This window comes from Lipotes vexillifer, unplaced genomic scaffold (genome assembly GCF_000442215.2).
Source record: "Lipotes vexillifer unplaced genomic scaffold, Lipotes_vexillifer_v1.1 scaffold830, whole genome shotgun sequence".
Classification (NCBI taxonomy): Eukaryota; Metazoa; Chordata; class Mammalia; order Artiodactyla; family Lipotidae; genus Lipotes; species Lipotes vexillifer.
The window spans coordinates 953641-1025729 of NW_006786980.1; the positions used below are offsets into that span (position 1 = coordinate 953641).

Sequence of the window (72089 nt, forward strand, 5' to 3'; positions counted from 1 at the left end):
TCCATTCTCTACGTCTGCGTCTTTACTCCTGTCCTGCCCCTATGTTTCTCAGAACCATTTTTTTTCTTTTTTTTTAAAAAAACCACTGTAAGCATCTCATTTCAGTCACTGACTTCCGGCATCTTTAGTTTGGCGGACAAAGGCCTTCCTCTACTCTCTCCTTCCCTCCTTTCCACTCAATCCAGTACGCACTTTTATTAACTTCTTGGAAACACCATGCTCTTTGCTGTTTTCCACGTGTTCTTTCCTCTACCTGAAATGCTTTCTTTTCTCCCTTCAAATCTCAGCCTCCGTATTACCTCCTCAGAGGAGCCTTTCTTGGGCATCCAGGGCTAGGTTGTCCCTCCTGGTCCTTGCTGCCTAAGATAGGATCTTTCCTGACACACCGCATCTTGTAATGATTTGTTTAATATCCTTTTTATCTACCTGGAGCACAAGCTCCTAACAGCAGAAACAACATGTCCTATTCAGTGCTTTACCTCCAGTGTGGAGCCTCAGGCCTGGCACATAGTGTGTGCTCAGTATTTGATTCTGTGTGTGCCATTCCTTCTACTTGGAATGTCTTCCCTAGTCTTGTAAACTTAACTTTTTCCAGGAATCTTCCTACAGCCCAGTTAATACCCAAAAAGTTAATTACTGCTTCCTCAATCCCACTCCTTTTACATGCTCCATCGCTGTACTTTTCACACTTTTATTGCTTTAGCATTTGGAGTTTACAGATGGCTGCTAATGAGCCACGATGTGAGTCACAGATTTTTTTAGGCACCCCCCCCATATAAAAATCAGTAGATTTCACAATGAACAAATCATGGCAATACTGGATACAATATTCCCACATGACAATTATCCTCCTTGAGCGAAACTTCTGTTTCCTGGGATAAAGCAGGTACTCAATATCATTTATAAATGGATTTATTGATGAATTAGTGGAAAAAGATTAATACCTTTTTACAACTCACAAAATTTTATGTACCATTGCTAAATTACTTTTAAAATGCAGAAACCCACATTTAAAAACTAAAATCAGGAAGCTAGCAAGCTACCCATGTTAAAGAGAGCATATGCCGTGAGCAGTTCCCCAGAAATACCACTAGGCCTGCTTTACCCATCCACGTGTTGTGCCTGCCCCCAGGCATCAGAGTTTATGACCAATAATACAAGTTTAACTCTTTTCCTAAACTAAGTAGTTCCTTATTGTGAGTTCCTTGAAATAATGAGCTGAATTTTATTCATCTCTGAATCCTGCGTTACCTAACATGTTTCCTGGGACACCACACCTGATCAGTATCATTTCTTAATGGATTGGTTGAATTAATTGGAAAGGATTAATACTTTCTTATTGATATTTCAGTCAAATTTCAATTTTATGAGATCCACTGTGAAAAACTACTCTTGGAGATTAATTGAAATAATGCATATGAACTCAAGGAAGGACAGTTCTAAAACATACATGCTTGAACATTAAACGAATTCATGTTTAATCCACAGAGCTAAGTCCAGGTGTGGCTTCATTTCCAGAGAAGCTCTCATAGCCCAGGAGCAGGAATTGTACGTTGGGGTTTGAAGAATGCCATCATACTGGGAAAATAAGGTCTTGAGTTAGAAGAACTGAAGACCTTCTAGGGAGGAAAAATGTGCTGTTCTGGGAACAACAACCAGTCCTAACAAGGGTACTAGAACCAGGTAGTGCTTACGAATGAGCCGTAATAACAACTGGGTGAGTAACTCTCTTTCACACTGAAAAGTGACAACACAGTATTTCAGGCCTCTGACAGGTCCTAGTATTACTGACACACCATTTTTCAGTGCCTGCAGGTCTCTCTGACTTCAGGTTTTACTTTTCAGAATCTGCATGATTCCATTAATTACCCAATCTAAGAAAAAAATTGACGGTGTATAATATAAAAATAGTAAGGGTTGTTCTTTTTCGTAGCTGCGTTCTTTGGGCAACATTTAAACGTGGAAGGTTCACTAATTCACAAACCATTTGATTATTAACAAATGGTAGCTAATAGTACAGTTAATTTTAAAAGTTCTTTACACTTAGAAAGTCTGAAGGGCAGTCTCAGCTCATTTAATAAAGTAAATCCTCTAACATGATGTATAGTTTCTCAGGTGTAGTGTGGCTGGTTCTTTTGTGTTGACATAAATATTGAACTCAAAGTAACAGAAAACCCTGATATTAACAAAGACGATAAAGACAAATGTGAATTTTTGCACATATATTGAAGACAATATAGTCCAGTGAACTGGCATTAGGAACCAGAAATATTTTGATGTGCAGATTGATGTTTTAATAGATGAAAGACATGCAGCAAAGATGAGGTCACATGTCAAGTCATCCAAACCAGAAGTGAAACAATAGCATGTGTAGCTTTTATTTATAAATAAAGAAAATGTCCAGCATAAACAGTTTAGATTCAAATCTTCATGCAAGTAAAAACTCAGAGGTTTTTAATTCAACATTTTTCTTCTAACAGTTATGTTTTTAAAGGATTTTATGATGTGTCAAAATGTTATTCTTCTTTTTGCCATTCATTTTCATGTCCTTAAGGGTTCTTGATAAGACAACATCCTTGATAAGAAAAAAAGAGAGAGAAGGTGGAGGTTGAAATAAGCATAATTTCTGGTCAAGTATTTATTACAGTCTTAGCCCTTCAATATTTCATATGACTGGTCCTTGTTTTAATGAGGTACTGATAAAAGCAAGTAACCATCCCTGGTAAATTATACCACCAATTTCTTTTTAAAAACTCAATGTCATTAACTACACTAACACCATTTTCTACAATTTTTTTTCTAAGTTACTTATTCCTTTTTCTCTTAGAAATAGGAAATGCAAGATATAATAAAAAATTTAAATAGCACATACATTTTTCTGCTGATTTTCACCGCAATTAAAAGTTAAAAAGTTTTCCACTTGTGTGTGTCTTATGAATTTTTTTCCTAGAATGTTCCAAGTATCTAAAAAACTGTCCTTATGTAGTTCATACAGCTCATTCTTTATAACCATTAGAAGAGTACCACATGCACTTTTAAGTCATTTAAAAATGTTCTTAGTTGAACCTAGAGTATAATTCCCATGTTATAATGTATCTTCACAGGGGGCAAAATTCTGACCCAATAAAATGAATTACATTATTTTATTGCATTCTTTTAACGTTTCTCTAAGAAAAGAACAGGATTGTTTTCCATTGATCAAGTAGTAGAAAATATATTTTAAAAATTGCTATATGAGAAAACACTTCAGAAATAACTTCCAAATTCTTATATAGAACCGTGTTCCTGAAAACAAATACCATAATTTTAATCTTTGTTATTGACATGCTCTTCCCTCAGTATCAAGTTTCTACAACTGTGTTTCCCATCATTACTACGAACCTTTAATGAGAAATGGGAGAAAATGTGATTTTCTCTTATCTCAGAACATGTAGGTTAATTTTTCCACATTTAAATATTGCTCAAATTGATTTATTTACCCGATTGCCAAAGAGTCACAAATATCAAATAGCAAACAGTGCTTTGACTTTAGACCACTCAGAAAGCTTGTTAAATTAGTTAATACGTCTAGGAGTTGGCTTGGTTTAAAAAAATAAAGACAATGTGATTTTTTTCCCTTTATAATGACCATAAAGTAGGACTGTTGTAGAACCTAATGTTTCTGAAATTTATAACATAATGAATCTCATGAATAACAACCTGAACAGAAAAAAAAAAAATAGTTGCAGGTACAAGCCTCTCCTTACCTTTCTCTTTGAATACATCTTGGATATTTTAACTGCCCTCTGTCACATTGCACTCTCAATTCCGATCCGATAATAGGAAACTCAATGTAAGTATCTCTCTTACAAAGAAACTCAATATACTCGCCGTGCAAAATATATGGCCTATTGTCAAAACTCCATTTCAGGAGCAAATTATTACTTTCCATTGTATCAAAAGATAATGTGCAAGGCTCTGAAAAAAATAAAAAATAAAGAAAACTATCTTGATACCCCTCAGTATTAACAGGAATCACTGTGTTGCTTTCTCATAATAACCTTAAAATTCCCAGGCATTAGAGCAGCAAGTAAGTTAGAATTCATATTCAAGTCAGAAAATATGTTCAGAGCTCACAGAAAACAGCCTGCCATTTATCTCTGTTGCCCTGAATTTGGAAAAAGGGTATGTCCTGCCAGTTACTGAGCTTTATGCCATTAAGATTTGCAAAGACAGAAGGCAAAAAAAGGTGTTTTTTAAAAAACATTGATAGTTAATAATAGTCATTGAAATAGTGTTCTTTTTCCTTTTTCTTCTTCAGAAAGTGCAAATAAAACACCCATGAGACAAACCATTGATGGTTGGATAGATAATATTTTATGGAAATGTAGAAACAAGCTAGAGTCTCGACACTGACTCAGAATTTATGACCTGATGTATAAAGTATATCCAAAGTAATTAACAGTTTCTTCTCTTTTAAATTTCAGTTATTAAGGATTATTAAGATTGGATTGAGATGCTTTAAATTTTAAGCATTGACAGTATTATTGTGTCCTTCTCCTTATGCATTAAAACAAAACAAAATAAAAACTTAAGAACTAGGATACCCAACAAAATTCTCTGGTTTCTTTTCCTTGATAAAAACGTTGGTATTTTTAAAATACCAAATGTCAAATCATGTCAGAAAATGGGGCTGCCTGTGTTCATATTTGTCTCCCGGATGACTGAGCACCAAGCAGTTGCTTCTGAGATAAATAAAAAGGTCCAGCGTTGCTAACAGAGCAAATGAATCATACAACTGACATGCTAAAATACTTCTTTATTCAGGTGTTCTCAAGTGAAGGCCTGTGTGACAGATGTCATCCTAGAAATGCTATAGATAGAAAAAAAATGACAGGAATGATTAGAGTCTACCAGTATCTTTATAGTCACTGAAAAATAGTTTTGAAAATGAGGTCAAATGGTACTATTGTTTAGAATGTTCTACAAAACATGCAATTTAAATTAAAACGAGTTCAAAATTGTTTCACGGAACTTCTGCTTTCAACCATGACAGAGTAACCTATATCAGACCAACACTTCTACTAAGAACTAGAAACTCTGAAAACAGACCCAAAACAAGTATTTCAAGGGATCAGAGAATTTTCAAGGCAGGCAGTACTCCAGAGGCTAAGGGTCTGGTAAAAGCCCATTCAGATGAGTTCCACACTCTGTGCCATTTTTCTCTTGGGGCTTTGTTGATTTTCAGTGCAAGCTGAGAGACTAGATACAGATGGGCCAGCAACAAACACAGAGCCAGAAGAGCTACTGGAAATCCCACGGGGTTGAGGACAGAAAAGTGGGTCAGCCAAGACAGCCAGGACTTGACGTGTCAGAGCCCAGAGACATGGGAGGTATGATGAAATGAGCTTGATACTCTGCCCTGGCTTTGCCAGGGGGGCATCTGCCTAATCTTGATTGTGCAGAGAGAGAATGAGGAGCTCAGCTTGAAGTGAATGGAAAGCTACAGTGAGCAGTGGCCATCTCCCAGGAATATCAGAGCCAGGCAGGAAGGGGGACCTTGGTATACACACCAAACTCTAGTGAAGAACCCTGCAGGGTACATTCTATGAGCAGGAGCAAACAAAGTTCTGAAAATAAGCTTAGAGAAAGCTTTGTCTCTCACTGAATAGAGAATAAATTTCCCTACCCCATCAGCCGGAAGATGGGATGAGTATTGTCTGGAATAAGATGGCATCACTGTCTCAAGATCCTAAAATTTTATCCACACATAATATTTGATATTTAATCAACCATTAACAGAAATAGCAAGAAATGGGGCTAGAAAATAGATATAGCTTACAGATGATCCAGATATTGGAATTTGCAGACAAGGAGTTAAAAATAAATAATTGCGACTAATATGGTCAAGAAATAGATGTTAAGATGAAGTCTTTCATTAGACAACTCAAATCTACAAAAAAATATGAAATGGATATTCTAGAAATGCAAAGATAATAGTTGAAATTGAGAACTCAGTATACAAGTTTAAAGCAGATTGTACACATCTAAAAAGAGGATTCATGAACTGGAAAATATATCAGCAGAGGATTACCAAACTGAAACAATGAGAAGATAAAAGGAAAGAAAATATTGATGTTAAGAGACAGGGGACACTGGAAAAAGATGTAACATATGTTTTATGGAATCACAGAAAGAGTGAAAAGAGAAAATGTTAAAAATATTTGAAAAGACATTAGCCAAACATTTCCAAAACCTATGAAAGATATCAAGTCAGATTCAAGAAGTCCTACCAACTAGGAGAATAAAATGCACAAAAAAACTAACATCTAGGTCCAACCAAAATAACCTACTGAGAAGGCAAAGAGAATCTCAAAGGCAGCAGAGTAAAAGACACTTACTTTCAAAAAAGTACTATTAAAATGGTCTTTGACTATTTAACAAAAAGTACAAAAACAGAAAAGGATGAAATGACATCCTTAAAGCACTGAAAGAAAATAATGGACAAGCTAGAATTATATATCAGGCAAAAATATTCCTTAAAGGAGAAAAAAAAGAGATTTGCAGACAACACAAACTGAGAAAATAATAAAGAACTAATTTTTTCAGGCATACAAAAAATGAGAAACAGAGAAAAACAAGAAAAGATGAGGTAGATAGCCTCACCCACCAGAGGGCAGACAGCAGAAGCAAGAAGAACTACAATCCTGCAGCCTGTGGAACAAAAACCACATTCACAGAAAGATAGACAAGATGAAAAGGCAGAGGGCTATGTACCAGATGAAGGAGCAAGATAAAACCCCAGAAAAACAACTAAATGAAGTGGAGATAGACAACCTTCCAGAAAAAGAATTCAGAATAATGATAGTGAAGATGATCCAGGACCTCAGAAAAAGAATGGAGGCAAAAGATCTAGAAGATGAAAGAAATGTTTAACAAAGATCTACAAGAATTAAAGAACAAATAAACAGAGATGAACAATACAATAACTGAAATGAAAACTACACTAGAAGGAATCAATAGCAGAATAACTGAGGCAGAAGAACAGATAAGTGACCTGGAAGACAGAATGGTGGAATTCACTACTGTGGAACAGAATAAAGAAAAAAGAATGAAAAGAAATGAAGACAGCCTATGAGACTTCTGGGACAACATTAAATGCAACAACATTCACATTACAGGGGTCCCAGAAGGAGAAGAGAAAGAAAGGACCCGAGAAAATATTTGAAGAGATTATAGTCGAAAAATTCCCTAACATGGGAAAGGAAATAGTCACCCAAATCCAGGAAGCTCAGAGAGTCCCATACAGGATAAACCCAAGGAGAAACATGCCGAGACACACAGTAATCAAATTGGCAAAAATTTTTAAAAAATAAAAATTATTGAAAGCAAGGGGAAAACAACAAAGAACATACAAGGGAACTCCCATAAGGTTAAGAGCTGATTTCTCAGCAGAAACTCTACAAGCCAGAAGGGAGTGGCATGATATACTTAAAGTGATGAAAGGGAAGAACCTACAACGAAGATTACTCTACCTGGCAAGGATCTCATTCAGCTTTGATGGAGAAATCAAAAGCTTTACAGACAAGCAAGAGCTTAAGAGAATTCAGCACCACCAAACCAGCTCTACAACAAATGCTAAAGGAACTTCTCTAAGTGGGAAACACAAGAGAAGAAAAGAACCTACAAAAACAAACCGAAAACAATTAAGAAAATGGTCATAGATACATACATATCGAGAATTTCCTTAAACGTGAATGGATTAAATGCTCCAACCAAAAGACACAGGCTGCTGAATGGATACAAATACAAGACTCATCTATATGCTGTCTACAAGAGACCCACTTCAGACCTAGGGACACATTCAGACTGAAAGTGAGGGGATGGAAAAATATATTCCATACAAATGGAAATCAAAAGAAAGCTGGAGTAGCAATACTCATATCAGATAAAATAGACTTTAAAATAAAGAATGTTACAAGAGACAAGGAAGGACACTACATAATGATCAAGGGATCAATCCAAGAAGAAGACATAACAATTATAAATATATATGCACCCAACATAGGAGCACCTCAATACATAAGGCAATGGCTAACAGCTATAAAAGAGGAAATCAACAGTAACACAATAATAGTGGGGACTTTAACACCTCACTTACACCAATGGAAAGATCATCCAAACAGAAAATTAACAAGGAAACACAAGCTTTAAATGACACAATAGACCAGGCAGATTTAATTGATATTTATAGGACATCCCACCCAAAAACAGCAGATTACACTTTCTTCTCAAGTGTGCACGGAACATTCTCCAGGATAAATCACATCTTGGGTCACAAATCAAGCCTCAGTAAATTTAAGAAAATTAAAATCATATCAAGCATCTTTTCTGACCACAACACTATGAGATTAGAAATGAATTACAGGGAAAAAAGCGTAAAAAACACAAACACATGGAGGCTAAGCAATATGTTACTAAATAACCAAGAGATCACTGAAGAAATCAAAAAGGAAAGCAAAAAATACCTAGAGACAAATGATAATGAAAACACGATAATCCAAAACCTATAGGACGCAGCAAAAGCAGTTCTAAGAGGGAAGTTTATAGCTATAAAAGCCTACCTCAAGAAACAAGAAAAATTTCAAACAATCTAAGCATTCATCTAAAGGAACTAGAGAAAGAAGAGCAAACAAAACCCAAAGTTAGCAGAAGGAAAGAAAGCATAAAGATCCGAGCAGAAAAAAATGAAATAGAAACAAAGAAAACAATAGCACAGATCAATAAAACTATAAGCTGGTACTTTGAGAAGATAAACAAAATTGATAACCATTAACCAGACTCATCAAGAAAAAGAGGGCGAGGGCTCAAATCAATAAAATTAGAAATGAAAAAGGAGAAGTTACAACAGGCAGCGCAGATATACAAAGCATCCTAAGAGACTACGACAAGCAACTCTGTGCCAATAAAAGGGACAACCTGGAAGAAATGGACAAATTCTTAGAAAGGTATAACCTTCCAAAACGGAACTAGGAAGAAATAGAAAATATGAATAGACCAATCACAAGTAATGAAATTGAAACTGTGATTAAAAATCTTCCAACAAATAAAAGTCCAGGACCAGATGGTTTCACAGGTGAATTCTACCATTTATAGAAGAACTAACACCCATCCTTCTCAAACTCTTCCGAAAATTTGCAGAGGAAGGAACACTCCCAAACTCATTCTATGAGGCCACCATCACCGTGATACCAAAACCAGACAAAGATACTACAAAAAAAAGAAAATTACAGCCCAATATCACTGATGAATATAGATTTAAAAATCCTCAACAAAATACTAGCAAACAGAATCCAACAACACATTAAAAGGATCACACACCATGATCAAGTGGGATTTATCCCAGGGATGCAAGGATTCTTCAATATATGAAAACAAATCAACGTGATACACGATATTAACAAATTGAAGAAGAAAAACCATATGATCATCTCAATAGATGCAGAATAAGGTTTTGACAAAATTCAACACCCATTTATGATAAAAACGCTCCAGAAAGTGGGCATAGAGCGAACCTACCTCAACATAATGAAGGCCATATATGATAAACCCACAGCAAACATCATTCTCAATGGTGAAAAACTGAAAGCATTTCCTCTAAGATCAGGAACAAGACAAGGATGTCCACTCTCGCCACTATTATTCAACATAGTTTTGGAAGTCCTAGCCACGGCAATCAGAGAAGAAAGTGAGAAAAAAGAATACATATTGGAAAAGAAGAAGTAAAACTGTCACTGTTTGCAGATGACATGATACTATACATAGAGAATCCTAAAGATGCCACCAGAAAACTACTAGAGCTAATCAATGAATTTGATAAAGTTTCAGGATACAAAATTTGTGAACAGAAATCTCTTGCATTCCTATACACTAATGATGAAAAATCTGAAAGAGAAATTAAGGAAACACTCCCATTTACCACTGCAACAAAAAGAATAAAATACCTAAGAATAAACCTACCTAGGGAGACAAAAGACCTGTATGCAGAAAACTGTAAGACACTGTTGAAAGAAATTAAGGATGATACCAACAGATGGAGAGATATACCATGTTCTTGAATTGGAAGAATCAATATTGTGAAAATGACTATACTACCCAAAGCAATCTACAGATTCAATGTAATCCCTATCAAATTACTAATGGCATTTTTTACAGAACTAGAACAAAAAGTCTTAAAATTTGTATGGAGACACAAAACACCCCAAATAGCCAAAGCACTCTTGAGGGAAAAAATGGAGCTGGAGGAATCAGATTCCCTGACTTCGGACTATACTACAAAGCTACAGTAATCAAGACAATATGGTACTGGCACAAAAAAAGAAATATAGATCAATGGAACAGGATAGAAAGCCCAGAGATGAACCCACGTACCTATGGTCAACTAATTTATGACAAAGGAGGCAAGCATATACAATGGAGAAAAGACTGTCTCTTCAATAAGTGGTGCTGGGAAAACTGGACAACTACATGTAAAAGAATGAAATTAGAACACTCCCTAACACCATACACGAAAATAAACTCAAAATGGATTAGAGATCTAAATGTAAGACCAGACACCATAAAACTCTTAGAGGGAGACAGGAAAAACAGTTTTTGACATAACTCACAGCAAGATCGTTTTTGATCCACCTCCTAGAGTAATGGAAATAAAAACAAAAATAAACAAATGGGACGTAATGAAATTTAAAAGCTTTTGCAAAGCAAAGGAAACTACAAACAAGACGAAAATACAACCCTCAGAATGGGAAAAAAATATTTGCAAACGAATCAACAAAGGATTAATCTTCAAAATATATAAACAGCGTATGCAGCTCAATATTAAAAAAAACAAACAACCCATTCAAAAAATGGGTAGAATACCTAAACAGACGTTTCTCCAAAGAGGACATACAGATGGCGAGAAGCACATAAAAGGCTGCTCAACATCACTAATTATTAGAGAAATGCAAATCAAAACTATAAAGAGGTATCACCTCACACCATTTAGAATGGGCATCATCAGAAAATCTACAAACAACAAATGCTGGAGAGGGTGTGGAGAAAAGGGAAACGTCTTGCACCATTGGTAGGAATGTAAATTGATACAGCCACTATGGAGAACAGTATGGAGGTTCCTTAAAAAACTAAAAATAGAACTGCCATATGGCCCAGCAATCCCACTACAGGGCAAATACCCTGAGAAAACCATAATTCACAAAGAGTCATGTACCAAAATGTTAATTGCAGCTCTATTTACAATAGCCCGGAGATGGAAACAACCTAAGTGCCCGTCGTCGGATGAATGGATAAAGAAGATGTGGCACATATATACAATGGAATATTACTCAGCCATAAAAAGAAACGAAATTGAGCTATTTGTAATGAGGTGGATAGATCTAGAGTCTGTCATACAGAGTGAAGTAAGTTTCCACAAGACCAGAAAGAGTCAGGGCTGAACACAGCTTAGATGCCGTCTTCACTTTGCTATTGTTAACTGCTAAGAGGAAAACCCCAGTTAATAGCTTTATAGGCCAAAGCAGGAAAAATAATAAAGGCTCTCTCCTATTCAGGTCAGCAGGCATTAAAACAACAATAACCTATTCTGTTCAATATATATATATTTTAGTGATAATATTTTAATTGGACAACTCCTTTTGGTTGTTCAAAGTGCTCTTACTGATGCTCTTAAGTGTCATATAACCGTCTCGGTTCTTTGTGGCTGTCTGGAGGGGTGGGATAGGGAGGGTGGGAGGGAGGGAGACAAAGAGGGAAGAGATATGGGAACATATATATATGTATAACTGACTCACTCTGTTATAAAGCAGAAACTAACACACCATTGTAAAGCAATTATACCCCAATAAAGATGTTAAAAAAAAAAAAAATAGATACAGCCACTATGGAGAATAATATGGAGGTTCCTTGAACAACTAAAAATAGAATTACCATATGAGTCAGCAATCCCCTCCTGGGCATATACCTAGAGAAAACCATAATTGAAAAAGACACATGCTCCCCCAATGTTCATTGAAGCACTATTTACAATAGCAAGGTCATGGAAGCAACCTAAATGCCCATCGACAGACGAATGGGTAAAGAAGATGTGGTACATATATACAATGGAATATTACTCATCCATAAAAAGGAATGAAATTGGGTCACTTGTAGAGACGTGGATGAATCTAGAGACTGTCATACAGAGTGAAGTAAGTCAGAAAGAGAAAAACAAATACCGCATATTAATGCCTATATGTGGAACCTAGAAAAATGGTACAGATGAACCAGTTTGCAGGGCGGAAATAGAGACACAGATGTAGAGAACAAACGTATGGACACCAAGGGGGGACAGCGGGTGGGGGGTGGTGGTGGTAGTGGTGGGTTGAATTGGGAGATTGGGATTGACATGTATACAGTAATGTGTATAAAATGGATGAGTAATAAGAACCTGCTGTATCAAGAAATAAATTAATAAAAAAAGAAAAGATGAGGAACAAATTACTGATAAATATATGGGTAAATCTAAAAGAATATTGTTGGACAACATAATATTAATATATCTTTGGGACTTAAACTATATGTACAATGAAAATACATGACATAATAATACAAAAAGTGGGAAGAGTAAATAAAGTTAAAGTGTTCTGTGTCCTAGAGAAATGGTAAAACTACGAATTTGTACTCAATTGTAATAAGGCAATTTTGCATTATGAAGTCTCTATGATAACAGCTAAAGGAAGTCTGGAGGAATGTATAATCCACAAGCTATGAGAGAGTAAAATGGTAAACAAAAAATTTGATTTGCCCATGAGAAAACAATAAAAGAAAAAGAGAGAGAGAGAAAACAGAACATAGAACAGATAGGATATATATCTAGCATAGTAAGATAGTAGCTATAAACCCAAACATATCAGTAATCACATTAATATGTAAATGGAGTAAATAATCCATTGTAAAGGAAATGATTGTCAGACTGAATAAGTATATTTTTACATACACTAACTATATATTGCTTGTAAGCCATACACATTACAAGTAAGAATCCAGCAAGTTGAAAGTTAAAGGATGAAAAATTGTACACCTTGTAAATACTTGGCAAACACCAGTTGGTACAGCTAAAGTAGATTTTAAGGCAAAACCAAACAAAAACAAAGCATTACTATAGGTAAAGAAAGACTCAAATTATACAGATCCAACATGTTTCAATCTGTGTGCACCTAATAAAATAGCATCAAAATACATAACCAAAATTTGACAGAACTAAAATGATAAATATTTTTAAATGTACCATGTGAGAGAATTTAACATACTTCTTTTGATAATTGGTAGAAAAATAAACAAATAAACAAACAAACACAAATCTGGACAGATAAGAATGAACTTAGTAATATGAGAAACAAAATTCAATTCAATTGACATGTATGTAACAACAGTGAACCCAACAAGGACAAAATTAATTTATTTCCAGTAAAAAGGTTTACCTGAAACAAGTATATGCTTGTAATAGACTAAGTATCAGTGAATTTCAAAGAACAGATATAATTCAAAGTATGTCTCAATGGATTTAGACTAGAAATCAACAACCAAAAGAAAACTAGAAAATCCTCCAATGTTTAGAATTTAAAAAATAAACTTCTACATAACTCAGAGTGCATAGAAGATATCAAAATGGGTATTATAAATTTTTAGCTGAATGATAGTAAAAATCAAAAATATAAAAATGTGTGGGATGAAGCTGAAGTTATGCTCAGTGGGAAATTTATATCCCTAAATTCATTTTTAGGGAAAAACATAAAGGATGAAAATCAGTACTCTAAGTATATATCTAAACAAGCTAGAAAAAGAATAATAAAATAAATCCAAGAAAGTAGAAGAGAGGAAATAATAAAGACAAGAATATAAATTAATGAAATAGCAACATTTGATGAAAGGATCAAAAAATGCAGATACTGATTGCTTATAAGGACCAATAAAATTTATAGACCCTCAGCAAGATATATCAGAAAGACATACTTCTTCACAGCAGTATAACAAAAGACACATCACTAAAGGCATTAAAAAGACCATAAAAGGATGTCATGAACGTTATGTCAACAAACTTGACAATTTAGATATAATGGACACATTCTTACAAACCACTTGCTACTGAAACTGAGAGAAGAGAATAATAACCTAATATCTATTAAACAAATTGAAGTTGTCATTAAAATCTTTCCTCAAAAAAAAACCTCAAGGCCCAGGTGGCATCTCTGATGATTTCTTACAATTATTAAAGAAGAAATAGTACCAGTCTTAGACAAAATCTAGAGAACTGATAAAGAGGGAATACTTCCCAACCCATTGTATGAAGTTAGCAGAAACTTGATACAAAACCCAAAAGGAAAATAACAAACCAATCTCCCTCATGAAAATAGTTGCAAAAATCCTACGTAGAGTATTAGCAAATAAAATTCAACAATATATAAAAAGCATAATTCATCACAACCATGTGGGATTTATTACAGAAATACAATCCTGCTTTAACATTCAAAAAAGAAGCAATGTAATTCCAGGGAAAAAAAATAAATGTAATAATCATATGATTGTTTCAACAGATATTGCTAAAATTAAACTCACTGAAGGTTTTCTTAAACTCTTAGCAAAATAGAAATAGGTGGTTTCTATATCTTTATTTTGATTTTTTTAATGTATTTGTAACACCATATTTAAAGATGAATTACTGAAAGATTTAGTTATGAGATCAGAACACAGATACCCACCACTTATACTCAGCATTATACTGAAGTCCAAGACAGTGAAATAAGATAAGAAAATAAATGAAAGTCAGATATAAACACAAATATTTTCTTTTTATTTAAAAATATGCTATTTTATGACTCCTGAGAATTTGGGGAGATAGTGTTACTTTTATTAGGATGCCTCATCAACAAGGCGTTATCATCTTTCAGATTGAGGGGACCATTCCTATATCTGTTTCCCACTGTCCTCGTGTTTTCTAGCACAGCACCAATAACACTGAATGACCACTGTTAGACTGGTTACCCACAGCACACAGCTTAACCATCCTATAGGTCCTACCAACCCAGTACCTCATGTATGGTTTGTACTTAAAAAGTACTTGTTAGAATGAGCTGGATTCTAGTTATTTATGATCTAGAGGAAAGAGTAGAAACCAGTAATTCAACAAGCACACTAATAAAATAACAAAAATGCAAAAATTAAATTTTATATTAGTGCTATATCAACTTGAAGAGAAGAGGAAGTGAAAAATATGGTTTTATTTTAATAAATAGAGACATATGTGGCAGTACTTACCCAAACACAATGGTGGTGTAGTCCACACTCCCTCTAAACAATAGGAATCCTTAGACCCTTGTAGGAAATGGTGCTCGAAACATCTGTATTCCACTGAGGAACCATTTTCATAGGTCCTGACTGTTGAGCTCTTAATAACTCCATTTTTAATAAATGGGGGAGATGCACATGTTCTTTTAGATTCTGCAAAAATAATAAAGTCTTCAATGAATTGCTACAATAGGCAGCCAGTGCTTTTATAATCGCTACAGAAATAAAACAATATATTTCATGTGAAAGCATTTTTAAGACATCTCTCAAGTAATCTGTAAATATCAAAAGCATTTCTGCAATAACTTCATACATAAAATTTATGACTGCAATTAGAATATCATAATATTAAGTACACGTTTAAAACTAGCAAAGTATTAATTATTGTGATTTTTGCCAAAAGTGAAAGCGTATAAGATCCGTCTTGAGGCCATGCTTTCTGTATGCATTCTCTTCCTGTTTCCTTATTAAAAGTGACAGTCCCATGCCCAAGGAGTACACCAAGTCTCTCACTCTACCTTAAGCCCTCTTCTGAGACAATGCTCCCCTGCAAACCCTGAGGAGAGCAATGCTTCACAGGGTTGTTGATTGCTCACAAGAGGGTGATCCATCCTCTGAAAGTCTGGAGATATGTACAAAATCTCATGATTTCTCTCTTTATAAAACTGACTTACAGAATTAAAAGATGTCAGCATAGATCCTATTTAAGGGTATGTGCTGATTGGAAATTGATCAGGTCATTCCCAATTTTATAGACTAGATGATGAGGGTGGTGGATTGCTTAGGGTCTTATCCTTTGAACTCATACTGATCACCTGTGATATTGGTCACGCAAGAAATTGTCAGGAAGCACTATTGTTTTACCTTTTCTAATACATGAAGGATATTTCACTTCACCTCTGTTGCACTGCACCGATAATTCAGAGGGTGCAGTTGATGGAGACAAGTCATACCCCTGTTTACATACAAAATCTATTAAATCTCCATGTAAGATCTTCCCTTCATAATTCCACTTCATCCCTAGGTTATTTCTGCTCATGTCATCCATGTTAACTGTACACGGCTCTGTAAAACAAAGGGTCTTTTCAATTCTTCACTCATCTCACAAGTATGAAAGTGATATATTTTTACAAAAAAAATTATGACAGGCATCAAAAGCGGTATTTATATTTACCATTTATCATTATTAAAGCTCTTCACACATATACATTTATTGCTGTCAAATGAATTTATATATTTTGTATTATCTTCAATATATCATAAATTAAAACCACTTAATTTGAAACATTAAAAATATTGTTTAAGGACAACAACCACTTAGGTTCATCCTGATTTCCTTCCTATCAAATAAAATCTTCAAATAGAAAATGTATTTACTGTGTAATATTTGTGGGACACTTACCACTTGATATTCATCGGTGAATAAAACAAAGATCCCTGCCCTCATGGAGATTGCCTTCTAACTGGGAGACACACACACATAATCAACAATAAATGTAATAAATATATGGATCTTATAATTTGGGGCCATCTTTAAACTACATATAATAAGTGCGATAGGAAAATTGATAGTGGAGGTGTGGGGGAAGGGGAACTGTGCTTCTAGGTAAGGTGGTTGGGACAGGCTAAAATAAGTAATCTTTGAACAGACTTGCAGAAGGCTAAGGAGTGAACCAAGTCATTTCCTCTCATTGTTGTGGCCTCTCCCGTTGCGGAGCATAGGCTCCGGACGTGCAGGCTCAGTGGTCATGGCTCACGGGCCCAGCCGCTCTGCGGCATGTGGGATCTTCCTGGACCAGGGCACGAACCCGCGTCCCCTGCATCATCAGGCAGACTCTCAACCACTGCGCCACCAGGGAAGCCCCTGAACCAAGTCATTTTTTGAGGGAATGGCATTCCAGGCACGGGGAACTACCTTGAGGTGAGAGCACACCTGGCTTACTTGGGGGGGGAGTAATGAGACTAGACTGGCTGAAGTAGGATAAGGGCAGGGAAGACCAGCAGGGGGGAGGTTGAGAAGTTCATAACATCTGGAGTAATTCACAGATGGGAAATGCTGCTCCTTATAGCACCATCTTTCCCATTCGTAGTGAGAGTATTTTCAGTTCCACAGGACAAGTAAGATGCACAAAGCTCTCTCCTCTTGCCCTGATGACAATAAATGATCTACACTCAGTATTTGCTTTAGGCTGTGGGCACCAAGCCTAAATGTCATGAGCCAATTGCTCCAGACAGAAAATGATAGGTTTCCTTAAACCTTATTGTTCCCTATGGGATTGTTCCATTACTAGCTTTTCCTTTACAATTTCGGTCCAGTCTCTATCCTCAGAGATGACTGTACTTCCATTCAATGCAATATCAATCACATCATCAAAAGCTTAACATCAAAATCATTTATGAAAATATGAGAGCAATAGAAAAACTACAGGTGAAGATATATCTGAATGTGAATGTGAACAGCAAACTAAGAATCACTTGAAGGAGAGAAATCACAAAGGAGATGCTGAAAGAGCTGACTTAAAACTTAAATTTATGTATATTAAAAACACTATAAATAAAAGGAAGAGGAAAACAAAAAATAGCTGTAATATACATGACTGTCAAATGGATAATGTAATTTATATAGATAAAGCTCTTATGCGTATGAAAAAATCGCTAAACTATGAACAATTAGTTCATTGAAAAACCACCTGTGGCCATTAGAAAATTGAAAAATGTCAACTGTTTAATACCCAAATAAATCCAATTAAAGTAATTTTAATTGCTTAATTAACAATATGTAAAGATTAAGATATTCAAGTTCACAAAGATTAAGAAACTACATTAATTCACTGATGCTAGGATCATAAATCAGAATAAACTTTATGAAGGGCAGTTTGGCAATTAACAGAAATTTAATTAAAATTCCAGATCTCTTTGATCCAGAAATTCCTCTTCAGATAATCTGAAAACAAAAACAAAACATGTGAAATAAATAGAATTCATTTTATTTTATTAAAAAATAAAGATTATTTACATGTACAAATATTTAGTACAAGATGTACTATGTGGAATATAAAAATGTTGAAAACACACTAAATGTCCATCAAAAAGAAATTAAATTATGGCATATCTGCATTAAGGAATACTGTACAGCCATTAAAATATAATGTAGAAATATATCAAACCATGTTCATAATATAGTTTAAGTGAAAGAAACAAGATTCATAGCCTCTTCATGATATCATCCATTTTTGTGAATATGTATGTTGGAAGCTGGTGTAGAAAAAGGTGTAAAAGACCATTATCTAAGTCATTGATATTTCCGGCAAGGTTACTGATATTTTCTGTTTTCTTCAGTTTATTCTGTACGTTTATTAATTTTCTTGTAGATAACAATGATTTGCTTTTGTAGTTTAAAGGGCTAATATTTTTAACTAAATGTCTTTTTTAACTTATAGGGAGTTTATCATGCAATTTTCTATTTGTAGAAGTCACAATGTAAGAAGTTCTTTGTGACTGTAGTGACCGGGTACGTTACTTTTAAATGTAACTCTGACTAACAAAGTTAAAAAATGAGGCAAATCTATAGGTTTGAAATGAGAGGTGAATATTGTTTTCCCAAAGTAATTTCAATTTAGGTAATTATTTAGATAGCTGCCTCAGTTTTCTACTTGAAAACATTAACATTAATTAATCCATGCCTTAATCCAAAATATATTTAGAGTAACTACAAAGGTTTTTATCTGCTCAACAAGATAAAACAAAAGTGAGGAAGCAGTGGCAAAGAAAGCTATAAAGGACATGCTCTACCAAGGAAAGAATTGGATTGATTATTCTTCTGTTCAAATGACATTCTGAGGACAATAGGAGAGACAACGAGGAATATAAACAACCAGGCGAAATTCCAGTTAGGAGAAAGACAACACAAATGTAATCAGACACACAAATGTGATTATATTTAATGCCACTGAAGTGGACACTTAAACATGGTTAAAATGGTAAAGTTTTGTTGTTCTTATGTTACCACATTTAAAAAAACAATGCAGTGGGGTAAGAACTAGTCTAGCCTAAACCCTAAGATACTAGGGATGTTTTTCTGCTGACAGAAACGATAAGGTAAAACACTTGAAGAATGAAAGATATATACAAAATTCTCTTTTCCATGCTATAAAACATTATATGAAAATCACATAAGAATACAAACATAAGGGTAAAACAAATTCAATGTGTCCTGCTATAAACAGAATAAGTTCCAGGGACCTAATGTACAAAACAATATATAAAAAAATAAATAAGATAAAATTCAAAAATTAAAAAAAAAACACCCCAATGTTGTGCACTTAAAAGTTGCTAAGAGTGGATTTTGAATGCTCTCATCATAACAAAAAACCCCAAAATTACACGAGGTGAAGGATAAATAAACTAACCTTATTGTGGTAATAATTTCACAATGTATTTGTGTATCAAATCATCACATTATACACCTTAAACATACACAAGGTTATATGTCAATTGTATCTCAATAAGGCTGGGAGACATTTTTTTAATTCAATGTGTTCTCTATTTTACCTAAGCAAACAGGTGGGGATGACCATTTTCCTTGTTCACAATGAGATATTTTTGTTCCTCTCAATAAGTAATATTCATTGCATCTATATTCCACTGAGGATCCTGTTGGGTAGCTTGCTAATAATCCACCAACAACAGCTCCATTTATTACATCAGGTGGAGAATTACAATTCTCAGTATTTCCTAAGAAAAGAAGTTATTTTTAAATTAATACAAACATAACAACATAATGATATAATACAGTTGCGCATACAATAGTGCTTTAATATTTCACTATGTAATTTAGGACAATTGATCTCTCAGTGTACCAGAATCAGAGAAACTTTATTCAGCTAAGTATTGTTAAAATTTACTAAGCCAAACTAATGAGCAAATGATTTGCTGAAGGACAAGTATGCAGCGGATTTTTCACTTTTCTTGCTTCTGAAGGACTCATGCTATAGATATTCTTAAAATGTACAGAAAGGTAAACAGTGTTCTTTAACCTAACGATTATGGTCCATTTAAAAACTGACCTTTGTTATTATCCATTTTTATTTTTTCCTTCTCATCTCTCTTCATCTCAGATCTCAATCAACCCATGGATGAAAATTTCCATTTTTCTCTCTGTCTTCAGAGTCTTTCTCCTACTCGGCTAATTTCTCTAGCATCGTTAATAGCTTTTCTCTTACACAACAGATATCCTCAGTAAACATGTCTGTGGAGGTCTCTCCAGGGCCTGATCAAGAAATGAGGAGAGGGCTTCCCTGGTGGCGCAGTGGTTGAGAGTCCGCCTGCCGATGCAGGGGACGCGGGTTCGTGCCCCGGTCCGGGAAGATCCCACATGCCACGGAGCGGCTGGGCCCGTGAGCCATGGCCGCTGAGCCTGCGCATCCGGAGCCTGTGCTCCGCAACGGGAGGGGCCACAACAGTGAGAGGCCCGCGTACCGCAAAAAAAAAAAATAGAAATGAGAAGGATGGCAGGATGCTGTAGCACCGAGGAGTGGTACCCTGGTTGTGCCCTTCAGTGAGATGAAAGAGCAGGTATATGGCTCAGAGGGTGGAGGGCCCAGAATGGCCAGATGCAAAAGTACTATCATTAGGATGTTAAAAACTTGTTTGTTTCCCAATTCTTTATATCCAGTTAAATTCTACAGAGAGCTCCATATGCTCAGGAAAAATAGCAGAGTAAGTGTTTCAAATTCTTCTAAGCAATGGACCGTTGCTGTGTGTGAATTAAACAAAGGAAAATGTTACACACTAGGCTTAGCTCTGGATGTGAAACGCAGCACACATACCAACACACTCAGGGGGAAGGGTCCATTTTCCACGTTTACAAGTTATTTCTTCTGGTCCCCGGAGGTGATACCCTCTTTCACACACGTATGTCACTTTATCCCCATTATAATAGACCTTGGAGGATAGGTTTGCTGCAGCATTCTCAACCAAGGGCGGGTCCTCACAGCCCATCCTCTGCTTTTCTTCTGAAAAGGGAAAATTGAAACAGAAGAGACCATTTAGCTCCACATGCACGCAGGTTTCATTTTAGGGAAAGCTCATTTGAGGTGCTGCTAACCAATGCATTTGGGAGGTTCTGTCCATTTTCCATTTTCACAGCGTATCTCTTCTGATCCCTGCCTCTCAAAGTTAAGTCCACACTCTATACGAACTGTTTCTCCGTGACGATAAGTGGTTGAGTACCTTTGAATTCTGGAGGTCAGAGGCACAGGGGGAGGAGGGCATCGATTTCTTCTTCCTTTTATGGAGAAACATCAGTATATTTAGTCATATAATTACCAAAAAATAATAGTTAAGATTTCATAAGCACATTCATTGTGCCAAGGACCCTAAGAAGTATGGCAGACAGACTGGGGCCACCCCCTGGATCCCCACATCCTGAGGCTCACTTCCTTGAGTCACGCCCCTCCCCAAGAACAGGAACTGGGACTTGCTTCTAAGCAATGAACACAGCCAAGATGATGGGATGCATGTGACCTGTTTAAACACAGCCACAAGGATGGATGCGTGTGATCATGCACACATACTGTTGCAACACAGTATGGTAAAGCCATTCTTGCTGAGCTCTTTCCAGCTGATTTGGAAGAGAAGCAAGCTGCTTTATCGCGAGTTTCCGAATGGGGTGGGCCACAGGGCAGGGGGCACAGGGCTGCCTGCAGGGGCATCCAGGAGGAGACTGAAGCCTTCTGGTCAGCAGCCTGCCAAGCTCCAAATGCTGCCACAAACCACAGTGAACTTGAAAGCAGGTTCTTCCCAAGCCCAGTCCCAGATGACACTGCAGTCCCACCTGACACCTCGACTGCGGCTTTGTCAGACACGGACACAGAGCCAGGTCAGCTACACCCAGAATCCTGACCCACAGAAACTGTGAGACACAGGTGTGTGGTTTCAAGCTGTTAAGTTCGTGCCAATAGAAAACTAAAAGAGGCAGCACGTTACATTCATTATCTCCTTTAATCTTAAAAGAACTTTGTTAAGTGGGGACTATTACATCTCCCATATTACAGACAAAGAAACTAAAACTTATGAAGTAATAAATTATTAGTAAGTGGTGGATCTGTTCCTAAACCCGTGTCTATCTGAATTAAAATCTCCTGCTCTTAACTATTCTAAAATACTGACTATATCAATTTCCCATGGCTGCCGTGACCAATTACACAATGGAGTGGCTTAAAAAATAGCACACCTTTATTCTCTTACATTTCTGGAAGCCAAAGTCCAGAATCGGTTTCACTGGGCTGAAATCAAGGTATCAGGAGAGCTGTGTTCCTTCTGGAGACTTTAGGAGACAAGCAGCTTCTTTGCCTCTGCAAGCTTCTGGGGGCTGCGTGCACTCCTTGGCTTATGACCCCTTCCTTTTTCACTCCAACCTTTGCTTCCATCGTCACATCTCATACTTGATCTTCTGTAGTCAAATCTCCCTCTGCCTCCCTCTTATATCATTATGATGCTTATGATTACATTTGGGGCCCACATGGATAATCCCAGATATTATTCCTCTCTCCAGATCCTTAATTTCATCACATCTGCAAAGTTCCTTTTGCCCTATAAGGTAACATTCACTGGTTCCAGGGACTTGAATATGAATATTTTCTTTTGGGAGGGAAGGAGGCATTACTCAGACAACTACACTGCCCATCCTACATCTAAGGACTGTTTGCTAGAAAACGATAGCAGGAATTGTGGCACCTGACTTAATTTGGTGGGAGTGGGGCGAACAGGTGATAAGTAGGTAGGGGTCTGCCATTTCATTTTGAAATAATATGCTACAGGTAATTTGCTAACAATCTTCCTCTCTGCTGTTAGAGCAAGGCTGTTGGGCACCACTGGAAAGTTTTAAAGAGAATATTTCTAACAAAAAAAACTAAAGTCATTGTTTAGTGCATTTAGAGAATGATGGCAGTTCTGGGAAACCCCACTGCATAACCCTGGTGACCCCTCTTTCGTTCCTCCGGCAACTGTTTCAAATCTTCACTACTCTCTTCCAAGGTTTCCTTTCCTGCCTTTCTCCTGCCTGTTAATAATGACACTATTTCCTACATTACAGAGACAATAGAGGCTATCAAGCCCTTTACCTCTCCCCATCCTTCCCAATCCTCAAAGCCCTATTTATCTTTTAAGGCCCAGTTCAGACATTATCCATCACCTCTGTAAACACTGTCCCACACCATATCAATCAGAACCTTCAGTGTTTGTTCAAACACCTTATACCTGACTTTATTATACCAGTTGTCACATTGTATCAATGACTTGTATCTGTTTCCTCTGCTAGACCAGGACCTCCTTTCTGTAACATTGCAGGTGTGATTATATGACTATTGAATTGATGTCTCTTAACAGGTAATCATACCACCTGCTTGAACACAGCCAGTGATATAAATGGAACCATAGACGTCCCATTTGACAGTGGCTCTTACTAGATGACCTCAGTTTTGATTTTCACTCTGGGTAACATTCTGCTGCTTTTCCTGCTCTTTACCCCACTATTTTGAAGACTGTATTTTCACATCAGAGAATATGTGGCTAAGTAATAAGAAAGTACCTCCACAAAGCTGCCACCTTGGGACAACTGGATCTAGTTAATTCCCAACAAGAAAAATTATTCATTATAATAAGAGATTTACAATTTATAATAGATTTTAAAAAATATATTTAAAAGATATATCCACTCTACAAACTAATGTAAAAATTAAGATTTCTTCAGATTAAATATATTAAAGACTGTTGAAAATAGCACTGATTTAAAAGACAATATTTATTTTAAAAAATAGCACTCTGGAGAAGAATTAGATATCATCAGAGACTTTTTTCCATAGAAATTAAAGCTGATTCAGACATGATACTTTATTTGAGTATGAAATTTTAAAAATTACCTTCACAGACAGGAGATTCTGGGTACCAACCAAAGTCATAGCACTGAATTAAATCAGATCCACTTAGATAATAATTTTTATGACAGAAAAACTGAACTACATCTCCTTCTTCATAGGTTTGCTTCACAGGATGAAAATAACCATTGTCTATTGATCTTAAAGAAGAACATATTAATTCTAAAAATGAAAGAATAAAAAACAAAGAAGTGTTATTTTTCCTGCTAGAACAAAATTCACCCACTACTCACCTGCCATATCTGAATTAGAAATCGGCAACTTTGCCAAATTTTGTTATTCCTAGTAAAAGCTTGTCAATTTATATACTTTTTGAATATCGTTAAACTTATTTTAATTTAAGTATCTGAGCTAAAAGGATTTTTCCCTCTTTGAGAGCTTGAAATGATGAAAGCCTACTGTCAACATCATTAAAACCAGAAGCAAAAAATATGAAAAAAGGAATATAATTCACATAACAACTTGTACCCATTTCTGAGAGGGAGTTTTCAAAGTGAAAGCAGTCGTCTTCAAAGTGAGAACCTACTGGCACATCGTGGGGTGAGGGCCCATCCGTACGGGTGACACTCCACCTCCTCTGTCCTCTTCCCGGAAGCTGTGTGGTACCCAGAGGCACACTCATATCGTACTTTGTCCTTCACTTTGAACAACTTCTGTGTTGTGGAATAATTTCCATGATGTAATTCAGGGGCCAAACATGTTTCTAAAAAAAAAAAGAAATTAAAGTCATTTGTTTTATGAACTCCATCCCTAAACCTAGAATACTAAAAGGAAATCTCAAAACGTATTTTCTATGAATTTTAACAATATATGACAGAATCAACTCTTGGCAAAATTGAAAAATAATCAAAGTTTGCCTTTGTCTCTGGATTCCCTTTCTTCATGCACACTGCATCCTAACTCTACCTGTCTTCAGAATTTAAAATTCTACTCTAGTGTATTTGGCCAAAGGTCACAATTCAATAGAAAACTTGTGCAGTAGCGATTTTTTGATGATGTCCCATCTGTGGATTTGTATAATTTAAATAGATAACACCACACTAATTACATATATATATTCAAATAAGTGGGTTATTTTTAAAATAAATTTATTTATTTTTTATTTATTTATTTATTTTTGGCTGCATTGGGTCTTTGCTGCTGCACGTGGGCTTTCTCTAGTTGTGGTGAGCTGGGGCTACTCTTTGTTGCTGTGCACAGGCTTCTGATTGCGGTGACTTCTCTTGCTGCAGAGCACAGGCTCTAGGAGCGTGGGCTTCAGTAGCTGTGGCATGTGGGCTCAGTAGTTGTGGCTCGCAGGCTCTAGAGTACAGGCTCAGTAGCTGTGGTGCACGGGCTTAGTTGCTCCGCAGCATGTGGGATCTTCCTGGACCAGGGCTCGAACCCGCGTCCCCTGCATTGGCAGGTGGAGTCGCAACCACTGCACCACCAGGGAAGTCCCTGATTGGGTTATTTTTAAGTTTATCTGATATTGGTTTGAGGTATAAAATAATGTGCACTATTTCAAACTCTTCTCTAATGAAGGAAATAATTTATGTATGTTGTGACAGAAAGTTTCATTAAGGGTCTTTCCTTTTATTCTATTCCAATTCTTTGTTTACTAGTAAAAAATAGGAACTGCTGGCGTAGGTGCGTGGTAGAGGTTGGAAATCCTTGGATTAAGGAAACACCCAGCATTAGAGGGAAACAATATAATAACTTCATGCATCGAGAGACATAATAAAATAACAATTATATTTAAACAAGAATGCCTACCAATATAAGAAAGCATTGAACTCACAAGCTCTTATCTTCAGATTTAGGAGATAATTCTTAAACACATACCATGTTCCTTCCTACAGGTTGGCTGAGAAGACCATCCATCAGGGAGGCATTGAACCACTGCTTCGTCCTGCCCTGTTGTGGTTTTGTACCCTGATGCACAACGATAACGTACATTCTCTTGAATTTTGTAAAATAATTTTGTGTCAAAGATGTAACCATTCCTCAGGTCAGGCTTAGGGCATTTTTCTGTGGGGAAAAAATATTTCTGTTCTAAATGGATGAAATTAAGTTTGTTCTTTACTAAGTTGTAAAACTAACAATGCAAAAGTTTAATATTATTCTTGGAATTTTAAGGAGAAAGAAAAATGTTCACTCCACAGTTCCTTGATTTAATTTAATTTTGGAACTATCCTGCATGCTCTGCATCAAATTTCTTTAAAAGTTGATTCAATTTGACAGTAAAATTCTTGGATGTACTAACTTCGGTTCTCACAGTCATCCCACCCCTACCTCATCTACGTTAGAAAATATATCCAGAGAGCTTCCTCTAACTAATTGCCATTAACGGAAAATAGAAAGAATTTCTTCTGGGTTTACTTCCTAATATTTTTGAGGCCACTGCATTTGATAATTTTTAACACGATGTAACTAAAGCACATATACCTACTCTATGGATCCTTAAAGAATCATGCAGACGATTTAATGTGAAAACTGTGTTCATTTATTTCTTAAGCCTCTGATCGCCTACCTGCACAGTTAAGACTCCATAGTTAGTCCATGTAAACTGTGACTGAGTCACAGACATGCTACTCAAAACCTTGGAGTTCGCAGGGCTAATTTTTACTAAATACTTGGGACTGTGATGTGTTGGATAGTACATTTACCTTAGCATTGTATGGAGTTTAATCATTTTTTAAGCCTCATTAATGGACCCTCATAACAAACCAATTCAGAAAGGTGAAGAGACTTGTCCAAGGTTAATATTAGTTTAAATATATGTTGTACTTGCTGTGTGGCAAGCCCTTTATAAAGATTATCTCATCAAAGCTGTATGATTCACATTTTATAGGTGAGAAAGTCCAGCTCGGAATGTTTAAGCCACTTTTCAGTGTTGGAGCAGTATTCACAGGCGGCAGTCTGGCCACAGAGGGTGTCTCAGTCCTGAAACTGTAATGCTAACCCTGCAACATCCTTTTCTGGGTCCTACTTCACTGCTCTCACATCACTTCATCTAAGATCCTTAATTTACTTTTATGCTCTAGTTATGAGTGAGATGTATTTATTACAGTTAATCTGTGGTCCATGTTAATACTAAAAGTGCAATGCTTAAATTGATGCTCCATCCTCAAGTCATGGGGTGGATAATTATCCCAAATAGATATATTCACTGGACATATTGACCACCATAAGCACCATACCCACTTCTTCTGAATGAAACTGACTCAACCAAAGTGCCTTACTCTGCAAAACAGAGCTTGGGGAATGTGTCAATCAAGAGAGGTCACCTGACTCCATGGAAGCCAGCTGATAGTTTGACTCTAGTGTAGCCTCACATGAAATATTGAGATGAGCCAATCAGATTTCCTTTTCACAAATTTGAACTCAAAAAAACACATTTTTCAATGGATATTATGTGAGAAAAAGTTGTCATACAAAGGAGAGTCTTTCAAATGATAAAATACTATAGTAACAACCCTATATATACTTCCTAAGGCCAGTGTCAAGAATTTTTCAGTCTCCTGCAGAACTCTCTGTAAAAGCCCCTCATTCTTTTTTTTTTTTTAACATCTTTATTGGAGTATAATTGCTTTACAATGGTGTATTACTTTCTGCTATATAACAAAGTGAATCAGTTATACAAATATCCCCATATCTCTTCCCTCTTGCATCTCCCTACCTCCCACCCTCCCTATCCCACCCCTCCAGGCGGTCACGAAGCACCGAGTTGATATCCCTGTGCTATGCAGCTACTTTCCGCTAGCTATCTATTTTACATTTGGTAGTGTATATATGTCCATGCCACTCTCTCACTTTGTCCCAGCTTACACTTCCCACTCCCTGTATCCTCAAGTCCATTCTCTAGTAGGACTCCATCTTTATTTCTGTCTTGCCCCTAGGTTCTTCATGACCATTTATTTTTTTTCCTTAGATTCCATATATATGTGTTAGCATATGTTATTTGTTTTTCTCTTTCAGACTTATTTCACTCTGTATGACTCTAGGTCCATCCACCTCACTACAAATAACTCGATTTCTTTTCTTTTTATGGCTGAATAATATTCCATTGTACATATGTGCCACATCTTCTTTATCCATTCGTCTGTTGATGGACACTTAGGTTGCTTCCATGTCCTGGCTATTGTAAATAGAGCTGCAGTGAACATTGTGGTACATGACTCTTTTTGAATTGTGGTTTTCTAAGGGTATATGTCCAGTAGTGGGATTGCTGGGTCGTATGGTAGTTCTATTTTTAGTTTTTTAAGGAACCTCCATACTGTTCTCCATAGTGGCTGTATCAATTTACATTCCCACCAACAGTGCAAGAGGGTTCCCTTTTCTCCACACCCTCTCCAGCATTTATTGTTTCTAGATTTATTGATGATGGCCATTCTGACTGGTGTGAGATGATATCTCATTGTAGTTTTGATTTGCATTTCTCTAATGATTAATGATGCTGAGCATTCTTTCATGTGTTTGTTGGCAATCTGTATATCTTCTTTGGAGAAATGTCTATTTAGTCTTTTGACCATTTTTGGATTGGGCTGTTTGTTCTTTTGATATTGAGCTGCATGAGTTGCTGGTAAATTTTGGAGATTAATCCTTTGTCAGTTGCTTCATTTGCAAATCTTTTCTCCCATTCGGAGGGTTGTTTTTTCATCTTTTTTATGGTTTCCTTTGCTGTGCAAAAGCTTTGAAGTTTCATTAGGTCCCAGTTGTTTATTTTTGTTTTTATTTCCATTTCGCTAGGAGGTGGGTCAAAAAGGATCTTCCTGTGATTTATGTCATACAGTGTTCTGCCTATATTTTCCTCTAAGAGTTTAATAGTGTCTGGCCTTACATTTAGGTCTTTAATCCATTTTGAGTTTATTTTTGTGTATGGTGTTAGGGAGTGTTCTAATTTCATACTTTTACATATACCTCTCAAGTTTTCCCAGCACCACTTATTGAAGAGGCTGTCTTTACTATACAGTAGAGATGATGGAAGAAATTTCCCTTTCTCTTCTTTGTTCACCTCCTTTATCAAAGGTAAGGTGACCATATGTGCATGGGTTTATCTCTGGGCTTTCTATCCTGTTCCATTTACCTATATTTATGTTTTTGTGCCAGTACCACACTGTCTTGATTACTGTAGCTTTGTAGTATAGTCTGAAGTCAGGGAGCCTGACTGCTCCAGCTGTTTTTCTTTCTCAAGACTGCTTTGGATATTTGGGGTCTTTTGTGTTTCCATACAAATTGTGAAATTTTTTTTGTTCTAGTTCTGTGAAAAATGCCAGTGGTAGTTTGATAGGGATTGCATTGAATCTGTAGATTGCTTTGGGTAGTAGAATCATTTTCACAATGTTGATTCTTCCAATCGAAGAACATGGTCTATCTCTCCATCTATATGTATCATCATTAATTTCTTTCCTCAGTGTCGTATAATTTTCTGCATACAGGTCTTTTGTCTCCTTTGGTAGGTTTATTCTTAGATATTTCTTTCTTTTTGTTGCAATGGTAAATGGGAGTGTTTTCTTAATTTCACTTTCAGGTTTTTCATCTTTAGTGTATAGGAATGCAAGAGAGTTCTGTGCATTCATTTTGTATCCTGCTACTTTACCAAATTGATTGATTAGCTCTAGTAGTTTTCTGGTAGCATCTTTAGGATTCTCTACATATACTATCATGTCATCTGCAAACAGTGACAGCTTTACTTCTTCTTTTCTGATTTGGATTCCTTTTATTTCCTTTTCTTCTCTGATTGCTGTGGCTAAAACTTCCAAAAGTATGTTGAATAATAGTGGTGAGAGTGGGCAACCTTGTCTTGCTCCTGATCTTAGCAGAAATGGTTTCAGTTTTTCACCATTAAGGATGATGTTGGCTGTGGGTTTGTCATATATGGCCTTCATTATGTTGAGGAAAGTTCCCTCTATGCCTACTTTCTGCAGGGTTTTTTATCATAAATGGGTGTTGAATTTTGTCAAAAGCTTTCTCTGCATCTATGGAGATGATCATATGGTTTTTCTCCTTCAATTTGTTAATATCGTGTATCACGTTGATTGGTTTGCATATATTGAAGAATCCTTGCATTCCTGGGATAAACCCCACTTGATCATAGTGTATGATCCTTTTAATGTGCTGTTGGATTCTGTTTGCTAGTATTTTATTGAGGATTTTTGCATCTATGTTTATCAGTGATATTGGCCTATAGTTTTCTTTCTTTGGGACATCTTTGTCTGGTTTTGGTATTAGGCTGATGGTGGCTGTGTGGAATGAGTTTGGGAGTTTTCCACCCTCTGCTATATTTTGGAAGAGTTTGAGAAGGGTAGGTTTAGCTCTTCTCTAAATGTTTGATAGAATTCTCCTGTGAAGCCATCTGGTCCTGGGCTTTTGTTTGTTGGAAGATTTTTTTTTTTTTTTTTTTTTTTTGTGGTATGCGGGCCTCTCACTGTTGTGGCCTCTCCCGTTGCGGAGCACAGGCTCCAGTCACGCAGGCTCAGCGGCCATGACTCACGGGCCCAGCTTCTCCGCGGCATGTGGGATCTTCCCAGACTGGGGCACGAACCTGTGTCCCCTGCATCAGCAGGCGGACTCTCAACCACTGCGCCACCAGGAAAGCCCTGTTGGAAGATTTTTAATCATAGTTTCAAATTCATTGCTTGTGATTGGTCTGTTTATAGTTTCTATTTCTTCCTGGTTCAGTCTTGGAAGGTTGTGCATTTCTAAGAATTTGTCCATTTCTTCCAGGTTGTCCATTTTATTGGCATAGAGTTACTTGTAGTAATCTCTCATGAGCCTTTGTATTTCTGCAGTGTCAGTTGTTACTTCTCCTTTTTCATTTCTAATTCTATTGATTTGAGTCTTCTCCCTTTTTTTCTTGATGAGTCTGGCTAATGGTTTATCAATTTCATTTATCTTCTTAAAGAACCACCTTTTAAGATTATTGATCTTTGCTATTGTTTCCTTCATTTCTTTTTCATTTATTTCTGATTTGATCTTTATGATTTCTTTCCCTCTGCTAACTTTGGAGTATTTTTGTTCTTCTTTCTGTAATTGTTTTAGGTATCAGGTTAGGTTGTTCACTTCAGATATTTCTTGTTTCTTAAGGCAGGATTGTATTGCTATACTTCCGTCTTAGAACTGCTTTTGCTGCATCCCACAGGTTTTGGGCTGTCGTGATTTAATTGTCATTTGTTTCTAGGTATTTTTGATTTTTTCAGTGATCTCTTGGTTATCAAGTAGTGTATTGTTTAGCCTCCATGTGTTTGTATTTTTTACAGATTTTTTCCTGTAATTGATATCTAATCTCATAACGTTGTGGTCAGAAAAGATACTTGGTATGACTTCAATTTTCTTAAATTTACCAAGGCTTGATTTGTGACCCAAGATATGATTTATCCTGGAGAACGTTCCATAAGCACTTGAGAAGACAGTGTATTCTGTTGTCTTTGGATGGAATGTCCTATAAATGTCAATTAAGTCCATCTTATTTAATGTATCATTCAAAGCTTGTGTTTCCTTATTTATTTTCAATTGGATGATCTGTCCATTGGTGAAAGTGTGGTGTTAAAGTACCCTACTATGATTGTGTTACTGTTCATTTCACTTTCTATGGCTGTTAGTATTTGCCTTATGTATTGAGGTGCTCCTATGTTGGGCGCATAAATATTTACAATTGTTATATCTTCTTCTTTGATTGATCCCTTGATCACTATGTAGTGTCCTTCCTTTTCTCTTGTAATAGTCTTTGTTTTAAAGTCTATATTTTGTGATATGAGAATTGCTACTGCAGCTCTCTTTTGATTTCCATTTGCATGGAATATCTTTTTCCATCCCCTCACTTTCAGTCTGTATGTATCCCTAGGCCGGAAGTGGGTCTCTTGTAGACAGCATATATATGGGTCTTATTTTTGTATCCATTCATCCAGTCTCCATCTTTTGTTTGGAGCATTTAATCCATTTACATTTAAGGTAATTATAAATATGTATATTCCTATTATCATTTTCTTAATTGTTTGGGGTTTGTTATTGTAGGTCTTTTCGTTCTCTTGTGTCTCCTGCCTAGGGAAGGTCCTTTAGCATTTGTTGTAAAGCTGGTTTTGTTGTGCTGAATTTTCTTAGCTTTTGCTTGTCTGTAAATGTTTTAATTTCTCCATCAATTCTGAATGAAAACCTTGCTGGGTAGAGTAATCTTGGTTGTAGGTTTTTCCCTTTCGTCGCTTTAAGTATATCCTGCCACTCCCTTCTGGCTTACAGAGTTTTTGCTGAACGATCAGCTGTTAACCTTATGGGTATTCCATTTTATGTTATTTGTTGTTTTTCCCTTGCTGCTTTGAATATTTTTTCTTTGTATTTAATTTTTGACAGTTTGAGTAATATGTGTCTTGGCGTGTTTCTCCTTGGATTTATCCTGTATGGGACTCTCTGTGCTTCCTGGACTTCATTAACTATTTCCTTTCCCATATTAAGGAAGTTTTCAACTATAATCTCTTCAAATATTTTCTCAGTCCCTTTCCTTTTCTCTTCTTCTTCTGGGACCCCTATAATTAGAATGTTGGTGCATTTAATGTTGTCCCAGAGGTGTCTGAGATTGTCCTCAGTTCTTTTCATTCTTTTTTCTTTATTCTGCCCTGCAGTAGTTATTTCCCTTATTTTATCTTCCAGGTCACTTATACGTTCCTCTGCCTCAGTTATTCTGCTATTGATTCCTTGTAGAGAATTTTTAATTTCATTTACTGTGTTTTTCCTCATTGTTTGTTTGCTCTTTAGTTCTTCTATGTCCTTGTTAAACGTTTCTTGTATTTTCTCCATTCCATTTCCCAGATTTTTGTTCATCTTTACTATCAGTATTCTGAATTCTCTTTCAGGTAGACAGCCTATTTCCTCTTAATTTTTTTAGGTCTGCTGAGTTTTTACCTTGCTCCTTCATCTGCTGTGTGTTTCTCTGTCCTCTCATTTTGCTTAACTTACTGTGTTCGGTGTCTCCTTTTTGCAGGCTGCTGGTTCATAGTTCCTGTTGTTTTTCGTGTCTGTCCCCAGTGGGTAAGGTTGTTTCAGTGGGTTGTGTAGGCTTCCTGGTGGAGGGGACTAGTGCCTGTGTACTGGTGGGTGAGACTTGATCTTGTCTTTCTGGTGGGCAGGTCCACATCTGGTGGTGTGTTTTGGGGTGTCTGTGACCTTATTATGCTTTTAGGCAGCCTCTCTGTTAATGGGTGAGGTTGTAATCCTGTCTTACTAGTTGTTTGGCATAGGGTGTCCCGCACTGTAAGTTGCTGGTCGTTGAGTGGAGCTGGGTCTTAGCATTGAGATGGAGATCTCTGGGAGAGCTCTCACCAATTGATATTATGTGAGGCCAGGAGGTCTCTTGTGGTCCAATGTCCTGAACTTGGCTTTCCCACCTCAGAGGCACAGCCCTGATGCCTGGCTAGAGCACCAAGAGCCTGTCCTCCACACGGCTCAGAATAAAAGGGAGAAAAGAAAGAAAGAAAGAAAGAAGAAGATAAAATAGTTATTAAAATAAAAAATAATTATTTAAAAAAGTTACTTAAAAGTAATTAAAAGAAAGAAGAGAGCAACCAAAGAAAAAACAAATCCACCAATGGTAACAAGCGCTAAAAACTATACTAAAAAATAAAGAATCAAACAAAAAAAGGACAGAGAGAACCCTAGGACAAATGGTAAAAGCAAAACTATACAGACAACATCTCACACAGAAGCATAACATACCCACTCAGAAAAAGAGAAAAAAGGGAAAAAAATATAAATATCGTTGCTCCCAGAGTCCACCTCCTTAATTTGGGATGATTCATTGTCTATTCAGGTATTCCACAGATGCAGGGTGCATCAAGTTGATTGTGGAGATTTAATCCGCTGCTCCTGAGGCTGCTGGGAGAGATTTCCCTTTCTCTTCTTTGTTCGCACAGCTCCCGGGGCTCAGCTTTGGATGTGGCCCCGCCTCTGCATGTATGTCGCCTGAGGGCGTCTGTTCTTCGCTCAGCCAGGACGGGGTTGAAGGAGCCGCTGATTCGGGGGCTCTGGCTCACTCAGGCTGGGGGAGGGAGGGGCATGGAGTGTGGGGCGGGCCTGCGGTGGCAGAGGCCGGCATGACGTTGCACCAGCATGAGGTGTGCCATGCGTTCTCCCGGGGAAGTTGTCCCTGGATCACGAGACCCTGGCAGTGGCGGGCTGCACAGGCTCCCCGGAAGGGGTGTGTGGATAGTGACCTGTGCTCGCACACAGGCTTCTTGGTGGCGGCAGCAGCAGCCTTAGTGTCTCATGCCCGTCTCTGGGGTCCGCATTGTTAGCCGCGGCTCGCGCCCGTCTCTGAAGCTCTTTAAGCAGCGTTCTTAATCCCCTCTCCTTGCGCACCAGGAAACAATGAGGGAAGAAAATGTCTCTTGCCTCTTTGGCAGGTCCAGACCTTTTCCCAGACTCCCTCCCAGCCAGCTGTGGCGCACTAGCCCCCTTCAGGTTGTGTTCACGCAGTGGTGCCTCTCTTCCTTGCAATGTGATAATAACAATTTCAATAACTATCCGTATTCTCTTCACAGGGTAATATTAAAAACAGATAAAGAAGATAACATTTTAATGAAAGACGTGATTTACAGAATTACAGTATATGCTTTCATTTTGTACAAAAGACAGTTGGCCAGCAATTTAGTTCTTATCTACCAAAAGGTTTAGACATCTGCCATATTTTAGGGGATCCTAGTTTTACAAGCTTATTTATTTCCGTGTTATCACATGATGTTGACCCCACCACTGACTTACTGAAGCACCGTGGTTCTGGGGACCATCCTGCTGCCGTACACGTGGTCTGGGCCTCTTGTTTCCCAGTTTCAGTTGTGTAACCAACCAAGCAGGAAAATGACAGATTTTGCTTTATGCTCATTGGAAAGTAATAACTTTCAAAAGTATAGTAATATTGGGCAATCCTTCCATTTTCCACACTTGGAATACCACAGGGTTTCTCTGAAATGAGAAAATATCAAGCTGAACACTGAAAAATATATTTAAAACCATACAATTTGTGATCTAGTGACAATAGGTTTTTAAATTCAAAGTGTTTGCAGACACTGTACCCAGTACTTATTTTTATTACTTAACATTTTAGGGTATTTTTTGCCAATCCTTTTCAATCAGGAAGTAATCTGCTAGCAACCACAACACCCAACAGTCAGAATAAATCTGGGCAGGCCAGTTCCTCAGAGAAGCCTTCCCTAACTTTGTCAAACAGCACGTTCTAATAGAAACACAAGCCATATATGTATATTTAAATTTCTAGCAGGCACGTTAATTAAAGGAACAGTTGAAGTTAATTTTAATAACAGATTTTATTTAACCCAATATACTAAAAGTATATTATTTTTTTCCTACTAAGTCTGAACTCCAGTGTGTATTTATACTCATGGCACACCCCAATATGGACTAGTCTCATTTCAAAAGCCACATGCGATTAGTGGCCACTGTATTATTGGATGGGAAAGTTCTAGAATAGATGAGGTTCTCCTTAAGATACGCAGTTACAAGTTTTCATATGAATGGCTTTTGTCTTGTTTTGTTTTTTAAGAAAAAGACAGACAACCAACTGAAAAAATAAAAGACTTGAGTGAGAACCTTACATTAAACGGTCAGAGGTCTAGCAAAGAGGACTCAGCTTTATCAGTCACCAGGGAAAGGCAAATTTAAATCACTGTGAGATAGAACCATACATCCAGAGGAAAGACTGACCTGGAAGAGACAGACTACCCCAGTGGTTGGGGCGGACATGGAGAAATTGTTAGCCGCGGCTCGCGCCCGTCTCTGAAGCTCTTTAAGCAGCGTTCTTAATCCCCTCTCCTTGCGCACCAGGAAACAATGAGGGAAGAAAATGTCTCTTGCCTCTTTGGCAGGTCCAGACCTTTTCCCAGACTCCCTCCCAGCCAGCTGTGGCGCACTAGCCCCCTTCAGGTTGTGTTCACGCAGTGGTGCCTCTCTTCCTTGCAATGTGATAATAACAATTTCAATAACTATCCGTATTCTCTTCACAGGGTAATATTAAAAACAGATAAAGAAGATAACATTTTAATGAAAGACGTGATTTACAGAATTACAGTATATGCTTTCATTTTGTACAAAAGACAGTTGGCCAGCAATTTAGTTCTTATCTACCAAAAGGTTTAGACATCTGCCATATTTTAGGGGATCCTAGTTTTACAAGCTTATTTATTTCCGTGTTATCACATGATGTTGACCCCACCACTGACTTACTGAAGCACCGTGGTTCTGGGGACCATCCTGCTGCCGTACACGTGGTCTGGGCCTCTTGTTTCCCAGTTTCAGTTGTGTAACCAACCAAGCAGGAAAATGACAGATTTTGCTTTATGCTCATTGGAAAGTAATAACTTTCAAAAGTATAGTAATATTGGGCAATCCTTCCATTTTCCACACTTGGAATACCACAGGGTTTCTCTGAAATGAGAAAATATCAAGCTGAACACTGAAAAATATATTTAAAACCATACAATTTGTGATCTAGTGACAATAGGTTTTTAAATTCAAAGTGTTTGCAGACACTGTACCCAGTACTTATTTTTATTACTTAACATTTTAGGGTATTTTTTGCCAATCCTTTTCAATCAGGAAGTAATCTGCTAGCAACCACAACACCCAACAGTCAGAATAAATCTGGGCAGGCCAGTTCCTCAGAGAAGCCTTCCCTAACTTTGTCAAACAGCACGTTCTAATAGAAACACAAGCCATATATGTATATTTAAATTTCTAGCAGGCACGTTAATTAAAGGAACAGTTGAAGTTAATTTTAATAACAGATTTTATTTAACCCAATATACTAAAAGTATATTATTTTTTTCCTACTAAGTCTGAACTCCAGTGTGTATTTATACTCATGGCACACCCCAATATGGACTAGTCTCATTTCAAAAGCCACATGCGATTAGTGGCCACTGTATTATTGGATGGGAAAGTTCTAGAATAGATGAGGTTCTCCTTAAGATACGCAGTTACAAGTTTTCATATGAATGGCTTTTGTCTTGTTTTGTTTTTTAAGAAAAAGACAGACAACCAACTGAAAAAATAAAAGACTTGAGTGAGAACCTTACATTAAACGGTCAGAGGTCTAGCAAAGAGGACTCAGCTTTATCAGTCACCAGGGAAAGGCAAATTTAAATCACTGTGAGATAGAACCATACATCCAGAGGAAAGACTGACCTGGAAGAGACAGACTACCCCAGTGGTTGGGGCGGACATGGAGAAAAGGGAACTCAAGACCACTGCAAGTAAGAGTGTAAACAGGTATGACCTCTCCTGAGAAAACAGTATGGCAGAATATGTACAAACCACGTTGAAAGCACATCTCTGTGCACCCACATGTGTAAGAGAGTGTTCCTGGCAAGTCTCTGCATGTGGTACCAACTGGAAGCAACCAAGTGCCCACTGACAGCAGAAAAGACAAACACACGCCAGACTATCCACACAAGGGATATTAAACAGCAACACGAGTGTTGATACTCAAGGTGAATCTCACAGACCTATGATTGTCTCCACTGTGCCACCTAATTTCCTACTGGGTCCCCTCCTTTTTCTTTCTGCCAACCTCACCACCTCCCACCTTCCCTACTTGTGCCACCCCTGGAAGAAGGAGACCCTCCTCCCATAGGCTTCACCCCCACCCCTCCCCCACTAATTCAACCAAGCCCCCAGCCACTCCCCCTGGGCCCTTGTCACCTCACTGGAGAGCTCAGCCATGGACCTGCTCCAGTTCCATTGCCCATCTCTCATCAGATGTGCAGGCTGCCTGTGTGTACACTTGCCTGGAACCCCTCCAGCAGGTGCCAGCTGGGTTCTTACCCCTCAGGAGGACCAGTCCGTTCTGGAAGCTGCCACAGCTGTCAGGCAGAGATAGCCAGGAGAAATGTAGTAAAATGGGAAGTGAAGAACTGGCCCCACTGCAACAAAAGGTTGAAGGCAGGGATCGGTGCTGGTGGTAGAATGTGAGGGAGGATGGCTGTTCTCAGGTTCTCAGACTGCATGGTGGGAGGTACCATTGCAGACATATCAAGGGACCCTCCACCCAGACTTGAGGTCCTAGGGTGGTTGGCACTTTATCTTCTCAAGAGTATCGTGTGGTGACAGCTCAGAGGATGAGCCCAGCACCCTCCTCCTGTCCCATCAGACCTCCGACCATCAGGGTGAGGGGTGAGGGTCAACCAGGAACTCAGCAGAGATGGCCGAGAAAAATCAGGCCCGGGGTTCTGCCCTCAATCCCAGCAGGAACTGATGAAACACAGACCTTTACCCAAAGCGGTGGTTGTAGCCAATGGCAGCCTGGCGCCCACGGGAACTGACCCAGGCCACTACCCCTGGGCTCAGAGATCCTGGTGGCATCAAACTCAGACACACAGGCCAGAGGCGCCTTCCCAGAGCAGGGGCCACCGTCATCACAGGCACCACCTCCTCCCACCTGCCTTGCTGCTTTCTGAAAGGCGCCACCACCCAGCTGCTGTCGGGGAGATGCCGCGGGGGCAACGGAGCGCCTGGAGGACCTGAGACCCGTGGGCGGTGCCAGGTGAGCGGGGGTGGAAGGTTGACTCGTGGACATTCAGGAGAGCCAGTGCCTGGATGGTCGTGCTGCGTTCCTCTTGGTGAGCACCCAGGTGCCCTGAGCATCCCTTCTTCGCACGAGGCCGGGTGGGTCCTCCGGCAGTGCCGGGCGGACTGTACCGCTCTTGCCTCGGCCCCACCAGCAGCCACAGGTGGGGGCCGTCTGCATCTCCATTAGTTTGCAGAGCTTGAACGGTAACTCGGTTTCTCAGGCCACCTGCCAACCCAAGAAAGGCCAGAGGACAGTCTTGGGGTCCAGAGAGCAGTGTGACCACGAGAAGAGCCTGCCCGGAGCTTCCAAAGACACAGCACGCGAGGCGAGGAGGCCAGGCTGCACACCCGGGTCCCTGGCTCATCACGCAGGAGGTCAAGCCAGGCAGCCGAGGGCACCCATGCAGGGAAAGGAACCTCTCCCACCAGGACTGGGCTTCACCCAGAGCCGGCCTCGCTGGGAGCCGTCGGACAAGGTGCACACGCCCCACTGTGAGACCCAGAGAGGGAGGCCTGGAGGCAGCCTCCGAGGCTGGTCCCTTGCTCCTGATCCCAAGGCCTCCCGTCTGGACAGCCCAGGGGGCCGTGATGGGAGCAGCAGGCCTGGGCCAGGAAGGATAGGTGCTCGCAGAGTGAGAAACGGTCCACACCACAGGACCTCCCTGTTCTTTCGTCTCCAGCCCTCGCTCCCACAAGGTGAGAGTCAGGCTTTGGGAGCAGGTGGCAGAGGTCAGGGGGAAAGAGCCAAAGATGACGGCCCCCAGCCGCAGGAGCAGTTCCACTGTCTGAAGGACTTTCTTTTTGTGGTGGGAAGGCAGGAGGCCCCCTGGATATGAGGGTCCCCCCGGATTCTTCTTTTGGGTGCTTGTCGCTTTGATGTGTGGTTCTGTCCCAGGGTCTATGGCTGGGCTGGGGGCAGTTCACCCCCACCCACCAGCCTCTGCTTGATCCTCTGCTTCAGCAGTTCTCACACCCCTTCACCAGGCCTCCAAATAACTAACGTTATTTGCCTTTGGATGGCTTCTGGGGAGGGTGGGGCTGGCAGCAGCCTGGGCTTCACGTGCCCTCCTTGGACCTGAGGCAAGGACCAGAACTGAGGCCAAACCCAAAGAACTCTACGGTCTGGGACCGTATCAGTCCATTCAGGGGAGGGTGCCACCTCAGGAGATGCATGTTGGGAGGCCCAGACCCTGGTTCTCATCTTCAGCAATACTGTTGCCGCATGATTGGCAGAGCCTTCAACCTCTGCAGATGGTCCTCTCCTGCTTCCCCTGTGGTGAGGATGGAGAGGAGGGTGCCACGAGGAAGAGGAGGATGGAAAGGAGGGTGCCACGGGGGAGAGGATGGAGAGGAAGGTGCCACGGGGGGAGGAGGATGGAGAGGAGGGTGCCACGGGGGGAGGAGGATGGAGAGGAAGGTGCCACGGGGGGAGGAGGATGGAGAGGAGGGTGCCACGGGGGGAGGAAGATGGAGAGGAGGGTGCCACGGGGGGGAGGATGGGGAGGAGGGTGCCACGGGGAAGAGGAGGATGGAGAAGCAGGTGCCACAGGGAAGCTGGTGGCCCAGGCCAGTCCCACAGCTCTACTGGGGCTCCTGTGCTTTCTGGGGATGTGTTCAAGCTCAGGGGGTGGGGTCAGGCTCCTCCTTAGTCTCTGGGGAGTTGGGGCTTGGCAGCACTGGCTCTTGTTCCAGGATGGCTCTGGAGAGCATCCCTTTGGAAGCCTCTTCCACCCACCTCTGGCACGTCACCCTCACGTCAGATGATCCATGGTCAGAGAAATCAGGATGGTTACCTGAGGTTTAGTTCTTTAAAAAGGGACATTTAGGAGGCTTCTGAGTGCCAATCAATGTTCTATATGTTCATCCAGGTGCAGTAAAATTTCGTAAACATTTATAAAGGGGCATCCCATGATTTTTTGCATTTTTCTGCATACATTATACTCCAAAGAAAACATTTATGTTTAAAAAACTATCCTTATGTTGGAGACTTTAAAATCATAAATACACTTAAAAGAAAGCAGTTATTAAGCAGCCCCTAGGGTTTGTGTTGGGAGGAAGTGGCAGGTATGTAGAAGACCCGGGCGAATGGGATTATTTTGCCTTCAATGCCTTGGGGACGACAGTCAACCCTCTTGCTACCCTGAGACATAAAATAATAGCAGTGCCCTCCCAGGGCTGAGGGAAGTGGGCAAGGAATTATGAGTAAAAGAAACTTTCCAGAGTCTGATGGAAGGAAGGAGCAGATAAAAACATGTGCAGGGGAGGCCCCGTCCCCTGAGGATTCTCACCATTTTCCAAACCCATACCACCAGGGATTTACAAAGAAGATTCTTTAGAACTTGCAGAAACTATAGGCAAAAGTTCATGAATCTGATTATATGAAAATTGAGAATGACTTTCCATGAAAAGTATTGTTGACAAAACACACATATCACATTTTGGAAGAAGGAATTTGCAATGTCTAAAAGTGACAAGAAGTTAAAATGTATGGTCTGCAAAGAGCTCCCACAAATCAGCTCTTTAAAAGGCAGAAAGCAGAGGGAAATGCTAATCTGTTATAAATCAGGAAACGAAGAAAAGGAATTGAGCCCATAGCCCCACATGGGGGATATACACAGGCAAGAGAAATCGTCACAGAGAAATAAGGTGATTACATGAAAGCACTCATTTCAGTTATTTGAGGTTAGGAGGAAATTAGAGGAAACTATGTGTCCATCCTTAGGAGAGTGGATAAGTAAATATACTAAGGTAGGTAGCACTTAAGGGCAACAAACTAGATTAAGCAACAAGGAAATATGTTTAAACAGTAGCAAGTAAAATGAAACAATAAGGAGATAAAATCTATGGCAAGCTTCCATTTATATGAATGTAAAACACACAAAACCAGACATAGTTTACAAAGATATTTGCATATTTAAGGATATATATATAATATATATATATATTTATATATATAAATATATATATATATATAAAAATTATATATATATATATATATATATATATATTTAAGAATAAAAACATTATAGTGGGTCCCAACAGTTTGGTTTTCAACAGTTGGGTTTTCAACAGTTTGGTTGAAAGGGAAATGGAATTCAGGGTCAGGAATGAAGAAGGAAAATGTATAAATAAAACAAAAGTGACACTTTTCATAGGCCAGTGATGGTCATATGACATGAGGAGTATAGTTAACTTGATCTTGCCCCCAAGATTCCAGATGGGGGTGGGGGAAGCATGGGAATATGAGGTCATGGTCCCTGTCTTCAGGCAGCTGACATTTCTTTGTGTGAAAGAAGATTATAATTACACAATAATTAGAAAATTAGCTAGAATATTGCAGTGTTTTCATGGTATAGATAATAGACAATTATATCAGCTGTTTTTTCCCTATTTAGACAGAAAAATAAAAGGAAACTGCATGCAAAAATTATCTTATTGTAGAATTAAATGTGTAAGATGAATTCAATTAATTTCACTTTCATAATTTTAATTGCAGAGCCTCTTCTGGCAGAAAATTTGTAGTAAACTATTCAACTAAGGCAATTATGTATAATCTGTCGGGTATTTTATTTCAACAAATTTCCTAAGGTGTTTTAAAAGAGGCTTATGGCTGTGGTTTCCTTCTTTGTCTACTACTCTTGCTGATACTTAATGACTTGCCTGGCTTCTTATCCCTACAGCCCAAGAACATCGTTAACTCTTCCTAAATAACCCATACTTGCACACTCACATTCACCTCACACATGAGGCAGTCTGGGTAGAAAGATTTCTAACAGTTAGGGAGTCCACAGGTATTGCCTGTCTGGACAGTACTGATTTACCCCTGTTGCCCCATTTGAGTATTAATAAAACCTGCCTTCACCCTGAGACATGTCCTCATTTACATAAACAATCATATGGTCCTCCTACTAATCATTACTTACTGTCTTCAACCAAAGAATAAAAATTAGGATAAAAATCAAGGTGTCAACAGTCAAAGATCTTGCTGATGATTTTATGGTTCTTTTTAAAATTTCCCACATGAAAGCTCTCTCTTTAAGAGCAGAGAATTAAAATTGTACAAGCTGTGCAGTGTTAGGAATGAATTCTGGTCTGAAATTAGAATTAAGGTTAACTTACAGCTTCAAATGGTGGTACCATTAGCCTGTTAGCCTGAAAACACTTTGAAGTATTTAGATCCTGGTCTCCTATACCTTCAAAACTAAAGATGCAAAAAGTTTATTTTTTTTTGTCTTGTTTTGGTTTTCTAAGCTATGTTACTCTAAGAATAGTTTAGTAGTTTTTCTCAAAGGAAAAAGTCTGTCTAAATATTATAACAAATTATATTTATAAGTATCTTTTTTATAAAATTGGTACATAAAAATGAAAGACTATATTAAAAGCTCAAGAGAAATAATGTTAGAATTTCCCTTTATAATTATTAGAGAATAAAGAATATTTAAAGTTAACTTTACCTTCTGCATTGAGTTCTCCTGAGATGATTAATATGATAATCAAAGCCAAGCCTTTCGACCTCATCTTCTATGGTGTGCTTAATAAAGGGTTTAACCATTCTAAAGTACTAGGGACTCCTCATTAAGTACACAATACGTCTCCTGAAAAAAGTTAATTATTTACAACATCTAAGTCCCTTTGTAACAAGTCTTATATTTGATTTAAAACAGTTTGGAATAATACTAAAAATACACATCTACATTAATTGACAGTACTTTTCACACCACAGTCCAATAAGAACATGACCACTGATGAGGGCAACAATAACAGCAGCAAAATAATTAACTCAGGCTGCATAAAAAACAGGGTAAATTTTCAATGTTAATTTCCCAATGTAAGTCCAGGGAGTAAAGTTCATTGGTGGCCATTGATTTCTTTACCACTGTAGATCAAATGAAGGGATGAACTTAGGTACATGAATTAATGGATCCCTGATGTGGAAACAGTGTTGTCTAGACTGCACTGCTAAAGGGAAAAGTGGCCTTAATTGTCTCAAGCAGTGATAGAATAATGTTATTGATTGTAAAGTCTAATGTTGAGAGAGGCTGTATGCTGTGGCAGGTGATTAGATAAGCACTGTGCTGAATTATCATTCATGAAAAATGCTTTGACTATCTGGTCTATACCAGGACATACTCTAGTCTTGGGTTTATAGCAGTGAAAAAATAGATTCCAATGACTGTCCTCATGGAGTTTACATTCTAATAGGTTTTAGTTTAAACTACAAAATAATACTGTGAGGAGGGAACTATTATTATTTCAGTTCAGGAACTTTTTATTAAAATGCAACATATTAAGAGAAAAGTACATGTACAATTAGTGCACAGATCAGTGGATTCTCACTAACTGAACACATCTGTGAACCAGCACCCAGAACAAGAGGATACACTAGTTCCCAGAGTCCCCGCTCTGGGTCATTGGCGAGGTCTACTCCCAGTATAAATACAATCTTGGCTTCTGACAGCATAGGTCAATTTTGCCTGGTTTTATTCTACATAAGTGAAATCCTAGAGTTTTTTTGTTTTTTGAAAAAAATATCTGGCTTCTTTTGTTTAACATTTTGCTTGTGAGATTCGTTCTGGTCTTGCGCTGTAGAAGGTAACTCCTTCCCTGCAGTTTTCCACTCTGCTAATATGGCACGAATTACCCACCCATTCTACTCTTCATGGACATTTGCGTGACTTCCAGTTAAGGAATATAAGATGGCCTCTGCTTATTTTCAAAGATTATTTTTTAATTTGAAAAATTTCAAACATAACCTCCTCCTGGATTCTACCGTTCACATTATACTTTTTAAAATCATGTACTTATTCATCTATCCATCTGTCCTTTTTTGATGCATTTCAAAGTAAGTGGTAGGTATTTGTGTGTGCTCCTCTAAAAACTAAAGCAAATATATCATTAACCCAGTAATGTTAAAGATTCTTTTGCCATGAAATTTAGAAAGAAATGCAGAATTTTTAAGTGTACATTCTGAGCCTTGAGCAAGGTATACAACGGGATACTTCAAACCACTGACGTAAACAGCATCTCTAAACGTGGAGCACAGAAGTTGCTGAAGAGCAAACACCTGCACGCTGACAGCGAGGCTACCAATCAGGATGGATTTTCACTCGAAAACTGCCTCGGTGTGAGGGAAGCAGATCACTGCTACCTGTCAGTAGGTCAGCGCTTATTTTGGAGCAGATAGGAACATACATGGAACAGAAAGATCTTGTAGGAAAGTGGCCATGGAACCCAGATAGCCTCAGAGAGAGTAACAATAGAAGGAAGACACTGAGTAACCTATGTCTTTAATAACGTTGTTAAGGTGAATATAAATGTCATCGGACTGTTCTTCAAATGTACCTCAATAAAGATCAATCACAAATACTGACAGCAGGAAGAGCCTGTTTCTAATACTCCAACAATGTTGAGCAGGTATGAAAATTAATGATGCTTTGGCAAAGCAAGGGCAAAGTTTAGATCAAGTTTCATTTTGGTCTCATTTAGATAATTCAAAATAAACCATCACTATTCCAAATACAAAAGCTATCTGCAATAATAATGGAATATTATTCATAGAATAAAACTCTACTCTCTAAGACTGGTTTCTGAAAAGGCTTCTGTAAAATTGGAGAAAAAAAGGGTCCATAATTTATGCAAGATGCAGATGCACTACTTTATGTAGCCCTCCATAAGCATTTATTGAAATAAGCAGGTTTTTGGACTATTTCCTTCTTCCTTTATATAGGTTGGAATTTTTTACACACACCCACAAATACACACGCCCTCAAATGAAAATTGTAAGTAAATATTTATCTGCATTATATTAACCTCTGATAAAGAAGCTATAAGCAACATATTTCCATCGGAATTCTCCCTTTCTGGTGAAAGCAGAACTATAGTAGATTATCACTCTTTCTGGACAGAGTGAACAATATAAAAATTAAAAGGAAGCCTGTTAGGAAGCCTAGCTACTAGCAACAAGCAATCCAAAAGCCAGTATTTTCTTAATCAGCAAAGATTTTTAAATGAATTTTAGAAAGGATTTTAAATTTTAGATGAAAGAAACGAAGAATAGAAAAAGTTTGTTTGTTACATATATCTTTTTAACTTTAATATAAAGTCAGATTTTAAAAACTGTACAAGGAAAGCAAAAAGCACTTTCCATACATGTGATCAGCTTTCCTATTTCTTTTCCTGTACATACTGAGACGTTTGCCTTTGCTAATAAGGAATGCCAAGTGTGTCCATCACCATTTGAATAGCTTTCAGAGGATTCACGATTTCATCCAAGTTATCTCTTCTCAAAACCCAATCCGGTTTAAGTCTGTGAGAAGAATAAAAACCTTGCATTAATCCAGTTCCTCTCTTAGAAGACTCACATCCATCGCTTTGTCTTAACTGAAATGTGGTCCCTCCTGGACGCATCATCTCCCTCACAGGCCCTCATGCAGGTGGGAGGCTTCATGTTATCGCCGTTTACGACTTTAGACTATTTCTCTCCATCTTCCCTGAAGGATGATCCCGGCTCCTTTGAAGCTCAGGCTAGTCAGCTACCAAACCCCAGTGTTTGGTCTGTAAACCTGGTTCCTGGTCTTCCCTCAACTCCTGCCCCATCTCAGAACTTCAGCAGCCTTGTAGCTAAAGAGCCAACCCCTCACCTCTCCGTTTCTGCCCCCTTTCCTTTGGGTCCACTCAGCACACCCCCCGTCACACCACACAATCACAAGACAGCCACTGTCACCCTCAGAAAGTGCCCGGCCACCGACTGCTCAGTCTGAGCCTTCCAGCACGAACCACCACTTGGGATTCATCCACGCCCTTTGCCTTAATACTTACACGGCTCACAGCTTCCTCCCACTGTGGTGTCCACTTCAGGGGACCTCAGCACGTGCCTGTCACCCAGCACAATGCTGGTCTCCTTTCCCTCCCATCTAGCTTGGGTCCCTCAGTATAATCTCCATTGCAAATGCCGTTAACGCCATTGTCGCTCTTCCCTGTTGCATGCAACTGGAAAGCTCTATGTGGATTCCAATTTGAATCCAGGTATCTGCCTTCTCCATTCCTGCACAGCTGGACGTTGCTAAAGAAAACCTGCACAACCAGGCTGGCTGATTTTATGCCAATGATTGAAATTACCTAGAAATTGCTTCCTTCCTCTTTCCCCAAGATGACTCTTTTCTTCCTCCCAAGTGTCCCCTCCACACCGTCCGCCATCTGCTTCTGAGCTAACGTTTATAATCTCCTTCACTGAGGAAACGGCATCACATCCACCTTCCTCACATGAATCCCTACCACTCTATGCACTTCCGTCTTCCTGTTCTTTCCAGTGAAAATTCCGAACATCTATGAATTGGGGGGTGGTCAAGCAGAGCGGGTATATATACCCCTACCGTGGAACAGCAGTCTGTGAAGGAAGAGATGCAATCTAAGCCATGCATCGACATGGATGAACCTCAAGAGCATTACGCTAAGTAAGAGTCCCGTCACAAGGAGCTACCTCTGTATGATTCCATTTACGGGACAAAGCAGAAAAGGCAAAACTAAAGGTACTGAAATCACATCAATAGTTTCCAGAACCTAGGGGTTAATGGGAGAGAACTGACTGCAAGGGGGCACAAGGGAACTTTGTTGTGACAGAAATATTTTATCTCAGTGGTAGTGCTTTCACAACTGTATACATTTGTCCAAACTCATTGAATTGCATACCTAAATAAAGGGTACATTTATACTGTTGGGAGTTTTACCTCAGAAAACTTGCTTATGTCAAAAGGGAAAAAAAAAAAAAAGAACCTGTTCATTCATATGTTAATAGTTTTTACAAGATAATTAATATTAAAATGTATCCAGTCCTTAAATAAAAATTATATGTAGTGATGGTTCCCACTAATAAATTTCATGCAAGTAGACTATTTTTACCTTATACTCTGAAACATGCATGCACAAAACCAATTTACAACTATTACACATTGTATAATTATGGGTAATTATAAAGCTAACTGCTATATAACCCAGGCCAAGAAATAGGTCACTGTCAACACTGTTGGAGTTGCACTAAGTAGAGAACTGATGTGTTGTAGAAAGGAAGTAGGGAAACCCCAGTTTAGGCCTCCTTCTGCCTCAAGCAGAGGTGGTGGCCGGGGGAGACGCTAGGTCCATTCTCCTCCCAGAATTAAACATCATGAGTTAATCTAGTTCATCAAAATCAATTAAATATTTTTGTTAATAAGCTAAAATCAATTAATCATTTTTAAATAAAATTTAACTGCCTGAACAAAATGTAAAGTCACAGCTGAAGTTCAGTAATGGAGAATACACCAACAAACAAACCATACAAGTTAAGCATAGCAACTATTTAAAGGAAAAACCAACAAGCAGTATTATTTGATATACAGACTTGGCTACCACAGGTACACCCTGGGTTTTATGCCCATCCTGCTGCAGAATCCTGAGGGCATGCATCTCTCTGAGGACCATCAGATTTTCCGGCATGACAATGGTAAAAAAAACTAAAGAAAATAGAAGAATGCACCAGTTAAAGACTAAAGGAAATGAAAACATTGAGGATTTTAATAAAAGATTAATTTTTTAAAACACTCAACTCCTAGTGGTTTTCTTTTTTTAAATATATTTTTATTCATTTATTACTTATTTATTTTTGGCTGCTTTGGGTCTTAGTTGCGGCACGCGGGATCTCTTCATTGCGGTGCACGGGCTTCTCTCTAGTTGTGGCGTGCGGGTTTTCCCTTCTCTAGTTGTGGTGTGCAGCCTCCAGGGCGTGTGGGCTCTGTAGTTTGCAGCACGCAGGCTCTCTTGTTGAGGCACGCGAGCTCAGTAGTTGTGGCACGCACGCTTAGTTGCTTTGTGGCATGTGGGATCTTAGTGCCCTGACCAGGGATGGAATCCGTGTCCCCTGCGTTGCAGGGCGGACTCTTTACCACTGGACCACCAGGGAAGTCCCCCGAGTGGTTTTCTAATTCAGTTCGTTTTAACATTCTAAATATTATTGAACCATGCACCCTGTGAAAAACTCAAATTCCAATGAAGTTTTTATGAGCAGTGTTCCATCAAAATGGTTCCAATGGCATCAGATTGGTGTAGATTCCAGCCCTGACCAGTCATTGTCATTCAGCAAGTCACTTAACATCTGAGCTTCTGTTTCATCAGTGAAGTAGAAATAATAATACATACCTCACTGGGTTTTATAAAAATTTAAACTAGAAAATGTATTTAAAACATCCTAGTACTGTCATTTGTAAATGCTCAGAAAGGAGTTTATTATACTTGTTGTTACATCTAGTACCACATCTTATATATTTAAGAAACTAACAGGAAAATTGCTATATAACAAAATGGCAATAATATACAATGACAGGGTCTATTAACCTAATGAGCATTTATTAAAGGACTTTAAATTTCATACTGAGAGGTCAATTAAGCTAACCAAATGTCTTTATAAGTGAAACCATATTTTATTAAAGAATCTATTAAAAGTATATACTAAAAGAAATATCTTTTTTTTCAAAAATCAAATGGTGTACTTACCTTTAGGCTGATTTGTAGCCACAAAGGATTATATGACAACAGCCAGTTCAGGACTTTCTGTCGTTCTCCTGAAATGCAAGTGAAAAGCAAGTAAGCTCAGACAACTAATCAAATAGAGACAGTAAATAAAATTTCATGGAGAGAAATTAGTGGCAATAAAGGAAAGTCGCATACATGAAATAATTTAAATAAAGTATACTTCCACTCTTTAATATACATACATGATCACATTTAAGTTTGTGAGATTTTTAGACAGCAAAGCCAAACTGTGAAATACAACATTTCTAGAGTATATTTGAAGAATTTAAAGTTTAAAGAATTAATCTCAAGATTTCTGTAATGTTCTTACCCACATCTTTCTTCCAAGAATTAACCGCTTGACTTCAATGTCAATTTCAAGATTTTTCATAGCTTTAACCATTTTTTCGGAAGTAAATAAATGACACGCAGCACAACGTAATCTATTTAACTTGCAGCGAGCAGTGTAAGCTCTGAGAGACACTTCATCCTTGGTAGGAACTCTCGGGACACTTACACCTGCAAACTGTATCCCAAGTCGAACCACTCCTCACAATCTCTATTGTCCAGGTTCCAACATGATCACCTCTAACCCAGACTAATGGGAGAGCCTCCTAACTGGTTTCTCTGCTTCCATCCTCTTTATAAATTAGAAAGCTAAGCCCTTAAAGAATGTGATTTGTTAAAATTAAATTCTGAAATACAATTTGAATTTTTATAAAACATTTTCTTCCCTTAGGAAGTTCTCCGTCTAGTACAGATGTGTAGAAAGAATCACAATACACTACATAAGGAGAAGTACACATGAGGAGTCATGGGACAAGGGGAAGGAGAGCTAAGTCACCTAAACGGCAGGACAGCCTCCTGGCGGGGGTGACCCTGAGCTGACCCTGCAGTGGACGTGACACACCAGGAACGGGGCCTTCCACTGAACTGCAAAGTGCCCGGAGCCAAGAACACAGATAAGAAAAACAAGACAAAAAAGAGGTTGGAAGAGGTAGAAAAGAATTCAATATTATTAAAAATAACAGTGACAGCTAATAGTTGAATACTTTGTGCCAGGCACTATCAGAGTCTTGTAATTTAGGTTACCTCATGCAGTCATCACTTAAGTTGTTTATTATGGCTGTGACTAGAAATATCCTGTACTGCAGAAAATTTAGGCAGGTTATGTTTTCTTAAAAGTGTAATAATTTGACTTCATTTCTAAAGTTTGGATTTTTCAAAAATAGCTTTTGGAGATTTTGAACCTGGCATTCAGAAATCAAGGTAAAACTTCATTTCTTCTCTCATCTTGAGGAGGTTGTGAGAATTTTCATTTGATGGTGGTGATAATTCACATATATGCTGAGATATACATATATATGCCATGTTATCTTTTACACATTGACTTGGGATAGAATTAGACTAATTGACTCTGATTCTAGATCCTAATTTAGTCTGTAATTATCATTTATGAAAGAATCTGGACTTAAAATTGTGCAGTAAATCTCATGCACACATTTTGATTCCAAATGCACAGGCTTGGAATAACCTTTACAAACATATCTGGTGAAAGACATTCCACTAATTCTGGTTCATTATTAGCTACACGGCTATTATTCACAAAAAAATCCGGACTTAGAAAATTTCCTTGGCTTTGTGTGATGTTCAAAGTTGAAGAACAGTTTGGGGGTAAGAATAAGTTTACTGTTCTCTTCACTTTGGCCATTAACATTATGGGGTCAAAGGAAGTTTCAGTTATGACTTTCTCATTAAAATTATATCTCTCAAAACGTTGGGGATGGTTGTATATATGTAATTTATTTAGTAGATTTGAATTATAAACAACATTACTTAGGGGTGTGTTTTGTGGCTGCAAAGGCCTTTGATTTCTAGTCTATTTTCTTTCTTAAGGCATAACAAAATGAAGTGCTAGTCTTTTTATCCTTAATTGAAAGGTTAATCGGCTAACCCAGGAGGAGAGCACATGAGCAAAAAAGATGCTCAAAGTGTTCACTCCATCTTTCTTTTCTCTGCCTTCTCCGCTTCCATCCAACTTCCCATGAGGAAGCCCTTCCATCATTTGTGACAATCTATAGACTAAGGCAGGGAGAGTGAGTCAGTTCTGAGAGACACAAAGGGATTTATGACTGACACCTGCTTTGCAGACTGCAGTGATAGTCTAGCTATAAAACTTCAGCTTTTATGGAGACAAACACCCTCAGAGGTGTAAAAACAGAAATAAAACATAAAGCATTTTACTTTTTCCCTTTTGTAAATCTTTATTTGGTCTTCCCCGCCCCCCAACTCCACCCTTTAAAAAAATTTCTTGGGCTTCCCTGGTGGCGCAGTGGTTAAGAGTCTGCCTGCCGATGCAGGGGACACGGGTTTGTGCCCCGGTCCAGGAAGATCCCACATGCCGTGGAGCGGCTGGGCCCGTGAGCCATGGCCGCTGGGCCTGCGCGTCCGGAGCCTGTGCTCCGCAATGGGAGAGGCCACAACAGTGAGAGGCCCGCGTACCACAAAAAAAGAAAGAAAAAAAAAAAAAAATTTCTTAGGTAACCCAAACAAATGACGGAACAGATCTGTTATACTACTTTCTTTTAAATATGCCTCTATTACCTTCAGTAATGGCATTATTGGATATGCATCACTGTTAATTTTTTGAACGGAAGCATTGCCATGTGTCTGAGATAAGAATCTTACTATTTTATTTAGATTCTGAAAGACAGCAGAAAGTCAGAATTACAATAAAAAAAAGTGGGCTGCATCTCCCTCCTTTGGGAGAAGATTAAAAAAAAGTTGTTAATCAATAAACAAGATGATCTTTCATAATTCCATCTAGTCCTAAGATTCTGTGGTCTTTGTTTACAAACTTTTTATTAGTGACAAATCAGAAAATGGTAGTTGCAGCCAGTGACAACGGAAGCTGCCTTGTTATTAAATGGATCTGGTCCGCCCCCTTGTGGCCATAAGTGCAATGACCATAACTGTCTGAGAAGCCTGGCTGTGAAGGAGGGAAGAGTCAGGTTTGGGGCTGCCCTGCCAGTCAGTTCATCCAAGTCTCCCAGGCGCATCAAATTAGCATCAAACTCATTGCACAACAGACGGGTGGCTTATTTTCTTGAAGAAGTGTGAGCGGCCTGTTAGCCTCTACTTGTTTGCAGAGCAAAAGCTCCTACTTCCAGAACTGGCACCAATGAGTCTGTTAAACCATCCAGTTGAGTTGTTCATAACCCTGGTTACAGAGATCATTTGAGAGGTTTGTAAAAAGTAAAAACGCCCCGACCCTCCTCTATGTCCTCCCCAGGAGTGATGCTGAAGCGGGGTCCTGGTACCAGTGGTTTTTCTAAAGCTCACCACTGAGGTAACGTGCAATCAGGATGGAAACACCACGTGGCTTAATCCTGTTCAATAGGATGGCTGGTGATTTTAACTGAATGTCATTATGAAGACCTAGACCCAAATGACAAACCCCCTACATTACAGCAGTCCTATGCAGATTCTAACACACCAGTATTATTGAAGTTTTAAAAAGAATGACTAGGAGATTAAAAGAAACCCAAAAGATCATTTAAAAAAGTTTTCCTTGGATTGGCCCCAGTAAATCTGCTCTACAAAAATATCCCAAATGACAGTCTCCTGGTCTTCATTCCGCTTCAGGCCTAGATATAGTGTATGGTAGACTTATTTTTATACTAACTGTGAATTTCTGTCATTCTTTGGCAAGTATAACACTTTACCTAGTGGTTCTTGAGATGCCATCTGCATACATAAGACCTTGTTTAACATCGAGTTTTCTGTATTTACCCCCAGAAATTCACATTAGTAAGTGGAGTGGTGAGTAGAAATCTCCCTCACTTAACAAGCAATCCAGACAAATCTGATGCAAGTGGTTGCAGGCATCTCAGAGAAATGCTGCTTAGTCATACCGTGACATGCTAATTCACTGAAGGTGTGGGGTATGTTTTAGTTAAGGGATGTTCTAATATTTATTTTCTACTACAGTGCTTTTCAAAATGTGGTCCCTGGACCAGTAGCAGAGGCATCACCTGGGAACTTCTTAGAAATGCAAGTTCTAGTCCTATTCTACACATATGGAATCAGAAACTCTGAAGGTGGGGACCCAAAAGTACTTTAACCAGCCCTCCAGGTGATTCTGATGCATTCTTAAATTTGAGAACCACCGGTCTCCTCAAAACATCCCATCCTCCTTGACAGCTGTTTGATGTAGCTTCTTCTTGTTCTTAGAATTTTTCCCTCAAACTCCTAACATATGTCTTTAGGGAGGAACCATGTCTCATGTCTATAAATCAATATAAGGGAAACTGCATGGGATTTAAAATTATAAGACCTGGATGGGAATCCCAGCTCTGTCAATTGCTATGAATAAAACCATGCATAAATATTTCCACCCTCTGAGCATATTTCCTCATCAAAAATTGGAAAGAGAACATTTATTCAGGACACAGAGTCCAGATTTTGCTTGAAGCTTTCTCTCATTTGAGCACCACGCACAGCTGCAGTTGGCATTACTTCCAACCGATGGATGAGAAAATAGACACGGAAGACTCAGAAGAGTGAACTGAGCTGCCTACCCTGATCCATTGGACACAAACCCTTTGACAGTGTTGCCTTATCTACAAATGTGGATAAGGACTCCATGAGTTTGATGTAAGGATTAAATAAGGCAACAGAGTTTAAAAGAATTTGTAAAAGGTAAACATTATGTTTGTAGGTATTATCTTAGTGGTTTGGTGGGTTAAGTGGAATCAGCACACTCACACCTGAAGCTGAGGGAAATCAACAGCTAATAAAGGACAAGTTTTGTTTTAAAGCAGAAACCATAACACATCATAAACAATTGATTTTTAAAAAGAAGAACAGTGAGCTTTTACACTATGAAAGAGTAAATTCTAAAACAAAAGAACAAAACCAAAAAAGAAAAAAAAAAACCACAGCAAACCTTTAGTTCCACATACCAAAAAAGAACAAGTAAAAAAGTATTATGTAGATAGAAAAAATATATACCTTTCCATGTAAAGCAAGCATTTATAAACTAAAGGGGAAGGGCAGGTTCTTAAGTGTAGCTGAACCATTGCTTAGATACAAGCCCATGGACCTCAGATTAGAGCCTCTTCTCACTGCCTTAGGAAGCTGTTATTTAGACAAGGAGTGAGACTCCCTCAGCTTTTTTTTTTTTTTTTTCTTTTCACACTTTCAGAGGTTCTAATCAATGGAAAGACCAGAGCAGTCAAAATAAGGATGTAAATTCTTTGGATATTGGTGACAGGAATGGGAGCATTGCTCTGGTCAATGCAATGCAGAAAAGCTACTCAGGAAGTTCTGAAACAAAAGTCACAAAATTAAATTTGAATCGCCATTAAAATTACACTGCAGGGCTTCCCTGGTGGCGCAGTGGTTAAGAATCTGCCTGCCAGTGCATGGCACACTGGTTCAAGCCCTGGTCCAGGAAGATCCCACATGCTGCGGAGCAACTAAGCCCGTGTGCCACAACTACTGAGCCCAAGTGCCACAACTACTGAAGCCCGCAGGCCTAGAGCCCATGCTCTGCCACAATAGAAGCCACTGCAATGAGAAGCCCGTGCACCACAACGAAGAGTAGGCCCCGCTCGCCGCAACTAGAGGAAGCCCGCACGCAGCAACGAAGACCCCAATGCAGCCAAAAATTAAATAAAAAGTACACTGCAGCATAAAGAACTTTTTAAAATAATTTTGATAGATACAATTAATGGATGTATTATTTAACTATTGCATTATTACAGATTACTATTATCACAAAAGCACTGCAATGAAAATTATTCTGTTGATACATTATCTTTGTTTCTCCATCTCTTTAGCAAAAAAAAACAAAAAAAAAAACCCCAAAACACTACACTACAGCAAAGGAAACAAAAGAGTAAAACACTAAAGTGTTCATACTCGTTGAAAACAACCCTGAAGAGATGTTTTTGGCTTTGTTGCTATAGACATTCAGCTAAAAAGGAGCTCACTCTTTCTCTATGATAAGTATTAGAGTTACCCTCACTCTGTGGAATCAGTTTCCCTATGGAAACTGAAGCGGGTATTTAAGATGACTGATGGAAAGCAATTAAAAAACCCTGCTCTAACCAAAGTACTCCTGGCAGTTTTAAATACAGACAGATGGATGAATGGATAGATGTATGGATAGAGAGACAGATGAAAGAATATTAATTTTAAAAGTGCCATCCATTACTCTAGAACCGCAAGTCTTCTCGAGGGCCGAAGTCTGTGAAAAACACTTCTCTGTAACAGAAAGCTAGGAAAGTGCTCCTAAGGATGCTCCGCGCAGGCGCGTGGACGCGCTGTCACCGCCGAGTCCCAGCCGACCCGGCTCCTCTGCCCCGGGGACCAGGGCTCACCCAGCGTTAGAGGGAAGGACCTGGCTTTATCTCCAGGCCTCAGGTCCGCTGCTGCTCGTTCCGAGGCCCCTCCCGGAGCGCGGCGGGGAGACGGCGGAGGGCCTACTCCCCTCTTACCTGCATCACGAAGCCGCTCGGCCAGACGGTGAAGCCGAACTCGGCGGCCGGGCCACGGGACAGCCTCACGGCGGTCGCCTCCTCGTTGTGGTTGCCCAGGGCCAGGGGCAGCGTCCGCGAGGCTCCCAGGAGCACGTTCCCGAAGCAGAGGAAGGGCGACCTGCAGAAGTGGCTGAGGGACAAGACCGGCGGGGAGGCCGCTTCCTCCTCGGCCCGGGGACCCCGCGGCCCCGCCCGCGGCCTCGGTTCCTGGGGCTCCGCTCACAGCAGTCGCGCCCCCGACGCCTGGTCGCCATGGCGGCCTCTGGGCCCAACGGGCTGCTCCGAGCCGCCCCTGCAGGAACGCCCACCGTGTCCTCTCGGGAAGCTGGGGGAACTGGAGCGAATTCGCCCCCTTTCTTGTGCAATCACCGGGACCCGGCAAATAAGCGGATCACAGACTTGCAAACTGGAAACAGAAACAAACGGCGCAGATTCTTTGCTCCGTTTAAACTTCCCGCCTCCACTAACGGGAGCCCCAGGCCACGCCCACCTCCGCGCGGGGCCAATCACCTTTCCCGGCAGCAGCCCCGGCCAATGAGAAGAGGGCGCCTTATTTAAACGTGACGGCGGCGGCGCCTGGCTCTGCGCGCGGAGGCGACAGTGGCGCTGGGATCTCGGTGGCCCTTGAGGCCCGGGGCTCAGACTCGGAATTCGCCTTTCGGTTTTGTGAACAGGCTGCTTGAAAGAAAGAGGGTCACAGCACTTCCACCGTAAATGCAGCAGTCATTGCCGTGCTGGGACAGTCATTTCCCTCCTCCAGTATACCCGCCCGGGGTCACAACCCTGAGCTCCCCTCAGAGGCTTCCTGGACCCAAATGGGAGAAAATGAGGAAAATTAAATGTATAGTTAGTGTGAACGTGCTGATGTCAGTGCCTGACCCCAGCAGGGGCTCAGTGATACTGGGAGCAAAACTAGGTCAGCAAACAAAACCTGAGATTCCCAGAAATTCATAAGCGATGGTCTTGACTGGCATTGCCCTTGACAAATAACTTCCGGTTTTAATTTTAATTGTAGACATCTGATAATAATGGTCATCGCTTACATGTTACTCTTTGCCAGGGACTGTTTTAAGCCCTGCACATATTTATCTCAACCTTCACTTCAACCCTGTGAGGGAGGTGCCATTATTCGTGTTTCACAGATGAGCGAGGCCGGCGTCCAGCCAGCCAGGAAGTGGCAATGCCAAGAGAGGGACACAGGCAGCTCGGCTGGTCTTGCTGTCACCCCTGCACCTACTGCCTCTAAAGACAAGAGAAGACTTTAAAAAATAACGTGTGGATGTGTGTACGCGTGCACGAAATACATCAAAAGAAAACTCCCTGGGTGGAAAACCAAAATGAGGAAGGTGGGATCTGAAATTATATTCACTGACACCCATTTTGACCTGATGTTGAACCCGGTTATCTTAACGATACTTAATCAAAAGTGTTCATGGAGGTTTCTTAAAATCCTAATTTAGGATTGATGCACAATGAGACCACTACTCCATAATTTTTTAGCAAAATGTTAATGTGAACGACAATAACATTCATATACACTTCATTTATATTTATTATATCATATTGTGAATGTTGTTCATCAAATTAACATTACAGATATAAGCCCTTAAGCTTAAGTCACTGAAATGTTTGTTTCAATGCTTTTTAACATGATAGTAACTCATCTTGTTTATCTATGCTCTCCCCTCACAGTTTCTCTTCATAAAGCAATGCTGTTGACGCACAATTTTAGAAAATCCAGAATGAACTATATGGATTATTTTTTTATTTGCCCTCCACTTCCACCCTCCACCCTTTTCCAGCCTGCTCTTTGCTGTGGGATGCTGGCCTGTGTTATGTATTTGCTACATCCATAGGTTTTTTACTCTGTAGCTTCTGTTTTACTCAAAAAGGGAGATAAGGGTACTTCCCCCACTCCCGCCCCCCCTTGGGCTGGCTCCATCTCAACATTAAAATCACAAGTAGCTGGAGAGGTGCCCTCTCCTCATGGGTCTCTGGGGATCTGGGTGTGGGGATACCATGGTGTTACTAGTCCCAGGATATGGCACTATTGGTTGGCCATGGCCGCTGAGCCTGGGCATCCAGAGCCTGTGCTCCACAACGAGAGAGGCCACAACAGTGAGAGGCCCGCATGAGCCATGGCTGCTGAGCCTGGGCATCCAGAGCCTGTGCTCCACAACGAGAGAGGCCACAACAGTGAGAGGCCCGCGTACCGCAAAAAACAAAACAAAAACAAACAAACAAAAAACTCCCACTGTTATTTTTCACAGAACTAGGACAAAAAATTTCACAATTTGTATGGAAACAGAAAAGACCCCTAATAGCCAAAGCAATCTTGAGAATGAAAAACGGAGCTGGAGGAATCAGGTTCACTGAGTTCAGATGATACTACAAAGGTACAGTAATAAAGACAGTATGGTACTGGCACAAAAACAGAAATATAGATCAATGGAACTGGATAGAAATCCCAGAGATAAATCCATGCACATATGGTCACCTTAATTTTTATAAAGGAGGCAAGAGTATACAATGGAGAAAAAACAACCTCTTCAATAAGTGGTGCTGGGAAAACTGGACAGCTACATGGAATGAAATCAGAACACATCCTAACACCATACACAAAAGTAAACTCAAGATGGATTAAAGACCTAAATGTAAGATCAGATACTATCAAACTCTTAGAGGAAAACATAGGCAGAACACTCTTTGACATAAATCACAGCAAGATCTTTTTTACCCACCTCCCCAAGAAATGGAAATAAAAACAAAAATAAACAAATGGGACCTAATGAAACTTCAAAGATTTTGCACAGCAAAGGAAAACATAAAGAATATGAAAACACAACCCTCCAAATGGGAGAAAAAATTCGCAAATGAAGCAACTGACAAGGGATTAATCTCCAAAATATATAAGCAGCACGTGCAGCTCAATATCAATAAAACAAACAACCCAATCCAAAAATGGGCAGAAGACCTAAATAGACATTTCTCCAAAGAAGATATACAGATTGCCAACAAACACATGATAGGATGCTCAACATCATTAATCATTAGAGAAATGCAAATCAAAACTACAATGAGATACCATCTCACACCAGTCAGAATGGCCATCATCAAAAAATCTACAAACAATAAATGCGGCAGAGGGTGTGGAGAAAAGGGAACTCTCTTGCACTGTTGGTGGGAATGTAAATTGATACAGCCACTGTGGAGCACAGTATGGAGGTTCCTTAAAAAACTAAAAATATAACTACCATAAGACCCAGCAATCCCACTACTGGGTATATATCCTGAGAAAACCGTAATTCAAAAACAGTCATGTACCACAATGTTCATTGCAATTCTATTTACAATAGCCAGGACATGGGAGCAACCTAAGTGTCCAAAAACAGATGAATGGTTAAAGAAGATGTGGCACATATATACAATGGAATATTACTCAGCCATAAAAAGAAACGAAACTGAATTATTTGTAGTGAGGTGGGTGGATCTAGAGTCTGTCATACAGAGTGAAGTAAGTCAGAAGGAGAAAAATACTGTATGCTAACACATATATATGAAATCTAAAAAAAAAGGAAAAAAATGGTCATGAAGAACCTAGGGACAAGACAGGAATAAAGGCGCAGACCTACTAGAGAATGGACTTGAGGACATGGGGAGGGGGAAGAGTAAGCTGGGACAAAGTGAGAGAGTGGCATGGACATATATATACTGCCAAATGTAAAATAGATAGCTAGTGGGAAGCAGCTGCATAGCACAGGGAGATCAGCTTGGTGCTTTGTGACCAACTAGAGGGGTGGGATACGGAGGGTATGAGGGAGGGAGATGCAAGAGGGAAGAGATTTGGGGATATATGTGTATGTATAGCTGATTCACTTTCTTATAAAGCAGAAACTAACCCACCATTGTAAAGCAATTATACTACAATAAAGATGTTAAAAAAAAAAGTGTAAGCTTCATTGTATGTAAATTATACCTGAGTAATATCAGATTTGTTTTTTCCGATGTTGAATATATACTTCTTAGCGCTATGATTTCTATTTAAATTAAAACAATTATGTAACACTTAAAGTAATCTATTTTTATTATGGAAAAACTGCATATACCAAACCTCAAAATTTAAAAACCTGCACTTGGAGTTTCTTCTGTCAATCTGTGTACTACATTTTTTATACAAATTTTATATCAACCTCTTAAAATATGGTATTCTGAGTTTTGTTTTTTAATTTCATGTTTGTGAATTACTCAATTAAACATTTATTTTTAAGAGTGGTTGTGAAACCATTTTAGTTTTATTCTATAGGTTTTCATAATTAATAAATGACCTTATATTAATTTTTCTTGATGGGTTTAATAGTTTGATATCTCATAAGGCATTAGTATATATCTAAATTGATTTATTGCTGTTAGGCTTGGGATATATCATTCATCATTCACATTTTTATATAAGGATAAGGCGACTTTTTCCCCAAGAGAATTGAATTTGTGTAGGATGTGTTCATTATCCAGTCTGAGGTTTTTTGAGAAAGATTGTCACATTTGCATGGAATGAGATTAATCTATACATTAGTCTAATTTTTTAATAATATACCTTAGCAGAAAATGCTTTCTTTATTTTTAATTTTTAAAATTTTTGTATTTTTGTTTTGGCCACCCAACATGTAGGATATTAGTTCCCAGACCAGGGCTCCAACTGGCACCCCCTGCAGTGGAAGTGCTGAGTCTTAACCAATGGACCACCAGGTAAGTCCCTAGTTAATATTCAGCTTAGAAGATTATGACCTTTCACTGAAACTTAAAAAAAATACTTTGTGTTCTTATTGTTCTGGTTCCTTCCTTACATTCTTTCTTTACTCTTTGTTCCAGATTTGCCATCTTCCATGGAGTCATTTTTCCAGGGGTGTTTCACATTGCAGACTCACGAAGTATAACTAGATTCTCCCCTCTCACCTATTTAACTTGCCAGATACACAGTCTATTCTCTAGTACCTCGACTAATAATATTTTCATTTTATCGTTTTCATCTTCTAGAACTACATATCTATAGATACATGTATTATTAAATATGTGTTTTCCAAAAGTGCTAGACATCTCAGTACAATTGGGAAAAGACTAAAGAAATTTTTAGTGACTTTCATTTGTAACTGTAAAGTCCCTAGTTAATATTTACCTTAGAAAATTATGACCTTCACTGAAATTTAAAAAAGAATACTTTGTGTTCTTATTGTTCTTGTTCTTTCTGAAATATTGGTGCAATTGTAAAACAATTCCACTTTTATACCTCCCACCCCTGCACACTAGATACATGGGAAACAAGTTATACTGCACAGCTCTTCTTCTACTTCTTTAGAAATACAGCCTTCAAATAAGATTAGTCAAAAGCCATCTCAGCTTGGAAATTAATACTCCTCCCTCAATGTAAACAGATGAATTAGATGAATGTGACCCAAAGTTAAATCTTCTCTTCCCTAGCTTACCTGCAATAACCAGGATGACACTGAAAGAAAAGCCCAGTATGACTGTTTTCTTATCTTTATACCCAAATAGGTTTACCCAAACCCACCACACTGCATATGTATATATGTGTATATAGACACATATAAACACACACACACATTGGAACAAGTCAGCCATAAAAAAGTATAAAATTTTGCCATTTGCAACAACATGGATGGGCTTGGGGGGTACTATTCTGAGTGAAATTTGTCGTACAGAGAAAGACAAAGTATGATATCACTTATGTGTGGAATCTAAAAAATATAGCAAACTAGTGAATAGTAACATAGCAGAAAGAGATTCACAGGTATAGAGAACAAACAAGTGGTTACCAGTGGGGAGAGGGAAAGGGGGAGGGACAAGATAGGAGTAGGAATCAAGAGGTACAAAGTATTATGTATAAAATATATTATGTATAAAATATATAAGCTAAGTATGTATAAAATATATAAGCTAAGCTATAATGTATAAAATATATAAGCTACAAAATATATAAGCTACAAGGACATATCATATAACACAGGGAGTATAGCCAATATTTTATGATAACTATAAATAGAGTACAGTTAAGAATTGTGAATCACTATGTAGTACACCTGAAACTACTGTGAATCAATTATACCTCAATCAAAAAATATTTAAAAATCCAACTATGGGAAAAAATTTCATTTCTGTTTCAAGGGTCTGACAACCAAGAGACCCTGGAAGAAAAGACATTTCAGCAGTATTGAAAACTCCCACCTAGCACGAGTAACACAATTCTTGGGTTCTTAAAACAACTCTTCAATAAAAAGAATCAGACGTTTTTGGAAATATAGATGGTTACTGGTGTTGGGCATGGGAGGTATATAGTGAGACTGGATTATCGGTGTTGGGCTAAAAAGAAGAGAAATGCTCAAAGACCAACGGGGATAGATCAGGAGCAATCAGAGCCAGTTTCAAGAGGCACTCACTAGGCAAAATTTGGATCATTCTATCTTCAAAGAATGAGTATAATTGATTGTGATAAATTGAATAAATAAAAATGTAGGAATCCATGCTGATACAAACAGCAATTTCTTTTAAAGGCAAAATGTCTTAAAACCACCATGGAAGGTTACAATTACATCAAGTCCTTCCTCCAAAAATTGGAAATTAATGGGCAAAAATAAAGATTTTCCAAAACTTTTTAGGTAAAAGTTGAATGTGAACAGAGTCTGTAAATTAACAGTCATCTGTGCACAGGATGACAATGAATGAATGCAGAAAAATGATAAGATTTATCATAAAAATCACGATTTTCTTGTCAACAGTGAAATAACCGATTGTAGCCATGTGTCATAAATAGAGTCTACAACCATTAGGTGAAGATTTTGGAGAAATAGTATATACACAAATGTTAACATTAACAGCAAAGGTAACTTTCCAATTGTAACAATTTAATTTAAGGATGAGAAAAGCAGCTGTCACCAGTGATTCAGATTTAGATCAATTAGCTCCAATGGTGACAGCCATGCTTCTTATTCTAAGAAGGCCACTTGATTTGATGCAACATGGAGTAACAAGATATCACCTTAAAATGTTTTAGCTCAATTATTTGTATCCCTATTTTCATGTGAAATTTTTCATGATTTTTAGAAATTTATAATGTTTATAGTCAACTGATTTCAACTAACTATGCTGTTTGAAATGTATGAACTTGAGATCACACTTCAGACTCTTGTGGTTGAAAGTTTCCAAAACTCTCTATACCGGCAAAATCATGAAAACGTTATTAGACCTGGAGATCATTACCAAAGAGGTCTCTATAGTTCTCAACACTATATGCACTATATGTTGTTTTAACTTGTATACATTTTTATTGTAAACTAACATGCTATGGTTCAAAGGTGATATACAATGAAAATCTTACAATAGAGGTAAGTAAAAAGGACTTAAACACCACGTTTTACCCCTATTGTCTCTAAATTCAACTATAGTTATTCTAAATATTCTATTGTAGAATATTCTAAATATTCTATTGTAGAATATTCTAAATATTCTAATATTCTATTGTACTTGTTGCCAATATTTGTTCTATAAAAATGTATTGTGTTGAAGGCATAGTGTGTTTATATGTGTGTGTTTATACTTGATGTTGGATTTTTTGTCACTTATATGTCATGTGATTGGTTGCATAACTATCATAACGATAGTTATGCAACCAATTTGATTCTAATTCATGTTTTTTAAAATATATTATTATTTTTATTGATTTTAGTGTAGTATCTTTAAATATATTTAGTTATTTATTATTTTTGGCTGTGTTTGGTCTTCGTTGCTGCGCGTGGGATTTCTCTAGTTGCGGCGAACGGGGGCTGCTCTTCGTCGCGGTGCGTGGGCTTCTCATGGCGGTGGCTTTTCTTGTTGCGGAGCACGGGCTCTAGGCTTACGGGCTTCAGTAGTTGTGGCACGTGGGCTCAGTAGTTGTGGCTGGTGGGCCCTAGAGCGCAGGCTCACTAGTTGTGGCACACGGCTTAGTTGCTCCTCGGCATGTGGGATCTTCCTGGACCAGGGCACGAATCCATGTCCCCTGCATTGGCAGGCAGATTCTTAAATACTGTGCCACCAGGGAAGTCCTCTAATTCCTCTTTATGTGAATTATTATGTGTGCTAGATAGGCGTCTTGCAAAAGATCATGTATTTCATTATTTTTTGGTATATTTATCTATTGATGGATGAGCAAAAGTAAGAAATAACTACTTACATGTAATTACTAATATAGGTATTACATAGTTTGCGTTTCACATGTTTGTAAAGTGATGTTATTTTGAAAATGGAGACAAGTATTTCTTCCCATTTCTTCTGAAACAGAATCTTAGGAAACCTCAGAAGTTATGGAGAAATCTTTAGAAAGTTAGGAAACTGATGGATGAAAGGAGGTACTGAAGTGATTGCATCTAATTTCTTGCCGTAGATGTTTTATCAACAGGACACGTAGCATTTTGGTTTGCCAAGTTTTAATGAGGTGCTTTTACGAAGTGATTAGTTGGTCTCCAAGATTATAATTACATCATCCCTATAATGTTTAACATGAAGCTGATTTATGAATAGAGATGAGTTAAACACTTGATAAAAAGAAACTGAGAACGGGAATAATAATGAAAAAGTCTGAATACATGTACATATTTCAGTTTTACAACTGCACTTTAACCACAGTTTCATCCACAAGTAGGATATGCCACTTTTCCCTCCTGACAGGTTGTTCGAAATGTATAGCGAGGTGTCCTTGGACGATATCCACTTTTACACGTAAATTCAACAGTGTCATCTGTTTTAGAATAAAGTTTTTTATCACTTTTCCATTTTAATTGTATGTTATGTTTTTCCATCATTTCTTCTGAAATTACACATGCATCTGAAGTTAAAAAAAATAAACATAAACTGTTAAGTAGTATACAAATATTTTCCACAGAATTTCAGGCTTTCAAGTAGAATCTCTTGCTCTGGTCCAAAAATTCCTTCTCAAAACCTTTTACAAACCAACTCATTGAAAATCCAGTATGTAGTTTCCATCATTTTAAACAGCTAATGTAGTAAGAATGAGGTGCTATTTTTAGTGTAATAATTAAATGTTATAATCAAAGATTCATAATGTCAGTTGTCATATGAAGAGCGTTCATTAAGGAATCTTTTGTTGCTATTGTTGCTTGAACAGGAATTTTTCAAACTTTATTTCCACACATATTATTAGTTGGTAGTCAAGCATGCAACAGAATGGTTGGTAGTTAATCCATGAAAATTCTATTATAAACGGCTAAACATCATACTCAGTACACCGATTTTCCCAGGTTCCACAAGAAGATTGAAACATTTACCTAAGCACTTTGGTGGTTCTGACCACTCTCCATTCTGACATACTATGTATCTGTTTCCCTGAAGTTCATAGTAGGACTGGCATTGGTACTCAACTTCCGATCCTGGAGGATATACTGGTGCCGGGAATGAAGTAATGTCTCCATTGTCTATTGGTGGGGGAGGCCCACATTTTCCTTGAGAGTCTAAAAAATATGTTGTTTGATTTATTGAAAGAGACAAAAAAGAAAAAGAAACCCCACTGTTTAAAATAAAAAGGTAAAAATGTAGCCTAATATGTAATAATCAGGCTTTTTATTTCTGATGACAGAAATGATTTATTGAAGAAATTTGAAACACTTAAACGAAAAGGCACATTTTTAAGTCCCTACTTTTACCCCACATGAAAGTACACATAATACATTAACAAATATGTCTGCTTTGCAGTGTTCTGGTAGTAAAACATGTTTTCTTAGGGAATATATGCTGGACAGATGGATAACTAAAATAAAAAAACTTATCCTTGTGTACAACATACAGCAGTGTCTATTGAATCTCTAGTCATATTTATTGATTTTCATTTTTATTACAAAATGAACATCAGCCCCAACAGCTGCTTTTATAAAAGTCAAAGAATGACAGATTTCAATAGTGGGAGAGGGAATGCTGTCTTCCTTTTCTGGACAAGATGAGGTAGAAATATTTATGCTTATTGCATCTGCTCTGTATTATTTCTGCTAACTAAAAATCCTGAACATATTATAATAAACCAACTCAGGAGACTGTGAAAGATGTAGAGAAGATATCTGGTTAGAGACGTTGGGATTCAAGGAATTACACTCCAGAGACTTCTTTGGGTTCTCCTTTTCCCTTCTTAGTATCCTGGATGGACCACTGAGACTGTAACCCAGAAATGATAGCAAGTTCAGAAAGAAAAGAAAAAAAAAAAAACAGTCCCAAGAAGCACTTGGTTTCTTTAAGCAAAGTCCCAGGAAAGAATCAGCATACTAAGGGAGAAACAGTGTTTACAATCCTGACTTTCTCTAGAAATACACCATAGAACCTAAGACCAACCCTTCCCTGCCTTGATCAGCAGGGGCCAAGTGAGGAGTCCAGACTTCCACCCACATGGTGAGGGAAGAAGACACCTCTCCCATTTCTCCAGGAGTCAGTGGAGGCCAGGTGGGAACCCTGGACTTGCACCCTGCATGGCAGTAAGGGAGGTCTGATAAATAAAAGATTTCAATAACGTCCTTAATCTCAAAACATAAAACCCCAAATGTCATGAATACATTCGCTCATCACTCATCATACCAAGGATAAGGAAAACCTCAAAAGAGAAAAAACGATCAAAAGAAGACAACACTGAGATGACATACATATTGAAATTATTGGACAATGGTTTTGAAAAATCCAGTCAAGTTGATAGAACTGGAAAATAGAGTAATATAACTTTTTAAAAAAACACACTGGATGGGCTCAATAATACATTGCAGATAGAAGAAGGATAAATAAACTTGCCTATAGACTAACTTTGAAAATAGACTGAAAAGAAAATGCACAGAGCTTCAGGAACCCATGGGAAAAGAGAAAAAGATTGGAGACCCAGAACATGAAAAGAAAGGGGATGAGATGAAAAAAAAAAGAAAAATAATGGCTGAAAATTTCTGTAATAGGGCATAAGGCACAAATCTACATAATAAAACAGCTAAGTGAATTCCAAACAGGATAAACCCAAAGCGATCAATGTCAAGATACATCAAAATCAAATTGCTGGAAATTAAAGAAAAAGAAAGAAATCTCAAAAGAGCTAGATAGATATCATGCGATACTTATATGGAAAAGGGATTCAGAAACTGGTAGGATATTCATCCATGAACTTAGAACCACAAAGAAGTGACATCATTTTTTCAGTGCTGGAAGAAAAGAATTGTCAACCCCAAATTCTATATCGAGTGAAATATATTTTAGGATTAAAGGGAGAAAGAAAGACGTTCCCAGACAAAGGAAAACTGAGAGAACTTGTCTCTAGCAGACCTATACCTAAAGAATTGCTAAAGCAATTCTTCAAATATAAAGGAAACTAGAAAAGGGATGGAGACTTTAGGAAGGAAGAAAAAACAATGGAATTGATTTTTAAAAATAAGGGTAAATACAATAAGAATATCTTTTCCCTAATGATTTTGTTAAGTTAGGTGTAAAATTATGTCATTTGATATGTTGCTCAATGTATCTAGAGAGAATACTAAAGACACTTATGTTGAAATGTGGGGAGATAAAAATAATCTAAATGGAAGTAAGGTTTCCACATTTTACCTGAAGGGGTAAAATGTCAATAGAAGTAGGGAGTGATAAGCCGCTTATGTGAATCTTAATACTTGGAGCAACCGCTAATAAAAACATGACAAAACATATACTCCAAAGCAATGCAGATGTATAAAAATTAAGTTATTTATAATGTTCAAAAATCCACAGGGAAGACAAGAAGAGAAAATGGGGATGAGAAACAGAGGAAACACACACAAAACAAATAATAAAATTGCTGACATTGTCCCTACTATGTTAATAGATATTTTCAATGTAAATAGCCTTACTACATCAGTGGAAAGACTGAAAATGGCAGGGTGGACACATAAACAAGATTCATCTATATGCTGTCTACAAGAAAATCACTCTAAACATGAAAACATGTTCAAGTGGAAGACTGCAAAAAATACATACCAGGAAAAAGTTAACTTGAAAAACTAGAAGTGGCTAATATATTTCTTGGTTTGGATTCCCTTACTTCCTGAACTCTAAACACTGAAGTGTCCCAGGACCAAGTTCTCAGACTTACTTTTTTTATATGTATACTAATTCCCTGAATGAGTTCAGCTAGTAACATACCTTTAAATATCATCCATATGATGAAGATGCCCAAGTTTAAGTCGCACTCTGTGATCAGGCCCTGGCTGCCTATATTCCCTGTCTCAAAGTGGAATTTCTTTGGCTGTCAAATGTACGTATGGTATCGTTAACACATTTATTCACCAGGAAGTAATTGAATGTCTTAATATTTAAGATAAGAAATGTTCCAAGATTCCAACTGTTCAAATCTGGTCAACTCTTTCAAACAATAAACATGTCAGATTACTTATTCAGTCCACAAAAGAACTGGATTTTAAGCACCTTCATTTTATTTGCATCAAAAAAAATTCCATAGGAACTACTTCGTTATACATTTATATCAACATATTTTGTCCCTAATATATTCTCTAAAATTGGGGGGGTGGCGGTGTAAGATACTCTACCTTTGCACTGAGGTGCTTTTGTCCAAGTTCCATTTAAACATATCACATCTACCTCCCCAAAAAGGTCATAAGGCCAGGTGCATTCATAATGTACTCTCTCACCACTTTGATATCTAGACCTCTCATTTTGTATAATAGCATTTTCCACTTTGGGTGGATTCACACAGGAAACATCTAGATAGAAAGAAAAATAGTATCTGTAATATAATGATCATTATGAACAGTAAGCTAACAAGTGGGATGTCACATATATTCCATGGTCATTTAAAATCAAGAGTTAATCTGTCATGAAAGACTGCTAATTTTAATAAATTCACATGTAAGTTTGAGGATAAGGAGATAAAGCAATATATTTTAGTACAGATTAAGTTTCTGTTAAATCTCTCCCCCATCCTTCACTAGAAGGTTGATACACATTTTTTAAGCCAGTGAAAATGAAAGCTTTTCTGGACATCTCTTTCTGAGTTTAGTAAATTAAGTGTTATAAATTATATAAATTCAAAATGAATTTATAAACCATAAGAAAATCATAATAAAAGATCATTTGACATCAGGATTCGGTTTATAGTCATCCTGTTTATGAACTGTAACTTTAGGCCCTTAGAAAAATAAACACATTAAGTACTTCTTTAAAGACTTGATCAAGAGTTAGCATACTTTGAAGAATACCGTAGTTGAAAGATGATTAATTAAAAGATCCAAACAAAGATCTGGAAAACTAACAGAAAAATAAATGTATGTATTTATTAAAATGCTCTTGAGTAATATACTTTTGGGCTTCCCTGGTGGCGCAGTGGTTGAGAGTCCGCCTGCTGATGCAGGGGACACAGGTTCGTGCCCCGGTCTGGGAAGATCCCACATGCCGTGGAGTGGCTGGGCCCATGAGCCATGGCCACTGAGCCTGCGCGTCCGGAGCCTGTGCTCCGCAACAGGAGAGGCCACGACAGTGAGAGGCCAAAAAAAAAAAAAAAAAAATATATATATATATATATATATATACATATATATACATATATACTTTTGCAAATTCTTCAGTATACAACAATGAGTAATGTGTAATTCATCAGTGAGATTCAGGTGGATATAAAGTACAATACACTGTAGCTATGGTTCCTAAACTGAAATGTGCATAGAATCCCTTGGGAATCTTTAAAACAGTTTCAGGGTTCCATCCCCAGAATTTTTGATACAACAGCTGTGAGTGAGCCTGTGAATCTGTGCTTGCATGTCTAATAATCTTCCAGAATATGCTAAGACTGCTGTGTCAGGGGCTGTGCTTTGAGAATTATTGGGCTACGAGACTGAGCACTGAGTACACAATTCCATCCCTTTTTATGTTCAGGCATAAACCTTCTTTGACTTGGCCTGAAAATAATCTGTGTCCATTTTATGATGGTAGAGGCACTTTTCTGTATTATGTTACTTAAGATACTTAAATAAATAAAGTTTTAAAATTTACCAAAGTACCTCTGCATGCTGGCCTTCCTATCCATTTGCTCTTAATACACTGTATAGTATTGGCTCCATCCAATTGATAAGATGGTAGACATTTAAAAGCCACCTGTTCTCCTGACCTATACGATTTCTTCTTCCGGCCTATGAGTACAGCACCATTAAAGCTGGGTAAGTTAAAACAATCTGTGTCTGAAAAAAAGAAAAAAGTATTTGTTTAGTACATCTTTAAAAATAATAGTGGCCAATAATTATATTCTAGAAAAATAGATATATACATATCAAACCAATGAATACTGTACATTATTTCTCTTACAACTTAAAATGTTAGAAGTCTTGACTTAGTTACATTGATTGTGTCTATATTCATCAAAACTATAACATGGGAATGGTGATACTCAAAGAGACAGGGATGCCTTTGATGTTTGAGACCATACTTCTCACATTTAAATTATTTTTCCCCATCACAGGTCACCTACATTATGGATGTGTTTCTTTTTTTTGCTTCTGTCAAAGTCTGTTCCCTTGAATTATGTGAAATATCTTAGAAAATTGTATATTATAAAGAAATAACTGATAAATTAACAGTAAATTGAGTGCTGATAAAACTGATGAGCAGGGGCCAGCTGTGTTATAGGAACAGAGACCAGAAGTCTGAGAATGTGTATCAGAGGATGTCCAAAGTGTACACAAGATGATGTGATAGTGAGATAATTTAGTTCATGAATCAAACTTTTATTATTACTAGGGTTATTAATTCTCTACCAGAATCCAGAACTTTCCAAAGACAACTTGTTTAATTCTAGAATTACAGCTTAGTTTCATACTTGTGCCATTTATGTCCTGAATTAAAGATATTTATCAGCCTTAGAATAAAATGAAATATACTATACCTATGCATTCCGGTGGAAGGGGCCATTTTCCTCCTAAACATCTTATAGATGCAGGTCCATCGATCCCAAAACCTTCATCACAGTTGTAGGTAACTTCTTCTCCATCTTGGTAACTGTCTTTCTCATTAGATACAACACCATTCTGAATCAAAGGTGGAAGTCCACAAGGAAGTCCTAGGAATAAATGAAAGAACGATTTCATGTTTCACTAACTCTGAAATTTAATTTGATGTACTGCTTGCTATATTTGATAGTTTTACTTGAAAATAATAAATGATTTTACAGGAACTTCCATCACATTGCAGAGAAATGCACAAATGCACCCAAAAATCACCATTCTGGTGTGTTTCCAGCTGTCCACTTGACTAAGAACTTGAAACTAAAAATATCAATATATTTATGAATGAGACTATCAGTGCATCTCTAAGCAATTATGATTAATAAAAGAAAACACACTGAGAGTTCATCATCTTAAGAAAAGTACTATATATTGTAAGACATTAAAAGGGACATTGTAGGAAGAACGTAAGTTTTTTTTGAAAAAACTTGGTGGCAACGCATACACTGCAACTTATATGAATAAATAGGAATATAAATAGGTTTAACTATATGAATAGGTAGGTTTACTTTTTTTACACATACAGTGTTAATACAGAAGAAAGTGCCAGATTTAAAAGTGATTCTATACTGAACTGATGAAATTAACAGAAAATGAATATACAAAAATTGATTAAATGTATAAAAATATAAATTATATATTAATACATAAATGACCTATAAATATATAAAAAATTGATATATTTAGGAATCTAAAGGATTCTGTTCCATGACTTTGATGATAATTGATTAGTAAAGAATGGTACTGAAAATAGAATTTTGGTTTGCATACTGTCCTCACCTACACAATGAGGTGGAGAACTCCACTTTCCCATGTGGCATGTTATCACATTTTCTTCGGATATCCTGAAACCATCTTCACAGGTATAACTTAACTTGGTGCCATGTGCATAAAGCTTGGGTTCAAATGTTTCTCTCCCTTCTTCTGCAGAGCTAGATGATTTAATCGTTCCATGGTCTATTTGAGGTGGTTGAGAACATGGAAGTTTTTCTACATGAAGAACAGAGATCAAAGGGTAAAGTATAAGTGTAATGTTTAAATTAAAAATACGTTAAAATAAGAATAATTTGGGGCTTCCCTGGTGGCGCAGT

At 38.2% G+C, this 72089-nt stretch overlaps 2 protein-coding genes and 1 pseudogene across 2 annotated transcripts in view; all 3 read right to left on the reverse strand.

Moving 5' to 3' along the window:
* Positions 1–2350: 2350 nt before the first annotated feature.
* On the reverse strand, positions 2351–43386 carry LOC103084979 (coagulation factor XIII B chain). The gene is made up of 12 exons (XM_007459665.1): positions 43304–43386; positions 36507–36707; positions 26121–26306; positions 24823–24999; positions 24282–24458; positions 21467–21646; positions 21189–21374; positions 19912–20094; positions 16225–16425; positions 15331–15513; positions 3747–3957; positions 2351–2575 (listed from the first exon to the last, which is right to left on the reverse strand). The coding sequence occupies exons 1-12, from the start codon at positions 43365–43367 to the stop codon at positions 2542–2544; spliced, it is 1983 nt and encodes a 660-aa protein (XP_007459727.1). The 5' UTR covers positions 43368–43386; the 3' UTR covers positions 2351–2541.
* Positions 43387–54686: 11300 nt separating this feature from the next.
* Positions 54687–56190, reverse strand: LOC103085526 (abnormal spindle-like microcephaly-associated protein homolog; annotated as a pseudogene).
* An 8421-nt stretch (positions 56191–64611) lies between these two features.
* LOC103085808 (complement factor H-like) overlaps positions 64612–72089 on the reverse strand; it is an 82499-nt gene continuing 75021 nt past the window's right edge. The window contains exons 18-23 of the mRNA XM_007459666.1: positions 71779–71988; positions 70881–71054; positions 70003–70179; positions 68536–68709; positions 65269–65451; positions 64612–64808 (exon numbers count right to left, since the gene is read on the reverse strand). Coding sequence (XP_007459728.1) covers positions 64612–64808; positions 65269–65451; positions 68536–68709; positions 70003–70179; positions 70881–71054; positions 71779–71988 — 1115 coding nt within the window. The remainder of the gene's footprint in view (positions 64809–65268; positions 65452–68535; positions 68710–70002; positions 70180–70880; positions 71055–71778; positions 71989–72089) is intronic.

Excerpts from the sequence above, each read along its gene's own strand:
- LOC103084979 (XM_007459665.1), bottom strand. The coding sequence starts at position 43,367 with ATGAGGTCGAAAGGCTTGGCTTTGATTATCATATTAATCATCTCAGGA. Across the intron at positions 3,958-15,330 it reads TACACCACCATTGTGTTTGG|AGCCTTGCACATTATCTTTT; the intron begins GTAAGTACTGCC and ends TATTTTTTTCAG. Across the intron at positions 2,576-3,746 it reads AGATGTATTCAAAGAGAAAG|GATGTTGTCTTATCAAGAAC; the intron begins GTAAGGAGAGGC and ends TTTCTTATCAAG.